This window comes from Mytilus galloprovincialis, chromosome 1 (assembly GCF_965363235.1).
Source record: "Mytilus galloprovincialis chromosome 1, xbMytGall1.hap1.1, whole genome shotgun sequence".
Taxonomy (NCBI): Eukaryota; Metazoa; Mollusca; class Bivalvia; order Mytilida; family Mytilidae; genus Mytilus; species Mytilus galloprovincialis.
The window spans coordinates 87,201,438-87,273,526 of record NC_134838.1 but is presented as its reverse complement, the minus strand read 5'-3'; the positions used below and the strand labels follow the sequence as shown (position 1 = coordinate 87,273,526).

Below are 72,089 nucleotides of genomic sequence, written 5' to 3'. Positions count from 1 at the left end.
TGTAAATCAGGTTGAATTTCAAAAAATATTTTAAGCGTACTACAAAGTCTGCTATCAGAATCATTGAAGTTTGTTGGGTTTGCAAAACTATTGATTTTTTCCTACTCTGTGCCATTCTGTTGTTAAATTGAACGATCAATAGAAAGTTAGAATACATCTTCTCATAAAACAGAGCGCTGTTGTCGCTAGCCAAAAAAATTCACTCGTGGCTGATATTTTTCATAGGTGCTTAGTGGGCTGATATGAAAAGTTTATCACATGCTTCGAATATTATCATATGCCTTTCCGTAACGTTATCGCATGCCATTCCGGTGATACTCGGCAAATTGCGGAAAATACACATCAATCAGTATGGTACTTTTCAATGAAAAACATTTGTAAAATAGGGAACCAAAACAACTAGTTGGATACGGGAAAGTATATTGAGTAAAATATAATAAAAAAAACAAACAAACGAACGAACGAACGAACGAACTAACAAATGATAAAAGAAACGCATTTTAAAATATACGTTTGTTCATCATGTTTATTGTTGAACATTTTTAAATATAGGAATATGAGAATAGATCATACTGTTGTTTTTCTTCTCTTTTGAGGCATTTAATATATTTGATTTTCGATGTACTACCTTTGGAGTACGACGTCTGTAAACTTTTCACTCTTTGACGTTATATTTGAGAATCACTTAAAAGGATTTATACATTATATCAATCCGTCATTTTTATCCATTGTTTAAGCATGTGATAAAAAGATCATAGCATGTCATTTTTCATATCGCATGTATTATCCGACCTCGGTCAATAATTGCCCTCGACCTATGCGGCTCTTGGGCTGATATTGAACCTAGGGCTGATAATACATGCGATATAAAAAATGCCATGGTATAATCTGATAATATCAATGTTAAGAAAACAAGATATTTCATACTTTTGTGCGTCTTTTGTATTAAATATATCTCAATAAATTTTACAAACGAGAAAAAACTGACAAAACAAATCAATAGACAAACAACAGTAAACAAACAATTGCATAGAAATGTAACGACAAAGAAATTTAAAACCCACCAAAAAAAGGGTTGTAATCGGAGGTGATCCGGAAGGGTTTTTGTATAATTATGTCTTTCAATCTTTGACTATGACAAGGTTTATGCTATCGCTAGTATTCGTTGGATACAATTGGTAAAAAGCTGGTTAAAAGTATCTTATTGTATGACATTTGGCTAATTTGCAAAGTTCGGCTGTTGTCCGCACTTTGGTCGAGTTGTTTTCTCTTTGGCATATTCGCCGTTTCCCTTCTCAATTTTATTCTCTATTTTAACTTTTAAATAAATACTAGTAGAGGATGATCTCAAGTGACTTAATCAACATTATTTATTGTCCCTCCCTACGTCTATACACCACTGCTCAGTCGCTGTCTAATTCACATATCTTTGAGACAATACCAACATTATCAGCGACGTCACAATCTCTGAGGAGAAGTTATCAGCAACGTCACAATGTGTCTGGAGATACAATCAAGCTTGCTTATGTCAAGCGACAAACTGTCTTAGTTGTATCATGTATTCAACGATTTATAGATAATCGATTTTTCGTCGTATAGATATCGTAAAAATACCAGTCGCTCGACACACACTGAAATTTTTAGCTCGTTTTATGCACTCACTCGCCAAAACGTTTCAAATTGTGGCTCGCGGCTAATATTTTACATCAATATGTAGAAAATCCAATAATCTATACTTCTGTGCGTCCTTTGAATTAGATATACATAAATGAACTACATATGAGGGAAAACTCTGAAAGAAGTAGATCTGTTTCTCATTTTGATATATTTCTCAATCTTGACATTGATTGGCGATTTTAAACTAAACATACGAAATAATCGTCTTTTCAGCTTTCTAATCGTCTTTTTTCTCCGCAGAAATGTATTTTCTATAAGTCGTATCTTGTTTACATATCTGAATTAATACTTGCTCTCTTGTTTACAAATCTAAATTAATACTTGCTCTCTTGTTTACGTATCTGAATTAATACTTGCTCTAGTGTCGGTTCTTCATAAACATTGACAATATCCTTGCAAAACACTGCTTCAACACAATTATCATGAAGAACGATTAAAATGAGCACTCTGTAAGTTTAAAGTCTACAATGAGAATTACGACATATTATTTCCGATCTCATATCTCTGCAAAACATGTTTGGGTCTTTAACAGCTGACTATATGGTATTGGTGATTTTATAGTTGAAGGACACTAGTTTATCATTAATCGTGGGCATCACTTTTCTTTGATTGAGCGAAACTTGCATTTTTATGGATATTTGATTTCGAGGTTTTGTTTATTCAGCATATAAAGCCTGCAGAAAAATTGTATTTCGTTGAACGTTTAAATTTGTTGATCACCTTAACCAACAAAACCCACGAAAATTGACATCCAACGAACAATAATCATTATATGCTATCATAAGTTTTATACAATTCGTATCACTTTTGAATAAATAAAGGTATATGTCAAGTCACTTTATAAACCACATTTATCAAATATTTTGTACTAATATGTACGTTTTTGCATGGTCAATACTATCCGGAAGTCAAGGTTGGTTATTTGCCACCGGGGCCAATATCAATATCAGCCCTTGAAATCCATATCCATCACCCGAATTTGACTTCCAGTAATCTGCCAATAAAAAACTATTTGTAAACAAGAAGCAGCCAGACAATCAGTAGCGGTTTCTCTAAATATCAAATGACGATCCAAGTAAATTCATACAAGAAATGCAAAATTTGCTCATTGTTTAAGGTCGACCTATAATTGTTAATTTTTGTGTAAATTGGTCTCTAGTGGAGAGTTGTCTCATTGGCAATCATACCGCATCTTCTTTTTATAATCACAAACTTTCCCGTAAAAATTTGACGTCATAATTGAAAAAATATGACGCCACAATGAAAAAGTGAATGTTTTATGATAAAACTGTGCTTGCTCAATGTCATACTGTTTTTTTTTTTCATTTTTGTTTAAAATATTCAACATAATTTGATAGATGCTTTTTTTTATCCAGCTTCAACATATGTGTCGATAGATTATTACATGTCATTTTTTTCATATTGGCCGTGGTATCCACCCACGACCAATATTAAGCCCTCGGGCTTTTATATGGGATACGTTATCAGCGACGTAACAATGTGTGCAGAGACGTTATCAATCATTGCTTTCATCAAGCGTTAAACTGTCAAAGGGATGAGGAAGAGGCCATTAATAGAACGATGAGCAAATAATCGGGTTTAAAATATCGAAATGTAGAAAATCTGAAGATCTATACTTCTGTGCGTCCTTTGCATTAAATATACCTCAATGAAATTAAGATAAGGGTAAACTCTGCAAGTACAAGATCTGATTCATATTTTGAAATGTTCTTCTGTCTTGACATAGTTTGACGACTTTAGAATAGAAATTTTGGCAAAATGGTCAATTCAACGTTTCCGTTTTCAACTTATCATTTCTCGGCAATAAAAAAAAAATTTCAAGTCGTATCTTGTTTACATGTCTGAATTGATACTTGCCCTCGTGCATGTCAATACTGTCTCTTCTTCGTAAATAATGATAATCTCCTAACAAAACCTCTGCTCCAACTCATTAATGATAAAGAACGATTAAAATCAACATAATATGTTTAAGGTTTACACTGAGAATTGGTTGAACAATATGATGTGTCTTTGTCTCAACTCATAGGCGGCATATTATTCGCGATCTGTTATATTTGAAAATGTGTCGGTGCCTTTTACAGTTCACTGTACGGTATTGGTGATTTTCATAGTTGAATGCCGCTTGTTGGTCGATTATACGTTCTTACATTCACTTCATATGAACTTTGATTGTTAGTTGTCTCATTTTTAATCAGATCACTTCTCTGTATTATTATAGTTCATTAGGTGATATCTTTTTGTATAGTTCATCTTAATTTGCTTTATCTAAAAACACAGCAAGAATATTTAAAAAGACCAACCCGTATTTATGAATATATATAACTCTGGACTGCTGAGAACGTTATAACCACTATTATGACGTTGAAGTACGATAGTTTGACGCTGGTTTAGCACAAAACACATCTTAAACACTATTGCTTTAATGTGTCTCATTTAAGAATAGGAAGACACTGCAAAACTTTGAATCTCATCTATATATTTCACATTAACGTTCTTTAAAAAAAATGAGATTTGAGAAATCACTAATCCGCCTCATCTCTCCTGCGGTAATGACAAAACACATGTTGACAAAAGTCTACCATTGTGATGAGAGACTTAAAAACTTTACACACACCTATAAAGAACGTTTAATAGCGATGCGGTATATTCAAATAGTGGTGTTAATCAAATTGAATTCTAGAAATATTTTAATCCTACTACAAAATCTGCAATCATATATATTATGTTTTGTGGCAAAACTATTTATTGTTCTATGCTTTGCATTTCTATTCTGGAATTCAAGGCTTAATCGAAAGTCTGAATGTATCACCTCATTAAACAGATCAATAACTACTAAAAGGTGAATCTTAGATACACATTTGTTATTTAAGGTTATGAAAAAAGTTTGCATTGTAAAGAACCGCATTAAATCAAGTATCAAATATATCAAAGATGATATCATCAAAATGCTTGACATTTTTCTCGATAGCATAATAATTGTGTTAGTGGAAATTTATTTCTAACGATAGGTACTGTTCCTTTAAATATTTATGGTCCATCTCTTTTGACGGACTCGTTTTTGTGATCATATGAAGCAGTTCTAGCACTACATTCCCAAATATAACGAAAAAGCATCTTTCAAAAGAAATGAAACAGGTATTAAAAGGACATTCAAACCCATATCCAGTATGCAAAGAAATGTTATAATATAATATTCATTAGTCAACTTTTACTGAAAACAAATGTCAAATGTTCCAAACCCCATTTTTATATTAGACTTCTTATATATATATATATAATTAACTGTATACACACCTATAAAGAACAAATCAGACTGAATTTCAAAAAATATTTAAAGCCTATTACAAGTTCACTAAAAAGGTGTTGTGATCGGAGGTGCTCCGGAAGGGTTATTTGTATCATTATGACTTTTAATCTTTGACAATGCCAAGATATATGCTAACCTAAGTTTCAAACAATTCGTATCAGCTGGATAAAAAAGTATCCCATAATATGAAATTTGGATAATTTGTAAAAAGAAGGCTATATTTCAACTTTTAAATATTTTAAATAAATGAAGGATGATGATTTATCACTTAATTGTCCACATTTATCGTCTTTTCCTACACATTTTTCACCCTGCTCAGTCACTCAATAATTCTTATATCACGATTTTGACTAGAGAGCAGTAACTATCAGCGACGTACCAATTTTTTCAAATGCGTTATAAGCGACGTCACAATGTTTGGAGGAACGTTATCAAGCTTGCTTTCGTCAAGCGTAAAAGATGTCTGAGTGGAGGGGGGAAGACCATAAATAGAACGATAAACAAATAATCTGGTAATGTATCGTAAAATATATCAGCTGCTCGACACAATGTAAATATTATTAGCTTGTTTGCTGCGCTCACTCGCTAACAACGTTCACAGCGTGGATCTCGGCTGATATTTTACAATAGCAATATGTCAAAAACCCGATACTCTATACGTCTGTGCGTCTTTTGCATTGAATATAACGCAATGCACTTCAGATAAGGGAAAACTCTCCACGTCAACATTTTCGGTTCGTCGTAAACAAGAATAATCTCCTTTAAAAAAACACTGATCTAACACAAAGATAGAAGACTGAACAAAGAAAACATGATGTAAATCATAGGTCTTCTCCGAGAATTGGTTAAACAGTATGATGTGTTCTTATATGGACTCGTAGGCGACATATCATTTGCGGTGTTATATATTTAAAAACCATGTCGGTGCCTATTACAACCTACCATACGGTATTGGTGATTCTTATAGTTGTAGGCCGCTCTCTGGTTGTTAATTTGTCAAATACACTTCATTTGAACTTAAGTAGTTTGTTGTATCATTTCCTTTCATACCACTTCTTTCTGTTTTTAAAAGTTATAAGTTGATACCTTGTTTTATTTTGAATCTGAATTCACTTTATCTTAAAACACATCGAGTACAATTGAAAAGACAAAACGTTATTTCTAAATATATACATATGGACCGCTATGGTCGTTCTAACCGCTATTATCACGCTGAAGGGCAATAGCTTGACGCTGATGGACTATTGGGTGACGGTTAAGTAAGTGTTTGACGGTTAAGGACGACTGTTTGAAGCTGAATTACGATTATTTGACGCTGTAATACGATTGTATGACGCCGAAAAATTATTTGTTGACAACTTGAAACTCAAGTTCGGTTGTAATGCTATCTTAACGAACAACGATGTATTATATTGTTTTCGAAATTTTCTATGTTTCTTTGTCGACCAAGAAGTACATTTCATGATTTTAAGTTAATAAATTTTCGTCAGTATGCAGAGAAATGAAATAGGAAGATTTAGCATTTATCAGTTAACTTTTACTAAGAAGATGCAAAATATCAAATGTATTCTTGTTGATCGAATGTTCTAAACACCGCTTAAAAAGGTGTGCATTATAAGATGAATAAAACTATGGTATTACCAGGATACTCACAGAAAACATCGGCATTGCCCATCAACCAAAACAAAAAGTTCAGGTAACAAATGGTTGCTGTTGAGGACTATTCAAGCAAATGAGTCAAGTGAAGACAGATGGTCGAAAAGGTTAAAAGCTGGTTGGTGATGCATTCCAAAGCACGTTCAATATCTATGATGTACAATGAGCACGCGGATTTCTTGACATTTAAAAATGCCAGAGGATGTGGATGCTTTATCTTAATCTTTACGACAAATATAATGTTGTTCAAGCATAAAACACAACTTAAACACTATTGCTTTCATATATCTCATAGTTTTGTTTGGTCACGAGTTGAATATTTGTCGATATTTGAATTCTTTGATTAGTTATTCTTTTTGTAACATTGGAAAAATGTTGGGTTTTTTTAATGAAATTTAAGTAGAAAATGTGAGGAACTATATCTTTCTCTACGCATTCACAATTTGTTTTGATCCGATTTCTTGACAACGCCTATTGTTGTTTGACGTCAGACAAGTGAAATAACCACATTTATTTCACATGTGAAATGATGGGTTTTATATAACTTGGAAATCAATGTAATTCATGGCAATTGATGTAATAATAATACATTTCATAACGTTTGATTACAGTTTGTAATGATTGCAACACTATTTAAGAGATAACTATTGTCTTTGGAGCTTTGCCAACGTCTATCGGTAGATTTACTGTCGCAAATTTAGTATACCTGGCGACGTGTAGCGGAGATAGGTAAAAGGGTATTTGTGACAGTAAAAGTACCGATAGACGTACACAAAGCTTCAAATACAGACCAGTTTTTTCTATTCTAATGCAAAACAAAATTATAATTCAATTTCTATCATTATGTCAGTATAAAATTTTCATTGAAGAAAATTCCGCGAAAAGATGTGATCTTCTTTAGCCCTTTAACTAGGTGATGTCATAGGTATGTTTCCGGTGTTAAACGTAAACATCGGGCGTTTTCTGGCTTTGCGGCCGCTTCAGAATGTAATACAATTTGATAAAAAGAAGATTTCTATGTGCAATATATGAGTTTTTGGCTTATTATTGTAGATATTACATGTCAATGCATTTTTTAATTACAAATGTCGGCAACCTTAGTTACAGACAATGACATAGAGAATATTACGCTTACTGTCATCCAATCAGAACCATTTGTACAAACTATTTGCATTATAATTATTGTTCTACGCTTTGCAATTATATTACTAAACGGAGAGAAGAGTTCTTATCAAATGGTCCAAAATATAGCCCTTCAACAAAAACAGGAAGTTCAGATATTAAATGGTGGCACTTGTATACTTAGCTGCGGAACCGTAGCTCTTTTGTCCTTATGTAATTTTTTGACTATTTGCGGACCATCTATGAAAAAAATAACATAAGGACCAAAGAGCTACGGCGCATTTTATGACTATTTGTGGACCATCTATGGTCCGCAAATAGTCAAAAAATAACATACGGACCAAAGAGCTACGGTTCTGCAGCTATTGCATACTTTGTAAGCAAAAAAGTCAAGTATAGTCAAATGGTCCCAAACTGGACACTTTATCTGAAGGGATCAAAGCTGATCGGTGATGCATTCAAAAGAACGTTCAAAATCTATGATGTACGATGAGCACGCGGTTGTCCTACCCGTTTAAAATGCCAGATAAATTTGATGCTTTAACATCATCTGAACGACACATATAATGATGTTCCAGCACAAAACACATTTTAAACAGTACTGCTTTAATATGTCTATTCAAAGAATAGGAATGGATTTCAAAACTATGAATCTGACATATATCCATCACATTAACATATTCAAAAAGGAGGGTTTTGAAAATCACAAATGCGTCTCATCTTTCCTCCAGTAATGACACAACACATGATAAAGAATAAAGGCAACAGTAGTATACCGCTGTTCAAAACTCATAAATCCATGGACAAAAAACTAAATCGGGGTAACCAACTAAAACTAAGGGAAACGCATTAAGTATAAGAGAAGAACAACGACACAACATTAAAATGTTACACACACAGAAACGGACTAAGCATTAGACAAAATCCTATGAGAAAAACAAATACAACAAATATCACATCAAAACCAAATACATGAATTTGGGATAGATAGGTACCGTGACACGTCTTATAGTAATGTGAATTCACACTAAAAAAAATAAGAGAAAACAAACGACACAACGGAAACACAACGTTAAAATGTAACTCTGCCATTTTATGACAGGCTTCTAAACTTCATACACGCACATATTAAGAACGAATAATAGCTATACGGTATATTGAAACAGCAGTGTCAATCAAATTACATTCCAAAAATATTTAAACCCTGCTACACATCTGCAATTACAATTAATACACTATGTGGTGATTAAAAAACTATTCATAGTTCTACGCTTTGCAATCTATTCTCAAATTCAAGGCTCAATCAAAAGTTCGAATACATGCTCTCATAAAACGTAAAGAACTGCATGAGACACAAGATAACACAAACTTCTGGAGATCAATGAGAGATATATTTAACAAACTAGGTATTGACAAACATGTTATAAGCCTACACTCTCTGGTAATAGGATACAAGATTCATGATGATGCTTACTTTGGACTCAATCACTTGCTGAGCTTAATGTTTTTTTCAGTCTATAAATCTCATTATAAATCCAATAATAAGGCAAAAAAATAGACATAGTGAAAATTTTTAAATATGAAATCTCCAGTACATTTGAATTATATTGTACGGCCAATCTAGAAATAAACAAAATGTTAAAAAAAGTGTTGCAGATCTTGAAATAAACAAAATTAACTTTTGGAAAAAAACAGAATATATGTTATAGAATGTTAATATTGTGTACTAGTTTTCAATATTTCAAGTGGACCAGTAAAAATATATGTTACTATAATATAAGTATATGTGTCTATGTACATGATGTACAAAAAATGTATGAAAACACATGTACAATGTATGTGAATGCATCGTTCGGTAAAGGTCCTTATTTATGTGTGAACATGTATGTAACTATAGCATATGTGTGAATGAATATATATGTAAGTGTGAGTGCATGTATGTAGGTATGTAAGTTATGTATGCATGAAAGTGAAGTGATAAAATTAATTTGGAAAGAAAAGAGGGGATAAAAGTGAAAAAAAATTAATCTAGATAATGTTTAACATGTATCCTATCATATTTGTACAACAAAGTTTTTGTACATTTTCATATGTTTAATGATGTTTTTCTTTTTTTTATGTGAAACTATAGGAATAAATTATATATAAGAATAATAAGGATACTTCTAATGTTTACAAAGGTCACAGACAGGTCACAGACTGTTCACAGGTAATAAAATTGAGGTCAAATTTGTAAAATCAAAATACATGACAAAAGATTATAAGAAACAAACAAAAATCATGTTTTACTTACCATTCTTTAGTATTAACAAACACTTCCAAAGAATTGTATAAATCCAAAGGTATGAATGAACAAAAAAAAACCAGAAACAGTAACCACGCTGTATCTCATTCATAATTTGATGTTTCAAAATTAAATTAAAAAAAACGATAACAGATTTTTCTCGACATTTTGTGTTAATGGAAATAAATGTCTACCAATAGTTACTGTTGTTTTAAATAATTATTGTGCACCCCTTTTGACTGAATCGTTATTGTGATCATATGAAACAGTTCATACAATACATTCCCAAAAAAACAAAAAAAGCATCATGCAAAAGAAATATAAGAGCTATAGATAAGACATTCATCCTCATAAGTTGATTAAAAACAACCATGACAACAAAAACGACAAAACTCAAAAGACAAACAACAGTATACAAACAACAATATACAAACCACGAACATATAAATATTTTAATTTTGGACAGTACCAAGTTTCATGTTGTCATAAGTATCTGAAGAATACAATTTTTATCAGCTGGATCAAAATATTTCTCACAATATGACATTTTTATAATTTGCGGAGTTCTCTACTTACGCTTTTAAATGAATGGAGGATGATGTCAAGTCAATTGATAAACCACACTTATCGTCCTTCCATACATGTACGCATATTTACGTATATTTTATCCTGCTAAGTCACTCTGTAATTCTCATATTACGGCTTTGAGACGAGAGCAGGCATTATCTGAGACGTAACAATTTCTGAGGAAGTGTTATTAGCGACGTCCCAATGTGTGCATAGACATAAGGAAGATTGCTTTCGTCCAGCGTTAAACTATCTAAGGGAGGGGGAAGACCAGTAGGCAGATAATCGTTTTTTCCCCGTATAGATATCGTAAAACATCAGCCGCTTGACACAATGTGAAGCTGTTTAGCTCGTTCGCTGCACTCATTGGCCAAAAAGGTTCACATTGTGTCTTGTGGCTGATATTTTATAATATCAAAATGTAGAAAATCTGATATTCTATACTTCTGTGCAACCTTTGCATTTAATATACATCAATAACAGTCAGAAAAGGGAATACTCTGCAAGTAGTTTAATGGGGTATTCTTTTTTATAGGTCATCTAAAATTTGCTTTATCTAAAATCACAGCAAGTGCATTTCAAAAGACCAACCCGTATTTATCAATATATATTTAACTCTGGACTGCTATGGTCGTTCTAAGCGGTGTTATCACACTGAAGTACGATAATTTGACACTAATGGACTATTCTATGACGCTAAAGTAAGAGTGTTTGACGATTTATGACGATTGTTTAACGCTGAAGTACGACTTTCTGGCGCTGTAATACGATTGTATGACGCTGACGTACTATTGTTTAACACTAAAATACGGTTGTTATGCTATCTTATAAAACAGAGATGTTATATATTATTTTTCAATATTTTCATGTTCCTATGTCGATGAAAAAGAAGTAAATTTGTAGCATATTTGCTGATTTTAAGTTAATTAATATTTGTGAGTATGCAGATGAATGTAATAATACGATCTAGCATTTATCAGTTAACTTTTACTGAGAACATGTATTATATCAAAGATATTCTTGTTTATCAAATGTTTCAAACACCATTTTAAAGAGGTTTACATTATGAAATGAATGAAACTATGCTATTAGCAGGATACTCACAGAAAACATCGACCGTGTTTAACGGCTAGGAGAGTTCTAATGCAATGGTCCAAAGTATAGCCCATCAACCAAAACTAGCACTTCAGGTTAAAAATGATGAAGTTGCGGACCATGCAAGCAAATGAGTAGCGTGCGGTTGGATGATCCCAACTAGGACACTTTATCTAAAAGGGTCAAAGCGGATCGGTGATACATTCAGAAGCACGTTCAATATCTATGACGTGCGATGAACACGCGGATTTCTTACCCTTTTTAATTACTAAGGGATGTGAATGTTATATCATCATCTTCACGACAAATGTTATGTTATCCCAGTAAAATAAATCTTAAACAGTATTGGTTGCATGTCTCATTAGGGAATGTGAATGCACTGCAAAACTATCAATCTCACCCACATCAATCATATAATAAACATTATCTCAAAAGATGGGATTTTTATAAATCACATATTCCTCTCATCTCTCCTCCAGTAATGATGATGAAATTGTACCATATTTATATTAGACTTCTAAACTTCATACACACCTATAAGAAACAATTAATACTGATGAGGTATATTGAAACACCGGTGTAAATCAGATTGATTTCCAAAAATATTTAAAGACTACTACAAAGTCTGCTATCAGAATTATTGAAGTTTGTTTTGATTGCAAAACTATTGATGTTTCTACTCTGTGCCATTCTATTCTTAAATTGAACGTTGAATAGAAAGATAGAATACATCCTCTTACAAAACAAATAACGGCTCTCACTGGACAAAAAGGTTCATAATGTGGCTCGCGGCTGATATTTTACAATATCAGTGTTAAGAAAACGCGATAAGTCATACTTTTGTGCTTCTTTTGCATAAAATTTATCTAAATAAAATTTACATAAGAGAAAAAAAAAACCAATACCATGACAAAACAAAATTACACGACAAAAAACAGTAAAAAAACTATGAGGTAGAAATGTTAAGAAAAAGAATTTAGAACCCACTAAAATAGGGTTGCGATCGGAGGTACTCCGGAAGGGTTATTTGTATAACTGTGTGGGGTTTTTTTTTACAATGCCAAGTTTTAAGCTATCCTAAGTCTCCGTGGGATACAATTCTTTAAAGCTGGATAAAACAAAGTATCTCATTTTATGAAATATGAATAATTTGCACGATTCGGCTGTTACCTGCTTTTTGGTCGGGTTGTTGTCTCTTTGACATATTCGCCGTTTCCATTCTCAATTTTTACCTTTAGATAAATACTTGTAGAGGATGATGTCAATTCACTATATCGACATTATTTATCGTCCACCCTACGCCTATACCATCCTTTTCAGTCGCTGCCTAATTCACAAATCTTTGAGACAATAACAAAATTAACGTCACAATTTCTGAGGAGTAGATATCAGTGATGTCACAATGTGTCAGAGTCATTATCAAGCTTGCTTTCGTCAAGCGTCAAACTGTCTTAGTAAGATAGAAAACACCTGCTATACAACGAATAATATATTTTTGGGATTTATTCGTATAGATATCGTATAAATATCAGACGCTCGACTCAAACTTAAGATTTATAGCTCGTTTGTTGCGATCACTTGCCAAAAATTTTCACGTTGTGACTTGCGGCTAATATTTAACGATATCAATATGTAGAGAACCAGACAATCTATACTTATGTTCGTCATTTGCATTAAATATCCCTAAATGAACCTCATATAATTCAAAACGCTGCAAGTAGAAGATCTGCTTCTCATTTTGATCAACTCAAAGATTTCAACTCATACGCGACATATTATTTGCGATCTTTTTTCGATAATTCCTTACATCCACTTCAAATGAACTTTGGTTGTTAGTTTTCTCATTGTCAATCATACGACTTCTCTGTACTTTTATAGTTTATAAGGTGATACCTTGTATTACATTTTATCTTAATTTGCCATATCTAAAAAACAGCAAGTTCATTCGAAAAGACCTAACAACACTGAAATTGTCTCCTGTTTCTTATATCACGACTATACTGTTGATGCATTTATTTTCTTGGGCATCAATTTTCGTAGATTGAGCGAAACTAGCATTTTCGTGGATATTTGATTTTGTGGTTTTGCTAATATCAGCATATAAAGCATATTAAATTTTGTGTTTCGTTGAACATTTAAATCTGTTGATCACCTTAACCCACGAAACCGACAAAAATTGACATCCAATGAACAATAATGAACAATAATGATTCCATAGTAATTAATTAAGAAAATACATATCTAATTTAGATTTACAAAGTCTTTTTTACCCTCATTTTTCAATCTTCAATACACAACAAAGCTTTATTTGCTAAACTGCTGTAACAATGTCTTGTTTAAAACTGTATTAATATTTTAAGGCGGTAATAGAAAGTATGTATGAGTCTGAATCGCTATGGGCGTTCTAACCGCTATTTACACGATGGTGTTCTATAGTTTGACGCTTAACTCTAATGTTTGACGCTTTAGTACGATTGTTTGACGCTTTAGTACGATTGTTTGACGCTTTAGTACGATTGTTTGACGCTGAAATACGATAGTATGACGCTGAAGTACTATTGTTTGACAATTATCCACGTTGTAATGTTATTATGTTGAAAAGCGATGAATTGTATTATTGTCCATGTCTTTACTAATCAAATGGCAAACAAAACGCTTGAACAAATCAAACGAATGGATAAATTCTTTTATATTCCTGACTTGATATAGGCATTTTTTTCATGTAGAAAATTGTGGACTAAACCTGGTTGCATAGTTAGCAAAACCCTCACTTTTATGACAGTCCTATCAAATTGCATTATACTGTCAACTATGTGTAAATAAAACAAACAGACTTAAAAGGTTAAATACTTGTATGTAAAAAATAGCAACTTCAAAAATAATAGTAAACAGGCAACTGGCTGACAAAAAAAACAAAAATAAATCGTGGCTCACGGGTGATACTTTGCGATATCATAATGTAGAAAACCCGATAAAATATACTTCGAGCGTCTTTTGAATATAACTCAATGCAGCTCAGATAAGATAACTGCGGCATGTCAACATTGTCGGTTCTTCGTAAACAAGAATAATATCCTTAAAAAACAAAACTGTTTCAACACATAGTTAGAATAACGAGTAAAATCAACATTATGTAAATTCTAAGTATTCTTCGAGAATTGGTTGAACAATATGATGTGTCTTTATCTCGTCTATATATATGAGACATATTATTTGCGGTGTTATATATTTGAAAACCATGTCGGTGCCATTTACAACTTACTATACGGTATTGGTGATTTTCATAGTTGAAGGCCGGTGTATGGTGGTTAATTGCTTATATAATTCATTTGAACCCAATTTCAATACCTTTTTTTATATTTAATCTTAATTAACTTTATTTAAAAACACAGCGAGAACATTTGAAAAGACAAGACGGTATTTAAAAATATATATATATATATATATATATATATATATATATATATATATATATATATAGGTGTGAAAGTAGTTTTCAATTTAGACTTGTATATATATATATATATCATATATATGTCTTGACCGCTTAAGGACGATAGTTTGACGCTAATGGTTAAGTAAGTGTTTGACGTTGAAGGACGATAGTTTGACTATGATGGAGTATTCGGTGACGTTTAAGTTAGTGTTTCACGCTTAAGGACGATAGTTTGACGCTGATGGACTATGGGTGACGGTTAAGTAAGTGTTTGACGTTGAGGGACGATAGTTTGACTCTGATAGACTATTGGATGACGTTTAAGTAAGTGTTTGATGCTGAAGGACAATAGTTTGACGCTAATGGACTATTTGGTGACGGTTAAGTAAGTGTTTGACACTGAAGGACGATGTTTGATGCTAATGGACTATTGGGTGACGGTTAAGTAAGTGTTTGACGCTGAAGGACGATAGTTTGACGCTGATGGACTATTGACTGACGGTTAAGTAAGTGTTTGATGCTGAAGGACGATAGTTGGACGCTGATGGACTATTGGGTGACGGTTAAGTAAGTGTTTGACGCTTAAGGACGATAGTTTGACGCTGATGGACTATTGGCTGACGGTTAAGTAAGTTTTTGACACGTAAGGACGATATTTTGACGCTGATTACAATAGTTTCAAGCTGATGGACTATTGGGTGACGATCAAGTTAGTGTTTGGCGCTTAAGGACGATAATTTGACGCTGATGGACTATTGACTGACGGTTAAGTATGTGTTTGACGCTGAATGACGCTAGTTTGACGCTAATGGACTATTGGGTGACGGATAATTAAGTGTTTGACGCTACAGGTCGATTGTCTGACGTTGAAGTATGATTATTTGACTCCGAAATACTATTGTTTGACACTCAAGTACAGTTGTAATGCTATCTTATTCAACACAGATGTATTATATTAATTTCAATATTTTCAATATTTTCTATGTTCCTTTGTTGATGGGCGAAGTAATTTTTCTTTTATTTTAAGTTTTTTAAATTTTTGTCAGTATGCAGAGGAATGAAATAGGAAGATGTAGCATTCTAATGCAATTAGTGTGTAACAATAATTTTTATTGGACATTGACAAATATGTTGAGGAGTTATATTCCACGCTCTACCAGTCCGTATATAAGAAAGCCACCATTTTGATTTCCGAAGTATGTAATTTCTCAAAAACTAAACAAGATAGAAATATTTTGAGCCTCAACATTTTTTTGTTTATATTTAACCCATTCTAAAGCGTACGAAAAGTAAAATATGTTTAGTATTCATGCATCCAGAGTATACATATGACGTCACATTATTTGGATGATAAAGGCGATGCAACAGTTTCTCGAACTATGTATGCCATTTTAAGCCAAAATATTTATTAAATGACATTTATTTTAATATGTGGCATTAGAATGGAGATAACTGTAACGTATTTTAAGTCTGGCCTTCGTAAAACTAGATTTTACAGTCGCAAATATCCGTTTACCTATTTCCGTTCCGCGTCGCTAGGTTAAGCTGATCGCTGATGCATTTAAGAAGCACGTTCAATATTTTTGATGTACGATGAGCACGCAGAAATCTTACCCTTTAGAAATGCCAGAGGATGTAATTGCTTTATCTTCATCTTCACGACAAATATAATGTTGATCTAGCAAAATAAATCTTAAACAGTATTGCTTTCGTGTCTCATTTAGGAATGGGAATACACTGCAAAACTATGAATCTCACATACATCCATCACAAAAACATTATCCTCAAAAGATTGGAATTTTAGAAATCACAAATCCGTCTCATTTCTCCTCCGGTAATGATATAACACATGTTGATGAAACTCTATCATTTTTATGACAGACTTCTTAACTTCACACACACCTATAAACAACAATTAACAGCGATGAAGTATATAGAAGCAGCTGAGTCAATCAAATTGAGTTCCAAAAAATATTGAAAGCCTACTACAAAGTCTGCTATCAGAATCATTTAAGTTTGTTGTAATTGCAAAAGTATTGATTTTTCTACACTGTGCCATTCTATTATTTAATTGAACGATGAATAGAAAGATAGAATACATTCTCTTATAAAACAGATCACTGCTCTCACTGGCCAAAAAGGTTCACAATGTGGCTCGCGGCTGATATTTTACAATATAAGTGTTAAGAAAACGCGATAATTCATACTTTTGTGCGTCTTTTGCATTAAATATATCTCAATGAATTTAACAAAAGAGAAAACAACCAACTCCATGAAAAAAAACAACAGTAAACAAATTATAACATAGAAGTGAAAGACAAACAAATTTTAAACCAATGAAAACGGCTTGTGATCGGAGGTTCTCCGGAAGATTTATTTGTTAATGTCTTTTAATTTTTTGACTATGCCAAGTTTTAGGCTATCATTTGTCTCCGTCAGATACAATTCTTAAAGGCTGGATAAAAAAAAGTATCTCATTGTTTGAAATTTGAATAATTTGCACGGTTCGGCTGTTGTCTGCTTTATGGTCGAGTTATTGTCTCTTTGACATATTCGCCGTTTCTATTCTCAATTTTACTCTATATTACTTTTAAATAAATACTAGTAGAGGATGATCTCAAGTCACTCAATCAACATTATTCATCGTCTCTCCCTACGCCTATACCAACCTTACCAGTCGCTGCCTAATTCACATATCGTTAAGACAATAAAAAACTTATCAGCGATGTCACAATCTCTAAGAAGAAGATATCAGCGACGTCACAATATGTCAGGAGGCATTATCAAGTTTGCTTTCGTCAAGCGTCAAACTGTCTTGAGAAGATAGAAAAAACCTGTTATACAACGATAAATAAAGGCAACAGTAGTATACCGCTGTTCAAAACTCATAAATCCATGGACAAAAAACAAAATCGGGGTAACAAACCAAAACCGAGCGAAACGCATTAAATATAAGAGGAGAACAACGACACAACACCGAAACGCAACACACACAGAAACAGACCAATCATCAGACAAAACACCACGAGAATAACAAATGTAACATGAAAACCAAATACATGAATTTGGGATAGACAAGTACCGTGCCACGTCTTATCTCAATATCTCAAAAATAAGAGAAAACACAAACGACTCAACGTTAAAATGCAACACAAGGAGAAACGAACAATATTATAACAATGACCATCTTCCTGACTTGGTACAGGACACTTTTAAAGGGGAATAAAAGTGGTGGGTTGAACCTGGTTTTAAGGCATGCCAAACCTCGCACTTTAATGGCAAAGTTAAATACAACACCGAAACGACAACACAACACCACAGGACCACAACACAAACAAACAGGAGAACATATTAGACACAGAAAAACATGATTAATAGATAACAAAAAGCATCAGGTCCAAAATTCAATACGCCAAAAACGCGCCTTGCCCACACAAGACTCACCAGTGACGCCCAGATATAAAAGATCGAACGTGAAAAAAGTACAAAGTTGTACAGCACTGAAGATCAAAAGTTGAAAAGGTTTCGCAAAATACGGCATTGTTTTTATGCCCGGGATAAGAACATTCTTATTATATAGAACAATTCATGCTATTGCAAACAGTAAATTTTATCAAATGAATATGAAAGAGATATACACAAAGAAACTAAAGTGTCTAAAAATATAACTGGGTTTTCGTCGTATAGATATCGTAAAAATATCAGCCGCTCGACTTAAACTGAAGTTTTATAGCTCGTTTTCGGCGATCACTCGCCAAAATGTTTCACGTTGTGACTTGCGGCTAATATTTAACAATATCAATTAATATGTAGAGAACCCGATAATCTGTACTATATATATAATATGTTTGACCTTTGTATTAAATTTACCTCAATGAACCTTAGATAAGTGAAAACGCTGCAAGTAGAAGATCTGCTTCTCATTTTGATATATTTCTCAATCTTGACATAGATGGGCGACTTCAAACTAAAACATATGACATAATGGTCTTTTCAACTTTCCAATTGTCAACTTACCATTTCTCCGTAGTAATATATTTTTCCAGTGGTATCTTGTTTGCATATTTGGATTTATACTTGCTCTTGGCATTTTGACAATGTCGGTTCTTCGTAAACAAGGATAATCTCCTTACAAAAAACACTGCTCAAACGCATTAATGATAAAAGCGATTAAAAAAAATACAATTGAAGTTTAAAGCCTTCAATGTGTATTTTATCAACTCACAAGCGACATATTATTTGCGATCTCATATCCATGCAAACCATGTTTGGGTCGTTTACAGGTGACTATACGGTATTGGTGTTTTCATAGTTGAAGGTCGCTAGTTTGTCTATAATTACTTACATCCACTTCAATTGAACTTTGGTTGTTAGTTGTCTCATTTTTAAATCATACCACTTCTGTATTTTTATAGTTTATAAGGTGATACCTTGTATTACATTTCATCCTCAATTGGTCATATCTAAAAAAAAAAAAAAAAAAAAAAAACAGCAAGTACATTCCGAAATGACCAAAGTACACTAAAGTTGTCTCATGTTTCTAATTTCACGACTATATTGTTAATTAATTTATTTTTGTGGGCATCAACTTTCGCAGATTGAGCGAAACTAACATTTTCGTTGATATTTAATTTCGTGATTTTACTTTTATCAGCATATAAAGTCTGTAGAAAATTTATATTTCGTTGAACATACTCACGAAAATTGGCATCCAACGAACAAAAATAATTCGACAATTAATGAATGGCTATTATATATTTGAATTTATTAAACCATAAAACTAATTTTTGACTCATCATATTGAATAATCCGCGAAGCGGATTATGTAAAATGTGAAGAGTCAAAAATTAGTTTTAAGGTTCAATAAATTTAAAATAAATTATTGCCATTCATTATAAATAAATTTCTATCGAAAATAAGGCTCAAAGAACTTTTTATATTATCTATATTAACAATAACAACGTACACACATGTTGGCGTTTGAATACACAACGTCAGAGTGGGCGTGTCGCCATCAAAATTGACAACATTGAAAATAAAACTAATAATTTTAACCAATCAGAAGACAGTAAAAACACCAAATTTATTTATTAACTGATAAAGAAAAAAAGATATCTTACATAAATTTACAAAGTCTTTTTTTACCCCCATCTTTTCATTGAGATACATGTGTATTTTCCGAATATTAAATACACAATATAGCTTTATTTGCTAAACTGCTGTAACAATGTGTTAGTTTAAAACTGCCTTAATGTTTTTAATGTCTTTATTAATAAAATATTAAAATAAAAAGCTTAAACAAAAAAACGAATGAATAATTTCTTCATTATTCCTGATTTGATACAGGCATTTTCTTATGTAGAAAATAGTGGATTAAACCTGGTTTCATAGCTAGCAAAACCCTCACTTCTATAACAGTCGCATCAAATTTCATTATATTAACAGCGATGTGTAAACAAAACAAACAGATTTGAGACAATATCAGGCATTATCAGCTACGTAACGAGTATTGAGGAAAAGTTATTAGTGACGTCACAATGTGTGCAGAGACGTTATCAAGACTGTTTTTGTCAAGCGTTAAACTATTTAAGGGAGGGAGGAAAAAACGCCAGTAGGCAGATAATTGTGTTTTCCTCGTGTAGATATCGTAAAATATTAGCCGCTCGACACAATGTGAAACTTTTCATTTCGTTCGCTGCACTCACTTGCCAAAAAGGTTCACATTGTGGCCCGCGACTGATATTTTACAATATCAAAATGCAGAAAATCATGTTATCTATACTTCTGTGCGTCTTTTGAATTCAATATATCTCAATGGAACTCAGATAAGGAAAAAATCTGCAAGTAGAAGATTTGCCTCACATTTTGAAATGGTGTCTTAACATAGATGGTCGACTTCGTAATAGATACTATGTCGCAATGGTCATTTCATCTTTCAAATTGTCAACTTACCATTTCTCGGCAGAAAATATCTTCTTTCAAGTCGTATCTTGTTTACATGTCTGAATTGATACATGTCCTCGTGCACTGTCGCTTCTACATAATCAAGGATAATATCCTCACAAAACACTGCTCCAACTCAGTAATGACAAAGAAACGATTAAAATCAACACAATGTACCTTTAGGTTTACACTGAGAATTGGTTGAAAAACCTGATGTGTCTTTGTCTCAACTCAATGGCGTCATATTATTCGCGCTCTTTTATATTTGAAAACCGTGTCGCTGCCTTTAATAGCTGACCATAAGGTATTGGTGACTTTTATAGTTGAATGCCGCTCGTTGGTCGACAAGTGCTTACATTCACTTGATATGAACTTTAATTGTTAGTTGTCTCATTTTCAATCATACCACTTCCCTATATTATTATAGTTTATTGGGTGATATGATTTTAAATAGTTCACCTTAATTTGCTTTATCTAAAATCACAGCAAGTACATTTGAAAAAGACCATAGATATAGGAAGATGTGGTGTGAGTGCCAATGAGACAACTCTCCATCCAAATAACAATTTTAAAAAAGTAAACCATTATAGGTCAATGTACGGCCTTCAACACGGAGCTTTTGCTCACACCGAACAACAAGCTATAAAGGGCCCCAAAATTACTAGTGTAAAACCATTTAATTGGGAAAACCAACGGTCTAATCTATATAAAAAAAAACTAGAAATGAGAAACACGTATAAATTTCATAAACAAACGACAACTACTGTACATCAGATTCCTGACTTAGGACAGGTGAAAACCGTATTTATAAATATATGTATATTACATCTTTTGACATAGACTCGGACTTCTCTTGAACTGAATTTTTATGTGCTTATTGTTATGCGTTTACTTTTCTACATTGGTATAGGGGGAGGGTTGAGATCTCATAAAAATGTTTAACCCCGCCGCAATTTTGCGCCCGTCCCAAGTCAGGAGCCTCTGGCCTTTGTTAGTCTTGTATGATTTTTAATTTTAGTTTATTGTGTATAATTCGGAGTTTAGTATGACGTCCATTTTCACTGTATTTGTATACATATTTTTAAGGGGCCAGCTGAAGGACACCTACGGGTGTGGGAACTTTCGCTACATTCAAGACCCATTGGTGGCCTTCGGCTACTGTCTGCTCTATGGTCGGGTTGTTGTCGCTTTGACACATTATAACTCTGGACTGCTATGTTCAATCTAACTGCTGTTATCAAGCTGAAGTAAGATAATTTGACGCTGATGGACTATTGTATGACGCTGAGATAATAGTGTTTGACGCTTTAGGACAATTGCTTGACGTTGAAGTATACTTTTGATGCTGAAATACGATTGTACGACGTTGAAATAGTATTGTTTGACACTAAAGTACGGTTGTAACGCTATATTATAAAATAGAGAAGTATTATATTTTTTTTTCAATATTTTTCATGTTCCGTTATCGATAAAAAAAATACATTTGTAGCAGATCTTATGATTTTAAGTTAAATAATCTTCCTGACTGAGTATGCAGAGGAATGAAATAAAACTATCTCGCATTTATCAGTAAATTTTTACCGAGATCATTCATCGTATCAAAAGTATTCTTGTTTATCAAATGTTCCAAACACCGTTTAAAGAGGTGTACATTATAAGATTAATCAGATTATGGTATTAGCAGTATACTTACAGAAGACATCAGCATTACTAAACAGTTTGCAGAGTTCTAATCTAATGGTCCAAAATGTAGCCCATCAACAAAAACAAGAAGTTCAGGTTTCCAATTTTGGTAGTTGTGGAGAATGCAAGCAAATGAGTCAAGTGTAGTTAGATAGTCACAAACTGGACACTTTATCTAAAGGGATCAAAGCAGGTCGGTGATGCATTCAGAAGCACGTTCAAAATCTGTGATATACGATGAGCACCCGGATTTCTAACCTTTTCAAAATGCCAGAGGATGTGGATGCTTTATCTTCATCTTCACGACAAATATAATGTTGTTCCAGTAAATCTAAAACACTATTGCTTCCATATGTCTCTTTGAAGAATAGGAATGCACTGCAAAATTTTATATCTCACATATATCCATCTCATTAACGTCATTCAAAACAAGATGAGATTTTAAAAATCACAAATCTGTCACATCTCACCTCCGGTAATGACATAAACATGTTGATGAAACTCTACCATTGTTATGATAGACTTCTTAACTTTTCAAACATAGCTGTTAATGACGATTCATAACGATAAGGTATATTTAAACAACAGTGTCAATCAAATTAAATTCCAAAAATATTTCATGCAATGCAATTCTATCATTAAATTTAAGGCTCAATCGAAAGTTCGAATACATTCTCTCATTAAATAAAACATTAACAACAAAAAGAGGAATCGTAGATACACTTTTGTTATTTAAGGTCAAGAAAAACAATTACATTGTAAAGAACTGAATCAAATCAAGTATCAATTATATCAAAGATGAAATCATCATTATGCTGGACATTTTGATCGACAACATAATAATGGTGTTAGAGGAATTTTCACCGAAAGTTACTGTCCCTATTAATATTTATTATGCATAACTTTTGACGGACTCATTTTTATGATCATATTGAGCAGTGCAAACAAAACATTCACAAAGACTAAAAGAAACATCCTGCAAAAAAGATACAAAAGTATGTAAACGACATTCAAAAACAAAATTACTGAACTCCGTGAAAAATTAATACCGAAAAGTCCCTTATCAAAAGGCAAAATCCAAAGCTTAAACAAATCAAACGAATAGATAACAACTTTCATATTCCTTACTTGAAACAGGCATTTTCTTGTGTAGAAAATGGTGGATGAAACCTGGTTTCATAGCTAGCTAAATCCTCACTTGTATGACAGGCGCATCAAATTTCATTATATTGACAACGATGTGTAAACAAAACAAACAGACATAATAGGTAAAAATATCAAAATATCAACAAAAAGAAAAAATCAAACAAGCAACTCAATGACCGAAAAACGAAATCAAATCAACAGACATACAACAGTTTAAACAGCAATATATAATTCTAAAGACTGAGAAAAATTCATTTTCTCTGAAAAGGGTTGTGATCTGAGTTGCTCGGAGGGTTATTTGTATAATAATATCTGTCAATCTTTGACAATGCTGAGTTATATGCTATCATAAGTTTCATACAATTCGTATCAGATGGATAAACAAAAGTATGGATTGCAAAACTATTCATTGTTCTAGGCTCTGCAAATCTATTCTGAAATGTAATCTTTTCATTATCAGCCATGGCGTTGTCAGTTTATTTTCTATCTATGAGTTTGACTGTCCCTCTGGTATCTTTCGTCCCTCTTTTTAGGCTCAAACTACAAAAAGGAGAATCGTAGATACACATTTGTTGTTTAAGGTCATAAAAAAGTTAACTATGTAAAGAACTGCATTAAATCGAGTATCAAATATATAAAAGATGATATAATCAAACTGCTGTACATTTTTTTTTTTAAACATAATTATTGTGTTATTGATTACTTGTATCTGGTTTTCTAAACATTGAAATCGTAAAATATCAGCCGTGATTCACAGTGTAAATCGTTTTGGCGAGTGAGCGCAGAGAACGAGCTAAACAGTTTCACATTGTGTCGAACAATATCTATACGAAGAAAACACGATTATCTGTTTATCGTTCTAATACAGGTTGAATTGAATTTCAAAAATATGAAAAGCCTGATACAAAATCTGCAATCATAATTATTGCATTTTCTGGCGATTGCAAAACTATTCATTGTTCTAGGCTTTGCAATTCTATTCTGTGAGTTTGACTATTCCTCTGGTATCTTTCGTCCCTCTTTATAGGCTCAATCGAACGTTGGGAGACATTTTCTCATTAATTAGATCATTAACTACAAAAAGGAGAATCGCAGATACACATTTGTTATTTAAGGTCATTAACAAAGTTTACATTTTAAAGAACTGCATTAAATCGAGTATCAAATATATCAAAGATGATATAATCAAAATGCTGTACATTTTGATTGGAAATGCTGTACATTTTGATTGGAAACATAATTAGTGTGTTAGTGGAAATACACCTGTGTACAATTTAACATTGTTTTTAAATTAGAAATCTAGCGAATGTAAATGCATGTTAAGGGAGCTCGCTTCTCAGTTCCAAAGTAATTAACTTTTCAAAACACTAGTTTATATTGATAGGGGATTAATAAAGGAATCCAAAGAGCAAAACAAATATATAGGTCACCATCCTTGTTTTCGAGATATTGAAATTTTGGCGGGAAAATATTCTCTCTTGACTTTTCATAGTTGTATCATTGACAAGTTTAAGTTCTCAAAAACTATTAAAAAATAATTAAAATTTTATAAGACTTTTACAGATGGCTTATACATGTTAAAGATTTACAAAAAGAAAAATGGAGGTCAGCGGGCAAATTTTTGCAAGGCATTCAAATGGATAAAACCAGAGGATTCCGAAAATCTGACAAAAAATCCAAAACATGACAAGCCAGCTTCCTTTACTGCCAAAGAAACGGGGCTTTGGTGGTCAAGTGGTATTAGTAGTGTAACTACTGTGCCACTAGACTTTCAAGACTGAGGTTGTGAGACCCGGCAGGGCACATGATAGATGCGTTCAATTCCTTTCTGAAATATCTAGGGTTTCTAGTTTAAATGAATGGACGATGATTTCAAATCACTTAATAAGTATAGATTATCGGATTTTCTAGACATTGATATCGTAAAATATCAGCCGTTAGCCACAGTGTGTCACATTGTGTCGAGCGGCTGATATTATAACAATATCTATACGAAGAAAAACCCGATTATCTGTTTATCGTTCTTTCACAGGTCATATTCGATATATATTGTACGCGATCTTATATATTTGGAAACCATGTTGGTGTATTGTACAACCTACTATACGGTATTGGTGATTTTCATATTTCAAAGTCGCTGGATGGTTAATAATCGCTAACATCCACTTCATATTAATTTTTAGAAAATCACTTATCTGTATGATCTCTCCTCTGGTAATGACATAACACATGTTGATGAAACTCTGCCATTTGTATGATAGACTTCAAAACTTAACACACACCTATCAAGACAGATTATTAGCGATGAAGTACATTGAAACAGCTCTGTCAATCAAATTGAATTCCAAAAATATCAAAAGCCTGCTACAAAATCTGCAATCATAATTATTACATTTTGTGGCGATTGCCAAACTATTCATTGTTCTAGGCTTTGCAATTCTATGCTGAAATGTAATCTTTTCATTTTTAGGCATGGCGTTGTCAGTTTATTTTCTATATATGAGTTTGACTGCCCCTCTTGTATCTTTCGTTCCTCTTTTGAGGCTCAATCAAATGTTCGGAGACATTTTATCATTAAATAGATCATTAACTACAAAAAGGAGAATCGTCTTTTTGGCGAGTAAGCGCAGCGAACGAGCTAAACAGTTTCACATTGTGTCGAGCGGTTGATAGTTTACAATATTGATACGAAGAAAACCCGATTATTTGTTTATCGTTCTAATACAGTTTTTTTCCCTCTCCTAATGACTGTTTTACGCTTGAAGAAAGCAAGCTTGACAACGTCTCCTCTCACATTGTGACGTCGCTGATAACTTATCCTCTCACATTGTGACGTCGCTGGTAATGCCTGGTCTCGTTCTTAACCCATGTACGAGAATTACAGATCGACAGAGCAGTGACATAGGCGTAGGGAAGGACGATTAACAAAATTTATCGTCCTTCTATACTGATCTCTCAACTGAGAGAGTGGAAGAGATTTTATTGTTAGTAAAGACTTGGTTAAATTTACTTGTTGCTATAGTTTAACAGTTATAGTCATTTTTAGGTAAATTACATTTTGTATCTAACTGTGTAAGACCAGGAAGGCCTTTTGTTTCTAGGTTGCTTACTTGGCGTCGTAGTTTACCAGATGTGACCATATTATTCCTTTGTATATAAGGAAAGATTTATTATGGTGGTATCATTTTTTAAAGTCTTACAATGGTGTTTCTATGATGGCTTAAGATGATTGGTCTCAGCCAGATGAAATATTGGAGACAGATGCTACTGTAAATAGAAAGATTTTAGTGAGATATGATAATCAATCTACAGGGATGGTTTTGAATTCTGGTTTTACCAGAGAAGCATACATGCAATGTTGTTTAAGAGAAAATATTTTATGCTGCAAAGTATAATTTTGAAATTAAGGCTGTTCATTTTCCTGGAGTTGAAAACAGAAAAGTAGATATTTTGTCAAGATGGCATACTGATTCAAGATTTGAAGACTTATTTTATGAATTGCCTGTTGTAAGAATTGGTAAATGTGTTGAGAAATTTGTCTATTCATGTCTTTTTCAGTTTACTCATGATTGGTAATTTATTGTAGATTTACAGCTGAATTTGTTGAAAGTGGATCAACAGACATCGTGCAAGTCAGCCTTTGCTCGTGGCACTTTTGAAAACTTTAAAGTTCAGTGGAGGACTTTTTTAACATTTTGTATTTATTTCGGTTTTAAATTTTTACCAGCATCTTTGAATACTGTGTGTTTGTATGCTCAATTTTTGAGCAGGTCTTTTAAATCGATGTATTATATTACAAATTATATAAATGGAGTAAGATTATTGCATTTGTACAATGATTTGGAGTTTCCTTATCTACAAAGTTTTTCGTTAAAACTTACATTGAAAGGTTTACAGAGATTAAATCCTTATTTACCAAGGAAAGCGCATCCTATAACTCCTTTGATTTTAAAACAAATTTATGAGTTTATGGATTTGAATGACAACCAGGATAAAACTTTCTGGAGTTTGTTTTTGTTAGCCTTTTTTATGATGAGTAGAAAATCTAATCTTGTTCCAAATTTAGAAAAAGAATTTGATGAAAAAAAAGCAATTATGTAGAGGGGATATTATTATGGAAAATGATGTTTTATTATTATTATTTTGAAATGGTCTAAAACTATTCAGTTTGGACAAAGAAAGTTGAGAATTCCCATTTCTAGTATTCAGGGGAGTATTTTATGTCCGGTTAATGCATACAAGAATATGATCGAAGCTATTCCTGCTGTTAAAAAGAATCCTGCATTTTTTTTAAAGTTAAAAAGGGACGCATCCTACCCATTACTTATAAAGAGTATGAAAGTAAGCTTAGATATTTAATACAAAAAACAGGTCGTAACTCTTTATCTTTCTCTACTCATACTTTTAGAAGATGGGGAGCATCATTAGCTTTTGATGCTGAGGTTTCTACGGAATTAATTCAACTTCATGGAGATTGGCATAGTGGTGCATATAAAAAGTATTTAGAATTTACTTTGGAACAGAAACTGCAAGTTTCGCAAATGATGTCGAAGAGTGTTTCCTTGTTAGGTTACTAATTTAAATTGTTTCTTTGCAGAACCAGGAACTTTTCTGATAGTGTCAGACTCAATCGCAAAATATGTGAAGCTTGAGAATGTAAATGTGTTTGCTTTATGGGGGGCTTCCATAGGGGAAGTAACCTATCAGCTTAACATCAACAAGGGGAGTATTTATGAAGGTTATAAATGTTTAATTATTCATAAATAAACAAAATTAACTTTCGGAAAAAAACAGAATGTATGTTCTAGAATGTTAATATTGTGTACTAGTTTTCAATATTTCAAGTGGACCAGTAAAAATATATGTTACTATAATATAAGTATATGTGTCTATGTACATGATGTACAAAAAAATGTATGAAAACACATGTACATTGTATGTGAATGCATCGTTCGGTAAAGGTCCTTATATATGTGTGAACATGTATGTAACTATAGCATATGTGTGAATGAATATATATGTAAGTGTGAGTGCATGTATGTAGGTATGTAAGTTATGTATGCATGAAAGTGAAGTGATAAAATTAATTTGGAAAGAAAAGGGGGATAAAAGTGAAAAAAAAATTAATCTAGATAATGTTTAACATGTATCCTATCATATTTGTACAACAAAGATTCTATACATTTTCATATGGTTAATGATGTTTTTCTTTTTTTTATGTCAAACTATAGGAATATATTATATATAAGAATAATAAGGATACTTCTAATGTTTACAATATAAAGGTCACAGACAGGTCACAGACTGTTCACAGGTAATAAAATTGAGGTCAAATTTGTAAAATCAAAATACATGACAAAAGATTATAAAAAACAAACAAAAATCATGTTTTACTTACCATTCTTTAGTATTAACAAACACTTCCAAAGAATTGTATAAATCCAAAGGTATGAATGAACAAAAATTAACAGAAACAGTAACCACGCTGTATCTCATTCATAATTTGATGTTTCAAAATTAAATTAAAAAAAACGATAACGGATTTTTCTCGACTTTTTGTGTTAATGGAAATAAATGTCTACCAATAGTTACTGTTGTTTTAAATAATTATTGTGCACCCCTTTTGACTGAATCGTTATTGTGATCATATGAAGCAGTTCATACAATACATTCCCAAAAAAACAAAAAAAGCATCATGCAAAAGAAATATAAGAGCTATAGATAAGACATTCATCCTCATAAGTTGATTAAAAACAACCATGACAACAAAAACGACAAAACTCAAAAGATAAACAACAGTATACAAACAACAATATACAAACCACGAACATATAAATATTTTAATTTTGGACAGTACCAAGTTTCATGTTGTCATAAGTATCTGAAGAATACAATTTTTATCAGCTGGATCAAAATATTTCTCACAATATGACATTTTTATAATTTGCGGAGTTCTCTACTTACGCTTTTAAATGAATGGAGGATGATGTAAAGTCAATTGATAAACCACACTTATCGTCCTTCCATACATGTACGCATATTTACGTATATTTTATCCTGCTAAGTCACTCTGTAATTCTCATATTACGGCTTTGAGACGAGAGCAGGCATTATCTGAGACGTAACAATTTCTGAGGAAGTGTTATTAGCGACACCCAATGTGTGCATAGACATAAGGAAGATTGCTTTCGTCCAGCGTTAAACTATCTAAGGGAGGGGAAGACCAGTAGGCAGATAATCGTTTTTTCCCCGTATAGATATCGTAAAAAATCAGCCGCTTGACACAATGTGAAGCTGTTTAGCTCGTTCGCTGCACTCATTGGCCAAAAAGGTTCACATTGTGTCTTGTGGCTGATATTTTATAATATCAAAATGTAGAAAATCTGATATTCTATACTTCTGTGCAACCTTTGCATTTAATATACCTCAATAACAGTCAGAAAAGGGAATACTCTGCAAGTAGTTTAATGGGGTATTCTTTTTTATAGGTCATCTAAAATTTGCTTTATCTAAAATCACAGCAAGTGCATTTCAAAAGACCAACCCGTATTTATAAATATATATTTAACTCTGGACTGCTATGGTCGTTCTAAGCGGTGTTATCACACTATAGTACAATAATTTGACACTAATGGACTATTCTATGACGCTAAAGTAAGAGTGTTTGACGATTTATGAAGATTGTTTAACGCTGAAGTACGACTTTCTGGCGCTGTGATACGATTGTATGACGCTGACGTACTATTGTTTGACACTAAAATACGGTTGTTATGCTATCTTATAAAACAGAGATGTTATATATTATTTTTCAATATTTTCATGTTCCTATGTCGATGAAAAAGAAGTAAATTTGTAGCATATTTGCTGATTTTAAGTTAATTAATATTTGTGAGTATGCAGATGAATGTAATAATACGATCTAGCATTTATCAGTTAACTTTTACTGAGAACATGTATTATATCAAAGATATTCTTGTAAATCAGATGGAGTTCCAAAAATATTTAAAGACTACTACAAAGTCTGCTATCAGAATTATTGAAGTTTGTTTTGATTGCAAAACTATTGATGTTTCTACTCTGTGCCATTCTATTCTTATATTGAACGTTGAATGGAAAGATAGAATACATCCTCTTATAAAACAAATAACGGCTCTCACTGGACAAAAAGGTTCATAATGTGGCTCGCGGCTGATATTTTACAATATCAGTGTTAAGAGAACGCGATAAGTCATACTTTTGTGCTTCTTTTGCATAAAATTTATCTCAATAAAATTTACATAAGAGAAAAAAAACCAATACCATGACAAAACAAAATTACACGACAAAAAACAGTAAACATTTTATGAGGTAGAAATGTTAAGACAAAGAATTTAGAACCCACTAAAATAGGGTTGCGATCGGAGCTGTTCCGGAAGGGTTATTTGTATAACTGTGTGGGTTTTTTTTTTACAATGCCAAGTTTTATGCTATCCTAAGTCTCCGTGGGATACAATTCTTTAAAGCTGGATAAAACAAAGTAATTTAACGCTGAAGTACGACTTTTTGGCGCTGTAATACGATTGTATGACGCTGACGTACTATTGTTTGACACTAAAATACGGTTGTTATGCTATCTTATAAAACAGAGATGTTATATATTATTTTTCAATATTTTCATGTTCCTATGTCGATGAAAAAGAAGTAAATTTGTAGCATATTTGCTGATTTTAAGTTAATTAATATTTGTGAGTATGCAGATGAATGTAATAATACGATCTAGCATTTATCAGTTAACTTTTACTGAGAACATGTATTATATCAAAGATATTCTTGTTTATCAAATGTTCCAAACACCATTTTAAAGAGGTTTACATTATGAAATGAATGAAATTATGCTATTAGCAGGATACTCACAGAAAACATCGACCGTGCTTAACGGCTAGGAGAGTTCTAATGCAATGGTCTAAGGTATAGCCCATCAACCAAAACTAGCACTTCAGGTTAAAAATGATGAAGTTGCGGACCATGCAAGCAAATGAGTAGCGTGCGGTTGGATGATCCCAACTAGGACACTTTATCTAAAAGGGTCAAAGCTGATCGGTGATACATTCAGAAGCACGTTCAATATCTATGACGTGCGATGAACACGCGGATTTCTTACCCTTTTTAATTACTAAGGGATGTGAATGTTATATCATCATCTTCACGACAAATGTTATGTTTTCCCAGTAAAATAAATCTTAGACAGTATTGGTTGCATGTCTCATTAGGGAATGTGAATGCACTGCAAAACTATCAATCTCACCCACATCAATCACATAATAAACATTATCTCAAAAGATGGGATTTTTATAAATCACATATTCCTCTCATCTCTCCTCCAGTAATGGTGATGAAATTGTACCATATTTATATTAGACTTCTAAACTTCATACACACCTATAAGAAACAATTAATACTGATGAGGTATATTGAAAAACCGGTGTAAATCAGATTGATTTCCAAAAATATTTAAAGACTACTACAAAGTCTGCTATCAGAATTATTGAAGTTTGTTTTGATTGCAAAACTATTGATGTTTCTACTCTGTGCCATTCTATTCTTAAATTGAACGTTGAATGGAAAGATAGAATACATCCTCTTATAAAACAAATAACGGCTCTCACTGGACAAAAAGGTTCACAATGTGGCTCGCGGCTAATATTTTACAATATCAGTGTTAAGAAAACGCGATAAGTCATACTTTTGTGCTTCTTTTGCATAAAATTTATCTAAATAAAATTTACATAAGAGAAAAAAAAAACAATACCATGACAAAACAAAATTACACGACAAAAAACAGTAAACAAACTATGAGGTAGAAATGTTAAGACAAAGAATTTAGAACCCACTAAAATAGGGTTGCGATCGGAGGTGCTCCGGAAGGGTTATTTGTATAACTGTGTGGGTTTTTTTTTACAATGCCAAGTTTTATGCTTTCCTAAGTCTCCGTGGGATACAATTCTTTAAAGCTGGATAAAACAAAGTATCTCATTTTATGAAATTTGAATAATTTGCACGATTCGGCTGTTACCTGCTTTTTGGTCGGGTTGTTGTCTCTTTGACATATTCGCCGTTTCCATTCTCAATTTTTACTTTTAGATAAATACTTGTAGAGGATGATGTCAATTCACTATATCGACATTATTTATCGTCCACCCTACGCCTATACCATCCTTTTCAGTCGCTGCCTAATTCACAAATCTTTGAGACAATAACAAAATTAACGTCACAATTTCTGAGGAGTAGATATCAGGGATGTCACAATGTGTCAGGAGTCATTATCAAGCTTGCTTTCGTCAAGCGTCAAACTGTCTTAGTAAGATAGAAAACACCTGCTATACAACGATTAATATATTTTTGGGATTTATTCGTATAGATATCGTATAAATATCAGACGCTCGACTCAAACTTAAGATTTATAGCTCGTTTGTTGCGATCACTTGCCAAAAATTTTCACGTTGTGACTTGCGGCTAATATTTACCGATATCAATATGTAGAGAACCAGACAATCTATACTTATGTTCGTCATTTGCATTAAATATCCCTAAATGAACCTCATATAATTCAAAACGCTGCAAGTAGAAGATCTGCTTCTCATTTTGATCAACTCAAAGATTTCAACTCATACGCGACATATTATTTGCGATCTCATATCTCTGCAAACCATGTTGGGGTCTTTTACAGGTGACTATACGGTATTTGTGTTTTCATAGTTGAAGGTCGCTATTTTTTCGATAATTCCTTACATCCACTTCAAATGAACTTTGGTTGTTAGTTTTCTCATTGTCAATCATACCACTTCTCTGTACTTTTATAGTTTATAAGGTGATACCTTGTATTACATTTTATCTTAATTTGCCATATCTAAAAAACAGCAAGTTCATTCGAAAAGACCTAACAACACTGAAATTGTCTCCTGTTTCTTATATCACGACTATACTGTTGATGCATTTATTTTCTTGGGCATCAATTTTCGTAGATTGAGCGAAACTAGCATATTCGTGGATATTTGATTTTGTGGTTTTGCTAATATCAGCATATAAAGCATATTAAATTTTGTGTTTCGTTGAACATTTAAATCTGTTGATCACCTTAACCCACGAAACCGTAAAAATTGACATCCAATGAACAATAATGATTCCATAGTAATTAATTAAGAAAATACATATCTAATTAAGATTTACAAAGTCTTTTTTACCCTCATTTTTCATCGAGATATTTTCCGAATCTTCAATACACAACAAAGCTTTATTTGCTAAACTGCTGTAACAATGTCTTGTTTAAAACTGTATTAATATTTTAAGGCGGTAATAGAAAGTATGTATGAGTCTGAATCGCTATGGGCGTTCTAACCGCTATTTACACGATGGTGTTCTATAGTTTGACGCTTAACTCTAATGTTTGACGCTTTAGTACGATTGTTTGACGCTTTAGTACGATTGTTTGACGCTGAAATACGATCGTATGACGCTGAAGTACTATTGTTTGACAATTATCAACGTTGTAATGTTATCATATTGAAAAGCGATGAATTGTATTATTGTCCATGTCTTTACTAATCAAATGGCAAACAAAACGCTTGAACAAATCAAACGAATGGATAAATTCTTTTATATTCCTGACTTGATATAGGCATTTTTTTCATGTAGAAAATTGTGGACTAAACCTGGTTGCATAGTTAGCAAAACCCTCACTTTTATGACAGTCCTATCAAATTGCATTATACTGTCAACTATGTGTAAATAAAACAAACAGACTTAAAAGGTTAAATACTTGTATGTAAAAAATAGCAACTTCAAAAATAATAGTAAACAGGCAACTGGCTGACAAAAAAAACAAAAATAAATCGTGGCTCACGGGTGATACTTTGCGATATCATAATGTAGAAAACCCGATAAAATATACTTCGAGCGTCTTTTGAATATAACTCAATGCAGCTCAGATAAGATAACTGCGGCATGTCAACATTGTCGGTTCTTCGTAAACAAGAATAATATCCTTAAAAAACAAAACTGTTCCAACACATAGTTAGAATAACGAGTAAAATCAACATTATGTAAATTCTAAGTATTCTTCGAGAATTGGTTGAACAATATGATGTGTCTTTATCTCGTCTATATATATGAGACATATTATTTGCGGTGTTATATATTTGAAAACCATGTCGGTGCCATTTACAACTTACTATACGGTATTGGTGATTTTCATAGTTGAAGGCCGGTGTATGGTGGTTAATTGCTTATATAATTCATTTGAACCCAATTTCAATACCTTTTTTTATATTTAATCTTAATTAACTTTATTTAAAAACACAGCGAGAACATTTGAAAAGACAAGACGGTATTTAAAAATATATATATATATATATATATATGTGTGTGTGAACGTAGTTTTCAATTTAGACTTGTATATATATATATATATCATATATATGTTTTGACCGCTATGGTCGTTCTAACTGCTATAATCACGCTTAAGGACGATAGTTTGACGCTAATGGACTATTGGGTGACGTTTAAGTCAATATTTGACGCTGAAGGACGATAGTTTGACGCTAATGAACTATTGGGTGACGATTAAGTAAGTGTTTGACACTGAAGGACGATGTTTGATGCTGATGGACTATTGGGTGACGGTTAAGTAAGTGTCTGACGCTAAAGGACGATAGTTTGACGCTGATGGACTATTTAGTGATAGTTAAAGTAAGTGTTTGACGCTGAATGACGATAGTTTGACGTTGATGGACTATTGGGTGACAGTTAAGTAAGTGTTTGACGCTGAAGGACGATAGTTTGACTATGATGGAGTATTCGGTGACGTTTAAGTTAGTGTTTGACGCTTAAGGACGATAGTTTGACGCTGATGGACTATGGGTGACGGTTAAGTAAGTGTTTGAAGTTGAAGGACGATAGTTTGACTCTGATAGACTATTGGATGACGTTTAAGTAAGTGTTTGATGCTGAAGGACGATAGTTTGACGCTAATGGACTAATGGGTTACGGTTAAGTAAGTGTTTGACGCTTAAGGACGATAGTTTGACGCTGATGGACTATTGGGTGACGGTTAAGTAAGTGTTTGACGTTGAAGGACGATAGTTTGACTATGATGGAGTATTCGGTGACGTTTAAGTTAGTGTTTGACGCTTAAGGAGGATAGTTTGACGCTGATGGACTATGGGTGACGGTTAAGTAAGTGTTTCAAGTTGAAGGACGATAGTTTGACTCTGATAGACTATTGGATGACGTTTAAGTAAGTGTTTGATGCTGAAGGACGATAGTTTGACGCTAATGGACTATTTGGTGACGGTTAAGTTAGTGTTTGACACTGAAGGACGATGTTTGATGCTAATGGACTATTAGGTGACGGTTAAGTAAGTGTTTGACGCTGAAGGACGATAGTTTGACGCTGATGGACTATTTGCTGACGGTTAAGTAAGTGTTTGATGCTGAAGGACGATAGTTGGACGCTGATGGACTATTGGGTGACGGTTAAGTAAGTGTTTGACGCTTAAGGACGATAGTTTGACGCTGATGGACTATTGACTGACGGTTAAGTAAGTTTTTGACACGTAAGGACGATATTTTGACGCTGATTACAATAGTTTCAAGCTGATGGACTATTGGATGACGATCAAGTTAGTGTTTGGCGCTTAAGGACGATAATTTGACGCTGATGGACTATTGACGGACGGTTAAGTATGTGTTTGACGCTGAATGACGCTAGTTTGACGCTAATGGACTATTGGGTGACGGATAATTAAGTGTTTGACGCTACAGGTCGATTGTCTGACGTTGAAGTATGATTATTTGACTCCGAAATACTATTGTTTGACACTCAAGTACAGTTGTAATGCTATCTTATTCAACACAGATGTACTATATTAATTTCAATATTTTCAATATTTTCTATGTTCCTTTGTTGATGGGCGAAGTAATTTTTCTTTTATTTTAAGTTTTTTAAATTTTTGTCAGTATGCAGAGGAATGAAATAGGAAGATGTAGCATTCTAATGCAATTAGTGTGTAACAATAATTTTTATTGGACATTGACAAATATGTTGAGGAGTTATATTCCACGCTCTACCAGTCCGTATATAAGAAAGCCACCATTTTGATTTCCGAAGTATGTAATTTCTCAAAAACTAAACAAGATAGAAATATTTTGAGCCTCAACATTTTTTTGTTTATATTTAACCCATTCTAAAGCGTACGAAAAGTAAAATATGTTTAGTATTCATGCATCCAGAGTATACATATGACGTCACATTATTTGGATGATAAAGGCGATGCAACAGTTTCTCGAACTATTTATGCCATTTTAAGCCAAAATATTTATTAAATGACATTTATTTTAATATGTGGCATTAGAATGGAGATAACTGTAACGTATTTTAAGTCTGGCCTTCGTAAAACTAGATTTTACAGTCGCAAATATCCGTTTACCTATTTCCGTTCCGCGTCGCTAGGTTAAGCTGATCGCTGATGCATTTAAGAAGCACGTTCAATATTTTTGATGTACGATGAGCACGCGGAAATCTTACCCTTTAGAAATGCTAGAGGATGTAATTGCTTTATCTTCATCTTCACGACAAATATAATGTTGATCTAGCAAAATAAATCTTAAACAGTATTGCTTTCGTGTCTCATTTAGGAATGGGAATACACTGCAAAACTAGGAATCTCACATACATCCATCACAAAAACATTATCCTCAAAAGATTGGAATTTTAGAAATCACAAATCCGTCTCATTTCTCCTCCGGTAATGATATAACACATGTTGATGAAACTCTGTCATTTTTATGACAGACTTCTTAACTTCACACACACCTATAAACAACAATTAACAGCGATGAGGTATATAGAAGCAGCTGAGTCAATCAAATTGAGTTCCAAAAAATATTGAAAGCCTACTACAAAGTCTGCTATCAGAATCATTTAAGTTTGTTGTAATTGCAAAAGTATTGATTTTTCTACACTGTGCCATTCTATTATTTAATTGAACGATGAATAGAAAGATAGAATACATTCTCTTATAAAACAGATCACTGCTCTCACTGGCCAAAAAGGTTCACAATGTGGCTCGCGGCTGATATTTTACAATATAAAAATTTAACAAAAGAGAAAACAACCAACTCCATGAAAAAAAAACAACAGTAAACAAATTATAACATAGAAGTGAAAGACAAACAAATTTTAAACCAATGAAAACGGCTTGTGATCGGAGGTTCTCCGAAATATTTATTTGTTAATGTCTTTTAATTTTTTGACTATGCCAAGTTTTAGGCTATCATTTGTCTCCGTAAGATACAATTCTTAAAAGCTGGATAAAAAAAAGTATCTCATTGTTTGAAATTTGAATAATTTGCACGGTTCGGCTGTTGTCTGCTTTATGGTCGGGTTATTGTCTCTTTGACATATTCGCCGTTTCTATTCTCAATTTTACTCTATATTACTTTTAAATAAATTCTAGTAGAGGATGATCTCAAGTCACTCAATCAACATTATTCATCGTCTCTCCCTACGCATATACCAACCTTACCAGTCGCTGCCTAATTCACATATCGTTAAGACAATAAAAAAACTTATCAGCGATGTCACAATCTCTGAGAAGAAGATATCAGCGACGTCACAATATGTCAGGAGGCATTTTCAAGTTTGCTTTCGTCAAGCGTCAAACTGTCTTGAGAAGATAGAAAAAACCTGTTATACAACGATAAAAATATAACTGGGTTTTCGTCGTATAGAGATCGTAAAAATATCAGCCGCTCGACTTAAACTGAAGTTTTATAGCTCGTTTTCGGCGATCACTCGCCAAAATGTTTCACGTTGTGACTTGCGGTTAATATTTAACAATATCAATTAATATGTAGAGAACCCGATAATCTGTACTATATATATAATATGTTTGACCTTTGCATTAAATTTACCTCAATGAACCTTAGATAAGTGAAAACGCTGCAAGTAGAAGATCTGCTTCTCATTTTGATATATTTCTCAATCTTGACATAGATGGGCGACTTCAAACTAAAACATATGACATAATGGTCTTTTCAACTTTCCAATTGTCAACTTACCATTTCTCCGTAGTAATATATTTTTCCAGTGGTATCTTGTTTGCATAATTGGATTTATACTTGCTCTTGGCATTTTGACAATGTCGGTTCTTCGTAAACAAGGATAATCTCCTTACAAAAAACACTGCTCAAACGCATTAATGATAAAAGCGATTAAAAAAATACAATTGAAGTTTAAAGCCTTCAATGTGTATTTTATCAACTCATAAGCGACATATTATTTGCGATCTCATACCCATGCAAACCATGTTTGGGTCGTTTACAGGTGACTATACGGTATTGGTGTTTTCATAGTTGAAGGTCGCTAGTTTGTCTATAATTACTTACATCCACTTCAAGTACAGCAAGTACATTCCGAAATGACCAAAGTACATTAAAGTTGTCTCATGTTTCTAATTTCACGACTATATTGTTAATTAATTTATTTTTGTGGGCATCAACTTTCGCAGATTGAGCGAAACTAGCATTTTCGTTGATATTTAATTTCGTGATTTTACTTTTATCATCTTATAAAGTCTGTAGAAAATTTATATTTCGTTGAACATACTCACGAAAATTGGCATCCAACGAACAAAAATAATTCGACAATTAATGAATGGCTATTATATATTTGAATTTATTAAACCATAAAACTAATTTTTGACTCATCATATTGAATAATCTGCGAAGCGGATTATGTAAAATGTGAAGAGTCAAAAATTAGTTTTAAGGTTCAATAAATTTAAAATAAATTATTGCCATTCATTATAAATAAATTTCTATCGAAAATAAGGCTCAAAGAACTTTTTATATTATCTATATTAACAATAACAACGTACACACATGTTGGCGTTTGAATACACAACGTCAGAGTGGGCGTGTCGCCATCAAAATTGACAACATTGAAAATAAAACTAATAATTTTAACCAATCAGAAGACAGTAAAAACACCAAATTTATTTATTAACTAATAAAGAAAAAAAGATATCTTACATAAATTTACAAAGTCTTTTTTTACCCCCATTTTTTCATTGAGATACATGTGTATTTTCCGAATATTAAATACACAATATAGCTTTATTTGCTAAACTGCTGTATCAATGTGTTAGTTTAAAGCTGCCTTAATGTTTTTAATGTCTTTATTAATCAAATATTAAAATAAAAAGCTTAAACAAAAAAACGAATGAATAATTTCTTCATTATTCCTGATTTGATACAGGCATTTTCTTATGTAGAAAATAGTGGATTAAACCTGGTTTCATAGCTAGCAAAACCCTCACTTCTATGACAGTCGCATCAAATTTCATTATATTGACAGCGATGTGTAAACAAAACAAACAGATTTGAGACAATATCAGGCATTATCAGCTACGTAACGAGTATAGAGGAAAAGTTATTAGTGACGTCACAATGTGTGCAGAGACGTTATCAAGACTGTTTTTGTCAAGCGTTAAACTATTTAAGGGAGGGAGGAAAAAACACCAGTAGGCAGATAATTGTGTTTTCCTCGTGTAGATATCGTAAAATATTAGCCGCTCGACACAATGTGAAACTTTTCATTTCGTTCGCTGCACTCACTTGCCAAAAAGGTTCACATTGTGGCCCGCGACTGATATTTTACAATATCAAAATGCAGAAAATCATGTTATCTATACTTCTGTGCGTCTTTTGAATTCAATATATTTCAATGGAACTCAGATAAGGAAAAAATCTGCAAGTAGAAGATTTGCCTCACATTTTGAAATGGTGTCTTAACATAGATGGTCGACTTCGTAATAGATACTATGTCGCAATGGTCATGTCAACTTTCAAATTGTCAACTTACCATTTCTCGACAGAAAATATCTTCTTTCAAGTCGTATCTTGTTTACATGTCTGAATTGATACATGTCCTCGTGCACTGTCGCTTCTTCATAATTAAGGATAATATCCTCACAAAACACTGCTCCAACTCAGTAATGACAAAGAAACGATTAAAATCAACACAATGTACCCTTAGGTTTACACTGAGAATTGGTTGAAAAACCTGATGTGTCTTTGTCTCAACTCAATGGCGTCATATTATTCGCGCTCTTTTATATTTGAAAAACGTGTCGCTGCCTTTAATAGCTGACCATAAGGTATTGGTGACTTTTATAATCCTGGTACTTTTGATAACTATTTTATAGTTGAATGCCGCTCGTTGGTCGACAAGTGCTTACATTCACTTGATATGAACTTTAATTGTTAGTTGTCTCATTTTCAATCATACCACTTCCCTATATTATTATAGTTCATTGGGTGATATGTTTTTAAATAGTTCACCTTAATTTGCTTTATCTAAAATCACAGCAAGTACATTTGAAAAAGACCATAGATATAGGAAGATGTGGTGTGAGTGCCAATGAGACAACTCTCCATCAAAATAACAATTTTAAAAAAGTAAACCATTATAGGTCAATGTACGGCCTTCAACACGGAGCCTTTGCTCACACCGAACAACAAGCTATAAAGGGCCCCAAAATTACCAGTGTAAAACCATTTAATTGGGAAAACCAACGGTCTAATCTATATAAAAAAAAACTAGAAATGAGAAACACGTATAAAATTCATAAACAAACGACAACTACTGTACATCAGATTCCTGACTTAGGACAGGTGAAAACCGTATTTATAAATATATGTATATTACATCTTTTGACATAGGACTCGGACTTCTCTTGAACTGAATTTTTATGTGCTTATTGTTATGCGTTTACTTTTCTACATTGGTATAGGGGGAGGGTTGAGATCTCATAAAAATGTTTAACCCCGCCGCAATTTTGCGCCCGTCCCAAGTCAGAAGCCTCTGGCCTTTGTTAGTCTTGTATGATTTTTAATTTTAGTTTCTTGTGTATAATTCGGAGTTTAGTATGACGTCCATTTTCACTGTACTTGTATACATATTTTTAAGGGGCCAGCTGAAGGACACCTACGGGTGCGGGAACTTTCGCTACATTCAAGACCCATTGGTGGCCTTCGGCTACTGTCTGCTCTATGGTCGGGTTGTTGTCGCTTTGACACATTCCCCATTTCCTTTCTCAATTTTATTTTTTTTATAACTCTGGACTGCTATGCTCAATCTAACTGCTGTTATCAAGCTGAAGTAAGATAATTTGACGCTGATGGACTATTGTATGACGCTGAGATAATAGTGTTTGACGCTTTAGGACAATTGCTTGTATACTTTTGATGCTGAAATACGATTGTACGACGTTGAAATAGTATTGTTTGACACTAAAGTACGGTTGTAACGCTATATTATTAAATAGAGATGTATTATATTTTTTTTTTCAATATTTGTCATGTTCCTTTATCGATAAAAAAATACATTTGTAGCAGATCTTATGATTTTAAGTTAAATAATCTTCCTGACTGAGTATGCAGAGGAATGAAATAAAACTATCTCGCATTTATCAGTAAATTTTTACCGAGATCATTCATCGTATCAAAAGTATTCTTGTTTATCAAATGTTCCAAACACCGTTTAAAGAGGTGTACATTATAAGATTAATCAGATTATGGTATTAGCAGTATACTTACAGAAGACATCAGCATTACTAAACAGTTTGCAGAGTTCTAATCTAATGGTCCAAAATGTAGCCCATCAACAAAAACAAGAAGTTCAGGTTTCCAATTTTGGTAGTTGTGGAGAATGCAAGCAAATGAGTCAAGTGTAGTTAGATAGTCACAAACTGGACACTTTATCTAAAGGGATCAAAGCAGGTCGGTGATGCATTCAGAAGCACGTTCAAAATCTGTGATATACGATGAGCACCCGGATTTCTAACCTTTTTAAAATGCCAGAGGATGTGGATGCTTTATCTTCATCTTCACGACAAATATAATGTTGTTCCAGTAAATCTAAAACACTATTGCTTCCATATTTCTCTTTGAAGAATAGGAATGCACTGTAAAATTTTATATCTCACATATATCCATCTCATTAACGTCATTCAAAACAAGATGAGATTTTAAAAATCACAAATCTGTCACATCTCACCTCCTGTAATGACATAAACATGTTGATGAAACTCTACCATTGTTATGATAGACTTCTTAACTTTTCAAACATAGCTGTTAATGACGATTAATAACGATAAGGTATATTTAAACAGCAGTGTCAATCCAATTGAATTCCAAAAATATTTCATGCAATGCAATTCTATTATTAAATTTAAGGCTCAATCGAAAGTTCGAATACATTCTCTCATTAAATAAAACATTAACAACAAAAAGAGGAATCGTAGATATACTTTTGTTATTTAAGGTCAAGAAAAACAATTACATTGTAAAGAACTGAATCAAATCAAGTATCAATTATATCAAAGAAGACATCATCATTATGCTGGACATTTTGATCGACAACATAATAATGGTGTTAGAGGAATTTCACCGAAAGTTACTGTCCCTATTAATATATTTATTATGCATAACTTTTGACGGACTCGTTTTTATGATCATATTGAGCAGTGCAAACAAAACATTCACAAAGACAAAAAGAAACATCCTGCAAAAAAGATACAAAAGTATGTAAACGACATTCAAAAACAAAATTACTGAACTCCGTGAAAAATTAATACCGAAAAGTCCCTTATCAAAAGGCAAAATCCAAAGCTTAAACAAATCAAACGAATAGATAACAACTTTCATATTCCTTACTTGAAACAGGCATTTTCTTGTGTAGAAAATGGTGGATGAAACCTGGTTTCATAGCTAGCTAAATCATCACTTGTATGACAGGCGCATCAAATTTCATTATATTGACAACGATGTGTAAACAAAACAAACAGACATAATAGGTAAAAATATCAAAATATCAACAAAAAGAAAAAATCAAACAAGCAACTCAATGACCGAAAAACGAAATCAAATCAACAGACATACAACAGTTTAAACAGCAATATATAATTCTAAAGACTGAGAAAAATTCATTTTCTCTGAAAAGGGTTGTGATCTGAGATGCTCGGAGGGTTATTTGTATAATAATATCTGTCAATCTTTGACAATGCTGAGTTATATGCTATCATAAGTTTCATACAATTCGTATCAGATGGATAAACAAAAGTATGGATTGCAAAACTATTCATTGTTCTAGGCTCTGCAAATCTATTATGAAATGTAATCTTTTCATTTTTAGCCATGGCGTTGTCAGTTTATTTTCTATCTATGAGTTTGACTGTCCCTCTGGTATCTTTCGTCCCTCTTTTTAGGCTCAAACTACAAAAAGGAGAATCGTTGATACACATTTGTTGTTTAAGGTCATAAAAAAGTTAACTATGTAAAGAACTGCATTAAATCGAGTATCAAATATATAAAAGAAGATATAATCAAACTGCTGTACATTTTTTGTTTAAACATAATGATTGTGTTATTGATTACTTGTATCTGGTTTTCTAGACATTGAAATCGTAAAATATCAGCCGTGATTCACAGTGTAAATCGTTTTGGCGAGTGAGCGCAGAGAACGAGCTAAACAGTTTCACATTGTGTCGAACGGCTAATATTTTACAATATCTATACGAAGAAAACACGATTATCTGTTTATCGTTCTAATACAGGTTGAATTGAATTTCAAAAATATTAAAAGCCTGATACAAAATCTGCAATCATAATTATTACATTTTCTAGCGATTGCAAAACTATTCATTGTTCTAGGCTTTGCAATTCTATTCTGTGAGTTTGACTATTTCTCTGGTATCTTTCGTCCCTCTTTATAGGCTCAATCGAACGTTGGGAGACATTTTCTCATTAAATAGATCATTAACTACAAAAAGGAGAATCGCAGATACACATTTGTTCTTTAAGGTCATTAACAAAGTTTACATTTTAAAGAACTGCATTAAATCGAGTATCAAATATATCAAAGATGATATAATTAAAATGCTGTACATTTTGATTGGAAACATAATTAGTGTGTTAGTGGAAATACACCTGTGTACAATTTAACATTGTTTTTAAATTAGAAATCTAGCGAATGTAAATGCATGTTAAGGGAGCTCGCTTCTCAGTTTCAAAGTAATTAACTTTTCGAAACACTAGTTTATATTGATAGGGGATTAATAAAGGAATCCAAAGAGCAAAACAAATATATAGGTCACCATCCTTTTTTTCGAGATATTGAAATTTTGGCGGGAAAATATTCTCTCTTGACTTTTCATAGCTTTATCATTGACAAGTTTAAGTTCTCAAAAAACTATTAAAAAATAATTAAAATTTTATAAGACTTTTACAGATGGCTTATACATGTTAAAGATTTACAAAAAAAAAATTGGAGGTCAGCGGGCAAATTTTTGCAAGGCATTCAAATGGATAAAACCAGAGGATTCCGAAAATCTGACAAAAAAATCCAAAACATGACAAGCCAGCTTCCTTTACTGCCAAAGAAACGGGGCTTTGGTGGTCAAGTGGTATTAGTAGTGTAACTACTGTGCCACTAGACTTTTAACACTGAGGTTGTGAGACCCGGCAGGGCACATGATAGATGCGTTCAATTCCTTTCTGAAATATCTAGGGTTTCTAGTTTAAATGAATGGACGATGATTTCAAATCACTTAATAAGTCTAGATTATCGAATTTTTTACACATTGATATCGTAAAATATCAGCCGTTAGCCACAGTGTGAATCTTTTTGGCCAGTAAGCGCAGCGAACGAGCTAAACAGTCTCACATTGTGTCGAGCGGCTGATATTATAACAATATCTATATGAAGAAAAACCCGATTATCTGTTTATCGTTCTTTCACAGGTCATATTCGATATATATTGTACGCGATCTTATATATTTGGAAACCATGTTGGTGTATTGTACAACCTATTATACGGTATTGGTGATTTTCATAGTTCAAAGTCGCTGGATGGTTAATAATCGCTAACATCCACTTCATATTAATTTTTAGAAATCACTTATCTGTATGATCTCTCCTCTGGTAATGACATAACACATGTTGATGAAACTCTGCCATTTGTATGATAGACTTCAAAACTTAACACACACCTATCAAGACAGATTATTAGCGATGAAGTACATTGAAACAGCTCTGTCAATCAAATTGAATTCCAAAAATATCAAAAGCCTGTTACAAAATCTGCAATCATAATTATTACATTTTGTGGCGATTGCCAAACTATTCATTGTTCTAGGCTTTGTAATTCTATGCTGAAATGTAATCTTTTCATTTTTAGGCATGGCGTTGTCAGTTTATTTTCTATATATGAGTTTGACTGCCCCTCTTGTATCTTTCGTCCCTCTTTTGAGGCTCAATCGAATGTTCGGAGACATTTTATCATTAAATAGATCATTAACTACAAAAAGGAGAATCGTCTTTTTGGCGAGTAAGCGCAGCGAACGAGCTAAACAGTTTCACATTGTGTCGAGCGGCTGATAGTTTACAATATTGTTACGTAGAAAACCCGATTATTTGTTTATCGTTCTAATACAGTTTTTTTCCCTCTCCTAATGACAGTTTTACGCTTGAAGAAAGCAAGCTTGACAACGTCTCCTCTCACATTGTGACGTCGCTGATAACTTAGCCTCTCACATTGTGACGTCGCTGGTAATGCCTGGTCTCGTTCTTAACCCATGTACGAGATTTACAGATCGACAGAGCAGTGACATAGGCGTAGGGAAGGACGATTAACAAAATTTATCGTCCTTCCATACTCATCTCTCAACTGAGAGAGTTGAAGAGATTTTATTGTTAGTAAAGACTTGGTTAAATTTACTTGTTGCTACAGTTTAACAGTTATATTCATTCTTAGGTATATTACATTTTGTATCTAACTGTGTAAGACCAGGACGGCCTTTTGTTTCTAGGTTGCTTACTTGGCGTCGTAGTTTACCAGATGTGACCATATTATTCCTTTGTATATAAGGAAAGATTTATTATGGTGGTATCATTTTTTAAAGTCTTACAATGGTGTTTCTATGATGGCTTAAGATGATTGGTCTCAGCCAGATGAAATATTGGAGACAGATGCTACTGTAAATAGAAAGATTTTAGTGAGATATGATAATCAATCTACAGGGATGGTTTTGAATTCTGGTTTTACCAGAGAAGCATACATGCAATGTTGTTTAAGAGAAAATGTTTTATGCTGCAAAGTATAATTTTGAAATTAAGGCTGTTCATTTTCCTGGAGTTGAAAACAGAAAAGTAGATATTTTGTCAAGATGGCATACTGATTCAAGATTTGAAGACTTATTTTATGAATTGCCTGTTGTAAGAATTGGTAAATGTGTTGAGAAATTTGTCTATTCATGTCTTTTTCAGTTTACTCATGATTGGTAATTTATTGTAGATTTACAGCTGAATTTGTTGAAAGTGGATCAACAGACATCGTGCAAGTCAGCCTTTGCTCGTGGCACTTTTGAAAACTTTAAAGTTCAGTGGAGGACTTTTTTAACATTTTGTATTTATTTCGGTTTTAAATTTTTACCAGCATCTTTGAATACTGTGTGTTTGTATGCTCAATTTTTGAGCAGGTCTTTTAAATCGGTGTATTATATTACAAATTATATAAATGGAGTAAGATTATTGCATTTGTACAATGATTTGGAGTTTCCTTATCTACAAAGTTTTTCGTTAAAACTTACATTGAAAGGTTTACAGAGATTAAATCCTTATTTACCAAGGAAAGCGCATCCAGTAATGAAAACCTTCTTTCATTTATGGGTAAACTTTACATAGATAAATTCAGCCGTATAAGAAAAGCAAAATGAGAATGTTAAATTTGATGTATGCCTTTTTGTGCTACTTTGTTACATTTCTTGTTTATATAGTGATATTAAGATGATAACACAATATTGACTGTTGTACCCCTATTTTTGACATTTTTACTCTTTGAGTATGTTTGTTTTGTTCATGCATCGTTGACAATGTAATGGAATTTGATGCGACTGTCATACAAGTGAGAGGTTTAGCTAGCTATAAAACCAGGTTCAATCCACCATTTTCTACATTAGAAAATGCCTGTACCAAGTCAGGAATATGACAGTTGTTATCCATTCGTTTGATGTGTTTGGACTTTTGATTTTGCCTTTTGATTTTTGATTTTCCTTTTTGAATTTTCCTCGGAGTTCAGTATTTTTGTGTTTTTACTTTTTATCCTATAACTCCTTTGATTTTAAAACAAATTTATGAGTTTATGGATTTGAATGACAACCAGGATAAAACTTTCTGGAGTTTGTTTTTGTTAGCCTTTTTTATGATGAGTAGAAAATCTAATCTAGTTCCAAATTTAGAAAAAGAATTTGATGAAAAAAAGCAATTATGTAGAGGGGATATTATTATGGAAAATGATGTTTTATTATTATTATTTTGAAATGGTCTAAAACTATTCAGTTTGGACAAAGAAAGTTGAGAATTCCCATTTCTAGTATTCAGGGGAGTATTTTATGTCCGGTTAATGCATACAAGAATATGATCGAAGCTATTCCTGCTGTTAAAAAGAATCCTGCAATTTTTGTAAAGTTAAAAAGGGACGCATCCTACCCATTACTTATAAAGAGTATGAAAGTAAGCTTAGATATTTAATACAAAAAACAAGTCGTAACTCTTTATCTTTCTCTACTCATACTTTTAGAAGATGGGGAGCATCATTAGCTTTTGATGCTGAGGTTTCTACGGAATTAATTCAACTTCATGGAGATTGGCATAGTGGTGCATATAAAAAGTATTTAGAATTTACTTTGGAACAGAAACTGCAAGTTTCGCAAATGATGTCGAAGAGTGTTTCCTTGTTAGGTTACTAATTTAAATTGTTTCTTTGCAGAACCAGGAACTTTTCTGATAGTGTCAGACTCAATCGCAAAATATGTGAAGCTTGAGAATGTAAATGTGTTTGCTTTATGGGGGGCTTACATAAGGGAAATAACCTATCAGCTTAACATCAACAAGGGGAGTATTTATGAAGGTTATAAATGTTTAATTATTCATTGTGGTACCAATGAAATTCATATTTTATCTATTGATCAATTTAAGTCTGCCTATTGTAATTTGATTTCTACTGCTAAGTTGTTGTTTCCTTCTATGGTTATTGCTTTGTCTGGTATTCTTCCTCGTCCTATAGATTGTGAGGAAACGGTCAGATGATTATGGTAGTTAATATGGCTTTGTTGAATTTATGTTTGAGTTATAAAGTAGAATTCAATCATTCGTAAAGATATTTATTGAAATGTGGAAAACCAAAGGTGGAGTTATTTGCTTATAAAGATGGTTGTTTACATCTTAATTGTGAAGGTGCAAGGCAGTTAGGTTTATATTTTAAAAGAAGGGTTGCTCATTTAATTTAGATATGTTAACTTGTCATTTGTGATGATTTTCTCAAGTGGAGTTAAAGGATGAGAAATGGTTGAATTTCATGTTTCTGCCATACTTCCTTTAATTTTTTAGTCTATGGTTGATATTATTTCTTCCATACTAAAATTGGTATAATTTGTATTTTTTTTTCCTTTATATGTAGTGGTATTATTTATTTTGTTTGGTTATGATGTTGTAATGTTTATTTATATTAATATGTACTAATATTTTTAATTTTATATTGCAGGTAAGGTAAGGTAAGGTTTCAGTGAGTATTGTTCACACTGTTGGGTGCTGTTTCTTTTCATATGAGATATGTTTTCTTGTATGGAGAAAAGTTTATGTTCAGGGTTGATATTGTTTCTTCCTTGCTTCCTTTAATTATTTAGTTTTTGCTTGATATTATTTCTTGCATGATAGATTAACAAGCTTAAATTGTGTATTGTTTAGATGTTATTTTAAATTAATTTGCTTAATTCTTTGTTCAACACAGTTGTTTGTTTTAATTTTTGGCGGCCGTTGGCTTGGCGGCTAGCTCATGTGTTTATTCGATCTGTTTGGATGAATATATTTATCATTTCTAATGGTTAGACGCTATATTTGCTCATTAACGTTATTTTTACATGTTTATGTAACTGTCAGTGGTATAGTCGAGTGTTTATCCTGTGCGGTGAAATATATTTGTTTGTCTTGTGTATATATTGTGCCGTAATAAAATTGAGTAACTTTGATTTCGTTTGTGAGAAGCCTGGTAATTGTGTAATTTTTGATTTTATAAAAATGAATAATTACCACGTGAATCACTGTTTACATTTACTCGGAAGAAATTGTTCCGAGTATTCCTTATTTTGATTGGTTAATTTGTTACCTGGATACAGGACGCTCTTATATATTTCTTTGTTTCGGGATTCGCGGTACATTTGAAATTTTTCGTTGAAATTATTTACACTCCCACCCGCCGCATACAACTGTGTTAGTTATGAATTTTATTGTATTTTATGTACTTATTTATAAGATGTGTTTGTATGTACTGTGGTTATCTCATGTGTTTATTCGATCTGTTTGGATGAATATATTTATCATTTCTAATGGCTAGAAGCTATATTTGCCCATTAACGTTAACTTTACATGTTTATGTGACTGTCAGTGGTAAAGTCGAGTGTTTATCCTGTGCTGTGAAATATATGAGAAGCCTGACGTTGAAGTATGATTATTTGACTCCGAAATACTATTGTTTGACACTAAAGTACGGTTGTAATGCTATCTTATCAAACAGCAATGTATTATATCATTTTCAATATTTTTCATGTTCCTGTGTCGCTGAAGACAAATTAAATTTGAAGCAGAATTTATAATTTTAAGTTGATTAATCTTCGTGACTGAGATGGCACATGATGCATAGGAATGAAATTGGAAGGTATAGTATTTATCAGTAAACTTTTACTGAGAACATGCATAATATCAAATGTAGTCTTGTTTATCGAATGCACCAAACACCGTTTACAGAGAAGAATATATAAGATGAATTTAAATATGGTGTTTGCAGGATACTTACAAAAGACATCGGCATTGCTTAACGGCTAGAATAGTTCTAATACATTGGTCCCAAATAAGGTCCATCAATCAAACTTCAAGTTACGAAAGGATGCATCTCACATACATTAATCACATAAACATCATTCACAAAAGATGTTATTTTTAGAAATCACATAGCTGTCCGATCTCTCCTCCGGTAATGACATAACACATATTGATGAAACTCTACCATTTGTATGATAGACTTCAAAACTTTACACACACCTATAAAGAAAAATTAATAGCGATTTGGGTATATTGAAACAGCTGTGTCAATTAAATTGAATTCCAAAAATATTAAAAGCCTGCTACAAAATCTGCAATCAAAATTATTAAATTTTGTGGCGATTGCAAAACAATTCATTGTTCTAGGCTTTGAAATTCTATTCTGAAATGTAATCTTTTCATTTTCAGCCATGACGTTGTCAGTTCATTTTCTATCTATGAGTTTGACTGTCCCTCTGGTATCTTTCGTTCTTCTTTTGAGGGTCAATCGAACGTTCGGAGACACTTTCTCATTAAATAGATCATTCACTACAAAAAGGAGAATCGTAGATACTCATTTGTTATTTAAGGTCATTAAAAAAGTTTACACTGTAAAGAACTGCATCTATTCGAGTATCAAATATATCAAAGATGATATAATCAAAATGCTGTATATTTTCATTGAAAACATAATTATTGTGTTAGTGGAAATGCACCTGTGTCCAATTTAACATTGTTTTTAAATTAGAAATCTAGCGAATGTAAATGCATGTAAACTGCCAAAGAAACGGAGCTTTCGTGGCCGAGTGGTATTAGTAGTAATACTACTGTACCACTAGACTTTCAAGACTGAGGTTGTGAGACCCGGCAGTGCACATGATAGATGCGTTCAATTCCTTTCTGAAATATAAAGGGGTTGCTAGTTTCATTCTGACACAAAAAAAAACCCAAAAAATGCATTAATGTTAACCATGTTAACTAACTTTCAATATAAAGTCTGAAAATTCAAGTTTTCAAACCGTCAATTGAAAAAATCGCTGAAATATTATCATCAATAGTTTTGACAAACCAAACCGTAAAACAGTTTTTTAAAAGGGCACTAGCCATCAAATTGATTTGACTCGAATTCTCATATTCGATTAATAATATACTAAAACGTATATCCAAATTACGTTAAGTCTGAAATAAACAGTTAACAATGCATGTACACGATTATATATATATCAGAATTTCGTGTGTATTTTAGTCTAGACGCCATCTGATTAACTATCGATATGACCTCCGAATATTGCCCATGGTCACATAACCCAATATAAACATAAATATCAATATAAATAACATTGCAACCTCGTTCAATTTGATTTTATAGGTTTGTTTGATTTCATATTATAGGTTGAAAATTAAGTTAGTTAACGTATTCACCTGAATAATAATTTTAATGGATCAAATCAGTCAACGAAAGGGTTCAGCTTTTGACTGTCATATATCCATTAATGCACAAATCAGGATAAACAAATGAAGTAATCTCGTGAACTCTAAAGGGAGCAATGTTGGTTGCATGTTCGGTAGTACATCCTACTATGCATTTAGTAGCTGCGACGGAGTAAGCTACTCCCGCTTTGAATAAATCTGTCAATACAAATTGCATGTTGGTACAGTGCTGATATTTATCAAAGGTACCAGAATTCTAATTTAGTACGCTAGACGCGCGTTTCGTCTACACAAGGCTCATCAGTGACGTTTAGATCAAAAAAGTTATAAAGCCAAACAAGTTCAAAGTTGAAGAGCAATGGGGAACCGAAATTCCAAAAAGTTGTGCCAAATACGGCTGAGGTAATCTATTCCTGGCCTGGGATACGAATATCCTAAGTTTTTAACAAACTCATTGTAACGAATAAACTAATTCTTTATATTGACTTAGCATATTCTTAAAAACAACCTAATTAACTCGTTTTAACAACTTATCTCACTCGTTACAACGACTTAGCTTACTCGTTAAAACGGCTGTACTTCTAAAAGTAAATTAGTCTGCCTGGTAGGTATTGAAGCGATCAAAAATCTAGTCTTAGATGCTTAACAATATTAAAAGCAACTAAAACAAACCTCTGAAAATACGTTGTAAGAAGCTAACGAACAATAAGTTGCATTATGCAAGTGAACAATAAACCAGAAAAATTAGAAAAATGCACCAAACTGATGTTGTACAGCCCTTGGATGGTAGAAACTTCCCAAAAAACGTATGTGGTGTACATTTTTGGTGTTTGACATATGGTGCAATGGTAGAAGGTGTGTGGTTTAATGGGAATGGTGTTCTGATGTAATGTGCGATCGGGAATGGTGTTAAATAATGGTGTACGACATTTAAAACTCTAATATATATCTTATATATATCTTAAATTGTTATCTATTAGTGGCATGCTGTAATCGACTTATTAAACTAGAATGTCCACTGTCTTTTTCTTGTCTTTCTCTATTTAATGTAAACTTAAGAAAAATGGTCAGTGAAAATATCAAATACAGTCAAATATCTCAAAATGTATGACGTTTATTTTGATCTGTCAAACATTTAAACCAAACATACAGCGCAGTTATATTGGCATCAATGATATAACATTAACTGAATCTTCGAATTTATATGTTTTCCTGCTGTCCAAAAAAAATATTGTTGGCAAATTATATAGGATAACACGAAAAGAGACAAAATACAAATCTAAATCGTATAAAGGGGACTACATGAAAGAATATAATATTCTAGTTTCGTATTAATTCATAAATTTATCAACAATACTACCTAACAAATCAAGGCAGTAACAAAGGAGAGACAACTACGCAAAATATGAAATGTAATTATATTAAATCGTATTTCATTTAAGCTAAAATTGCATCATGACTAAGATTTTTTTTTATTTTTGATGTTTTAACGCCATTAGGCCACCGCATTTAGGCTACTTCGTGGCAGCCAGTTTTTATTGGTGGAGGAAGCCGGAGTGCCCGGAGAAAACCACCGACTTTCGATAGGAAAACTGACAATCCTAGTCAATTAGATTGGAATCGAGTGTACCCGCATTAGCGTGGTTCGAACTCACAACCTCAGTGTTGACTGGCTAGTGATTACAGTAGTAACTACTTAGACCACGCGGCCACCGAGGCCCCATCATGACTTAGAGAGGACACACTACGGTAAACAAAACATTTCACAAAACAATTATTCCCTTTTATAAACCGCACCAAAATAACATGGCTTATAGTTGTGTACACAAGACGTTTGTTTAGTCTACAAAAGACTCATCTGTGACGCTCGATTAAAAAAAATGCAAACCTGTGCGATATATAGCAATCTTTTGCGCTACAACGCAAAATCTTTTTATTTCAATTCATCATTAAGTTTTGTATAGATATGGCAATATGTAATTAAAATGCGGTTGTGATTTAGTTAAGAGAAGAACCATAAATGCAAGGCCAAATCATTACTAAATTATAAATATGTTTTTACCTATAGTGGTTTACTTTTATAAATTATTACTCGCATGAAGAGTTGTCTCATTGGCACTCATACCACATCTTCCTATATCTATATAGGAACATGAGGATAAGGGGAAAATTGAAGTGCACTTATACACAAATTAAGAATGATTTTTGCAGCAGAAAATTATTTGAATTTAACAAGAAAATAGATATGGCAATGTCATATTTTCTTTGAAAGGCCAAAATCTTACAATTACGATTAAGAAGATAAGAGCAAAAATAACGTCATACAAAAGAGGGACGAAAGATACCAAAGGGACAGTCAAACTCATAAATCACACATGACACAACATAAAAAACTAAAGAAAAAACAACACGAACCCCACCAAAAACTAGGGGTGATCTCAGGTGCTCCGGAAGAGTAAGCATGCGCAGATCCTGCTCTTTGAAAAGACGGCCTAGACAAATAAAATCCCGTTTGTTGTTAGCTTTCATCCTCACCTGACAAATCTTTCATCAATTGTCCACAAACACTGGCGTCTTATTGAAAATGATCCTTCCTTAAAAGAGATTTTTCCATCACCTCCCGTTATGCCTTACCGCAGACCCAAAAACCTCAAAGATATTCTAGTAACATCCAAAGTATCTAAACAGGAGATATCAACAATCGGAGGTTATAAACCATGCGGAAGGGGAAATTGTAAGTGCTGCAAAGTCGCCAACATCAAAACCCAGTTCGTCAGCACAGTCACAAAGAAAATATACAACATATTTATAACATCAAATTGCAAAACGCAAAATTGCATTTATGTTCTAACGTGTTGAACTTGCAAATTACAATATGTTGGTGAAACAGAAACACCATTTAACATCCGACTAAATAACCATCGGTCATTTTATACAAAAGAAAGGAACTGCCCAATTACAAGACACCTTTTAAAAGCAGGACATGATTTTGAAAACGTCACATTTCAAATCATTGAGAAAAATCAAAATTGGGATACACAAGGAAGACAAAAAAGAGAGAGATTTTGGATGCACCAGTTACGAACTCTTAAACCTGATGGACTCAATGAGATAGACGAAAAAGATTTAAGAGCAAATCAAAACCATAATTATCTTGAAATCATACAAATTGATTTATAGAAATTCATACAATTAATCGAACATCTATGAATGTGTTAAACTTTTATTCCAACTTCATGTAGTCATGCATCCGATTTCACCTTGATAGATGCACACGTATGATGAAGCTAATTTGTTTAGCGAAATATTGCGTATTTCTATTTAAAATCTAATAGAACTTTTAATGTATTTATTAGCGTGTTTAAGTTATATTCTTAGACATTTATATATATATATATATAATTTAAAAGTAAAAAACACAAAAAATCACATCATAAATCGAACATTGTTTCTGTTAGCGCTTTCACCGCATCTCCAGCGGTTCATCAGACAGAATTGTTATCGTTAATAGTAACGACTTGTGACGTTACGTTATAGTAACGACTTGTGACGTTACGTTATAGTAACGTCATGCGGTAGTTGTATATATCTTACGGAATTTTATTAACGGACCGAATTTCACTTCCTATTTAGTGTGGGCTTATAAAGTTCAATAAAATATTGTTCCTTGGCTTCACGCGGAATTTTATCTTCGGTCCACATCTTAAAAAAGGGATATATTTTAAATTTTCCCTTTCCACATCGGTCAAAGTGTTCAGAACAGGGAGAATTTCGAATTGACGGGTCTTTTATCTGCTGTTTATGAACTCTCACTCTATCAATTAGTCTATTTGTTTGACCTATGTAGTTTTTATTACAAGTGGGACAGGTTGCACAATAAATGACATTTTCCGATTTGCAGTTCATGCTTTTATTCGGTTTGATTACTGTGCCGGATTTCAGAGTTTTACTTTGTCCCACTTCTAGCATTTCGCACGTTCCACATCTGGGATCCCCGCATTTTTGTATTTCTGCTACCTTCTGTGTACTGAATTGTGCTCGTGTGAGAAGTTTCTTCAGATTTGGTGCTTGTCGACGGCTCCCAATAAGCTGTGATTTGTCGACAAGATCTTTCATTTTCTCTGATTTGTGAAGAATAGGTAAAAACCCTTTAGCAGAATTTAAGATCTGGTGATTACGTGGATTATGAGTTATAACAAAAGGAATTGATTGTTGTTTATCTTTTTTGTCTTCCCTTGATACTGTTTTTCTTAGTTCAGCGATTGGAATTTTCAATGCATTTTTAATTCCATTTTCAATTAATCTGACTGGGTAGTTTTGTCTTTTTAGATAATTTTTCAATTCCTGTAGTCTCTTATCACGTAACTCCAAATTTATTACTATTGTGCATATACGTCGGGCTAAATTAAAAGGAATATTTCGTTTGGTATGTGACGGGTGACATGACCTAAAATCCTTCGTGAATTCTTTGGAAACACTAATTATGAAGATGGATCCCTGGTACGGAACAAAAAGGGTACTAATCCTCAACCGAATAGGGACAAACATTTAGAAGAATATATTAATTGTTTAAAACAAACCGCCAACACAAATATTGTCGATTCACACGTAAAATCAAATCTGCCGAAGTCTCAACAAAAGACTATAAAGAAACTTCAAAATGATGAATCAATTATAATAAAAGAGGCGGATAAAGGCGGGGGTATAGTGATTATGGACAAAGATCACTACAAAGACATGGTTCTTAATCAACTTGAAGACGGGGTATTCTACCAAAAACTAAATGGAAATAGAGACAAAAGCACAATGTCGAAAATAAGAAAACTAATAAAGGAATATTCTGACAACCTTACCGATAAGGAAAAAGATTATCTTAAAAATTTTGAGGTTAAAACTAGCAATTTTTACGGCCTTCCGAAAATCCACAAATCCAAGGAAATTCAAGACCATGTAGAAAACTGTGATTCTATGTATATCAAAATCAACAGGCCTACTGATCTTAAAATAAGACCGATTATTGCAGGACCTTCATGTAGTACCCAAAGGCTAAGCAACCTCCTTGATATCCTACTTAAACCACTTTGTATAAAAGTGCCAAGTTTTGTCAGAGATGACATGGATTTTCTAAACTATATTCCAGACCGGGTACCTCTTGATACAATACTAGTGAGTTTTGACGTAATAAGCCTTTACACGAACATCCCGCACGAATTAGGATTAAAAGCTGTACAATACTGGTTGGAAAAGTATCTAGATGAAATTCCGGAACGTTTTTCTAAGGACTTCATCATCAAAGGATTAAAACTTATCCTTGAGAACAACTATTTCCAGTTTAACGACACTTATTTCCTTCAAATCAAGGGAACCGCGATGGGTACAAAGGTGGCACCAACATATGCCACTCTGGTTATGGGTTACATAGAAAAACAACTATACGAAAAGATACCTTCCGAATTCGATGAAAACTTCAGACTTTACATTGAAGAAAATTGGAAGCGATATCTTGATGATTGTTTTATTTTCTGGACAAAAAGTGAAGTTGAACTAGATAAATTTCATTCAATGCTGAATGCCTTAAATGAATCAATACAATTCACTTACGATTCCAGCTCTTCAAAACTCCCATTCCTAGACATCAATATTATCAAGGAAGAAGAAGAAATAATAACGGACTTATACTGTAAACCCACTGATACCCATCAGTATTTGGATTTTAGGTCATGTCACCCGTCACATACCAAACGAAATATTCCTTTTAATTTAGCCCGACGTATATGCACAATAGTAATAAATTTGGAGTTACGTGATAAGAGACTACAGGAATTGAAAAATTATCTAAAAAGACAAAACTACCCAGTCAGATTAATTGAAAATGGAATTAAAAATGCATTGAAAATTCCAATCGCTGAACTAAGAAAAACAGTATCAAGGGAAGACAAAAAAGATAAACAACAATCAATTCCTTTTGTTATAACTCATAATCCACGTAATCACCAGATCTTAAATTCTGCTAAAGGGTTTTTACCTATTCTTCACAAATCAGAGAAAATGAAAGATCTTGTCGACAAATCACAGCTTATTGGGAGCCGTCGACAAGCACCAAATCTGAAGAAACTTCTCACACGAGCACAATTCAGTACACAGAAGGTAGCAGAAATACAAAAATGCGGGGATCCCAGATGTGGAACGTGCGAAATGCTAGAAGTGGGACAAAGTAAAACTCTGAAATCCGGCACAGTAATCAAACCGAATAAAAGCATGAACTGCAAATCGGAAAATGTCATTTATTGTGCAACCTGTCCCACTTGTAATAAAAACTACATAGGTCAAACAAATAGACTAATTGATAGAGTGAGAGTTCATAAACAGCAGATAAAAGACCCGTCAATTCGAAATTCTCCCTGTTCTGAACACTTTGACCGATGTGGAAAGGGAAAATTTAAAATATATCCCTTTTTTAAGATGTGGACCGAAGATAAAATTCCGCGTGAAGCCAAGGAACAATATTTTATTGAACTTTATAAGCCCACACTAAATAGGAAGTGAAATTCGGTCCGTTAATAAAATTCCGTAAGATATATACAACTACCGCATGACGTTACTATAACGTAACGTCACAAGTCGTTACTATAACGTAACGTCACAAGTCGTTACTATTAACGATAACAATTCTGTCTGATGAACCGCTGGAGATGCGGTGAAAGCGCTAACAGAAACAATGTTCGATTTATGATGTGATTTTTTGTGTTTTTTACTTTTAAATTATATTTTCTGTACCAAGGACTTTTTATTTATCAAAATATATATATATATATATATATATATATGTCTTAGACATTAGACACTCTTAGACATTTATATAATTTTAATTCAGTAACTGTATCAGTTTATTTTCACAAACTGATCCACGCTTAAATAGATTGAATGTTGATTGTTGCTATTTTTAGACATTATATATATATATATATATATTTTATACTGCAACTAGATGTGTTTATTTCCTAAATATAGTATATTTGATCATGGATCACTTTTTTAGCAATTAGAGGTTCATTAAGGGATGACAAAAATTAGTTTTACAATTTTGATAGCTACCAATGTTTTAGTTTAAATTGCAGTCTAAAAACGAAATCAGGTCTATGTCAGGAAAATATAAAGTTTTGTTGTATTCGGCACAAAACTGTTGAAGGGCTCCTATGCAAGTTAATACTCCAAAAAATACTGAGTTCAACTATCTCCAAAAAGAACAAATAGTGATAAAAATCCTGACCACATGCACACTTTCAATATATGTTCAAACAGACATCAACATGAAACTTTCTAGTATTTAAACTGTATGAGTAGTTAAACTGAATAACTATACATCCATAATTAAACAGAAGGACAGACGAACGGACACTGATAAATAAAAGCCAACGAACTTTTAGTTGCGGGGGCATACAAATGTGGTGTATGTTTATATTCGGAGACAAATAGAATTTACGATAACATTCAAGGATTACCGAATGATTTTCTACATGTCTTTTTACAAGTTTTGCTCCTTTCAACTTTGACTATAATTATTTATATGTTATCGATTTATCATTTAAATAGGATTCATGTGTATATTGAATTGACTGCAACCAGTCGGGTTGATATTGATTATCAAATAACGAATAACAAACGTGCAGCTGACTTCATATACATGACAATATATCTGTTTTACATAACTTCTAATTGTTTCGGGATGTGCAACTTTTTTTTCGAGGTGGCATGTTATCAGTTTCAATGTTCTCAATTCAAAAACTTATTATTGTATCCACAACAGGAAAATTCGTTTATTTATTCTGTGTAGAAATCTGTTTTTGTTGGTATAAATATTCTCTTTTCCTTCGTTTTTTATTTATAAAAAAAAACTATATTTTAAGTTGCCGATGAGTCTTTGCATTTTAAAACCAAAGTTTTTGTTTTATTGTCTTGATAACGAAGTGTGGGCATTTTCACAAAAAGGAATATGTAGATAGATATAAAATATGAGTCTTCTTTTTATTTCTTTAAATTATAGCATGTATCGGGTTTTTTTCAAAGCTCAATGAAAAAGCATACATGCGGCTTGACGTATAAATTATGTTTACGTACATTGTACCATAAGTATCACATGTGATGGGCTGTGATCGAACATGATTAACATTTTATTAACTCCCGTTTGACAGGTGAAAATTTCAATTAAACGTGATATGCATTCGAAATATGAATATATAACTTGTGTAACACTTGTCGAGTTTCTCATACATTTATTAATTATTGATATCTGACGTAAATAAAGTATATATGTTGAATATTATTTTGAAGTATGGTTCATGACTGTTGTATAATGGTATAATAACAAAAATACTGAACTTTGAGTAAAATTTAAAATGTATTCTCTGATCAAATGGCAAAATCAAAAGCTCTAACACATGAAAAGAATAGATAACAACTTATGTTAAGCCGTTGTGGAATTTATTCCCTATGCATTAATACTGATAAATCATTTATTAATATTAAATTTAATTTTCTTTAATATGAATCAGTCGAATTTTTAATATTAACCCTTTCCCTTTAACACCGGTACAACTTGCTGGTGAAGCCAATTTTAAGATATTTTTGGGGCATTTAGCTTGTTCCATCGCCATTTGCTGACGTATAGATGTAGTTTATGGTTAATGTGCAATAAACGTTTATTATTATCAGTTTATAGTCAAGTCGCCTCTTACTGATGGGTAATTTTTCGAATTTTGTAGAATATTTTCAAAAAAGTGCAAAGAAAACTGCTCCTTTTTAGCTGATTTATGACTTTTTCAATAACTATGTAGTGACTTTTTAAGGAATAGTATTAACATAATAGATCTGACTTGTACACTAGTTGAAAGTGTAATTTTTAGTGTACCAAAGCAGTCACAAACTTGAAATGCGCTTAAAATCCGAAGTCATTTCTTAAAGATTTTATGGGAAATAGATGTAACAAAACATGGATTCGTAAATTTTGGGGTATGATAAAGTTGAAAACGCTTTTGTTTAAATAGAGGAACATGTATATTCCAATGAAAAAATGACATTCTAAAGAGTGGATTCCTCCTATATTTGCCTACAAATCATGCTTTTGACAACACAAATGTATCATGTGAACACATAATTTCTAAAAGAAAACAAACTGGGTGAGTATTTTTTATATTTTTATTTTTTTTTCATTTCTTGTAAGGTAGACTTAAATTTCAATATATTCTTGACGATGCCGGTGGCGCAGGTGTATGCTGACCTATCCGAAAGCGGAAAGATTGCGTGTTCGAATTTCACTGTCGGAGTTGGAAAAATCATTTCCTATATTAAATGTAACTTAACTTAACTTTACTTTCAATTTCAAAATGAAAACCTAAGTAATGGTTATTAAAGAGAGTGTGTGCCAAATTTCCCCCCCCCCCTCCTTTTTTACCCCATTTGCTCAATCAGGCTCGGTCCAGGGTGTGTCTGATCAAGTTAGCATTGGTTTAATGAATTTTCCCTTGTAAAAACAAAATTTAAGGGATCTTCCTGCCATATTATGTGACCATACATCAAAGTAAGGTTGAAATCATACAAAAAGTATTTGAGTTAGCATCAGAAAACCACTTTCCATCAAAACCTTACACTATAAGCGCAACAATATGTCTCTGCACGACTTTTTGACCAAGGAATTCGTATTGTTTCACTTTTTCTCCAACAGTAACGTGACTTTTGGAAATATACCACGTGAGCAAAAACGGACAAATTATCTTCAAACTTTATTTTCTCAAATATTCAACCAAGTATCTTTCAGTTGAGCCCAACATGGCATGTGCATGACCATTGATTCAAATGCAGTATTCATTTGAACTTTGATAGTGTCTTTTCGATGAATAAAGGTCTAAAATGCCTGAAAGGGAAAGGGTTAAGCCAATTGATAAATATGTTTTAATATTAAAAAAATTGCCATTTTTGATATTAATAATAGGTTTTATTTTCTAATATTAAAAATCATCTTTTAATATTAACAACTCGATTTATTGATATTAAAAAATAATATTTAGTATAAAAAATAGATCCTAATTAATATATTTTTTAGTCAAATACCATTGTTATTCTCTATAATTTTCGAGACCTTCCTTCAACTGCGGACCAACTACTGGTATGCATTCATTTTGCTGAAATTTCAAAACATGATAAACAATGCAGTTATGCTTTATTTTGGTGTTTTCATAATGTAGTATCTGAAATATAAAGCTTAAATATTTTTGACGATCAATTGTACACACTCATTAGGACCAGTTCTGCCCAAACTTCCGTTCATGTTTCGTCACTATTTTTCGAAGATTTAAGACACTTTAATATGTTTAGGATAAAAAGAAACATTTATTACTTTTATCATTGTTTTTGCGTTTCTTTTGGGTTGTTTTTACGTGAAATTAGAACACAATAAACACGAAATTGTCGTTTTCAATTGTATTTTAACGGCGATTTTATGTGTAGGCTAGTTTGAGTGATACCTACTTACGTCTTTTCTTAAAACCCTTTGTTTAAATCTGATAGACTATAAACTAGGTGAGATCGCCATTATTCTCAATTGTCGCTTTTTTTCTCTGTAAAATATAAACGAAATCAAATTATCAAGGAATATACCATTCATCAAACAAATGATCAACGTGTTTTTGTTTTGTTTTGATATCTCTTTTTTTAAATTGCAATAAACACTCATCAATGAACTAGTATATGCACGATTGATTTTGTAGAGTAGTGTCTGAAACTTTAAACATCCATATCCTTCTAAATGTTAATTTGTAAAATCGTTGAACCATTTTACGTTAAGATCTCGTTAATATGTTTAACACTATTATAAGGTTATATGTTTAAATTTTAGATATATTAATGTGCGTACATTACAACATTGCTTTTTAACTATTTGGGGGGGGGGGGGTTGGCGTAGAGATCTGTATTTTAAATAATACATCTTAATTTTTAACTATTTTTATTTTAGTTCACAAAAATTCACTCCATAATACAAAAATCAGTTATATGCGCTTTATTAGAGAGAACAGTATTTTTTTAATTATCAAATGTTCTTAATATCTTAAAGAGGTATAATTCAGAGGGGGGAAATCACAAACACGAAAAAAGCGAAACTTGCACCAGCTGCAATTCATGTATTTCCAGCCATGACAGTATTTGTCAAAATGATGCAATCTGAAAAAAACACATGTTCGGTAAATATACAAAAGACAACTATTCTGATATTTAAATATCTAAGATCGTGGACAATTGTCGCTCAAATCTGTTAACAACTTTTTGTTAGAAACTTGATATTAACATTTTCCTGACGTAAACACGAATTTAGACAACAGCTGTTTATTCATATTTAAATACTCGGCAATCTATATGATGAAAATGCCGGCAACTTATTTTTCTTTAAGAGTTGATCAATGATTTGGATTTTTTTTACAGTTCTTGAAACATCCTTAATTCCTGATGAACAACTTATTATGAATGCTTTGGTGTAATTTGTGCGACTGATTATATTAGCCCCTTAAGAGTTTCAAATGTCAAATTCATTACTTATAATGCAGATATATGCACTAGTGGTAATAATTCGTTTTCAGAAACTTCATTCTTTTATAATTTCTGACGTTCAATTTGAATTACATGTTGGTGAACACGCTTTCAAAAATATCTAGCTGTTAATTAAGTTAAAGAAAACGTAACACGTCTCAAGCTTAACGTTGCTTTTACGTTTGATTTGATAGTTTGGCTGAAAACTCCTAACGAAGCTTTAAGAAAATTGATGTCAAAACACAATCCATCATAACTGATTCATCCTAAAATCAAGCATCGCTGAAATTTAGTAAATAATTTCGACAAATTAAGCGACTTTCATTCCATATCAGAAAATATCACTCAAAAGTAAGTTCAAATCAATCGAATAAAAACTCACTCACATTGCAAGAAACTAAAAACCAACAACATTCAAATGACACACAGCATTAAGCAATTCTCAACACAAAAAAAAAATATACTGTTATAAAAGATTGGTTTAGAGTTGGATGTTTTCCATGTAGACATAACCATTTCTTCATTTTGCATTTAGAACAGTTTCCTTTTTATCATTATAACGATACAAAGACTGAGGAAATCACATGAACTCTGAATGGAGCAATACTAATAGCTGGGACGTATGGAACGCCGGAACTGTCTTATAGTGTAAATATTTAATGTGTTCTGTCACTTTGTCTTTACGTCCTGTCGTTTCTTCTTTATATTATGTGCAAATGTCTATAGTTCTTGACACGGCATCTCTGTGTTATGTCAAATTAGTTATTTGTTTGTTCAAACAGTAGTATTATATGTCATTACTAAACTTTGTTGTGTACCATAGGCATTACATCATGCTTTTACTACTATATATTCTGTGAATACTTCGAAACTTTATGATCAACCACCTTTACATTCTCTCATATTTTACCTATGTTCTGTCTATTCTTCTTTTACGTAAGTCAGTTAAAAATTGCGTCCTGCCTCAAGTGTTATTGTTATGCCGAATGTTCTAAAGGTTTTGTTTTGATACACCTTTGTTCTATGTAAACCTCATGATATTATAGTCTTTTGGCGTTATGTTGTGTTAATACATATGTATCTCCAGTGAAAAACACAACACATCATGGTATAGTTCCTATGCGTTTTGCCGAACAATTGATACTCTCTGTGAGCATTCATTACGTCATGTGCAAATGCCATTTACATTATGTGCAAACAACTTATACGTTTTGTGCAATTCTCGTTTATCTTATGTGCAAACATCGTTTACCCTATGTGCAAACATAGTTTACCTTATGTGCAAAGACCTATTGCGTTATGTGCAAATACCTATTAAGTTATGTATAACAACTACATCATTATGTGCAAACACTATTACGTTATGTGCAAATACCGCTTACATTATGTGCAAACACCATGTAAGTTATGTGCAAATGCCTATTACATTATGTCCAAACATCTATTACGTTATGTGCAAACACCTATTACGTTATGTCCAAACACCAATTACGTTATGTGCAAACACCTATTACATTCTGGTAAACGCTTTTTTGACATAGATTTATAAAAACAAAACGCATCAGTGATATACACTTTGAAAATTAAGAAAATTATAAGTTTTAGCTTTCTAAAAAGCTCTGAATTACTTCGTTGTATTCTTTTTCAAGGTAATATCCATTGGATGCTGAATGTGAACTGAAGGTTATATATGTGCATCGGGATGTTGATTTAGTATTGGAAATGTAGTATTTTTATATATTGATTGATATAAAAATGTTATATAAATATTTAGTTTTTTGTTCTATTTAAAGAGTGTGCGTTATACATCCATTCTTTTTATATTTTGTTCACTTTACTTGTTGAAAATTAAAATATTTACAAATATATAGACACGATTCTCGAGGTGTGTCTCTCTGGATGTATGCCTAGATTGACAAAAGTCATAAAATACATTTAATGCATTTTTGAAAACATTGTACAGGAACATTTTTAGCAAACAAATCGTGCATATTGCAGATTAGCAATGCATATAAACACTTATTAATGATTGATATTTCAATTTTCAATTTCAGAGTGTAATATATATGCATAATAAAACGACCATGAATTAATAACATTTGATCTGAAATATAATACACATAGTTAAATTTCCGGCATTTGATGGCTTAATATCCTCGGAAGAGAACAGTTTGTAATTATTTATCGCATTTAAGCCACTAGTTGTTGCTAAATATCAGCCACATCATAAAGCAAACAAACAGAAATTATATGTGACAATTTATTATTTCAAGATGGCGTGTATATAGACTGAAACTAAAACTGTGTCCTGTTCTTCGAAGCAAGAAAAGCTACATGTAAAAAACAAAATGCAACCTCATTTCTTTACGGAAAATGTGAACGGAAAATAAGTTGATTTAAAAAAGAAGACGTGGTATTATTGCCAATAAGACAATTCTCCACAAGAGACCAAAATGACACAGAAATTAACAACTTTAGATCACCGTACGGCCTTCAACAATGAGCAAAGCCCATACCGCATAGTCAACAATAAAAGGCCCCGAAAAGATTATGTAAAACAATTCAAACGAGAGCACTAACGGCCTTATTTATGTAATGTTCTCTTTCATCTGCACCAAGCGGGTCATTTCATAGGTCGCCATATCTTGCATACATATTCATAACATATGGTTTTAGAAGGCGGCGAATTACACTTATGAATTATAGACTTTTGACAAGGTCAACACATTATATATGTGTCTATTCAGATGTTATTGACCGAGGACGAAGATATTTTCCCGCCACCTCTTATCTTGTATTTGTTTTTTTGAAGCAGCAGGGAGTTGTGGAAAAACTGAGCCCAGAGCCCCCTCTTAATCAAACTGCTTATAGAACCAACAAACGCAGATCCATTCTTTTCAAAATTCTGGTTCCGCCACTGGTCATGGAATAGGAAATCAAAAAGAGAAAAACAAATAGGTCCGTTTGTTTGTTTATCTAATGATATTTTAATAAACAACTTCTCTATTCATTTTACATCGGATGACCGTGAGGGCATTAATGTGTATTGCTGTCGCCTAAAATTACCATTAGTAACCTTCGTTTTGAGATTGTAACCGATCTATAAACATGATAATAATAAATACGCGGACGTTATCTAGTGCAAAATTACATTCCTTATCACTTGTTCTTAATTCATTTCAAATGGATACTCCTAAAAATATATTTTTTTGAACATAAATTAATGATATGAAAATGTCGTTAAACTCGTTAGAAACATAAATAAAGTAAAAAATCTTTAATATTTATAAGAACGTTTGCAATCTCCCATGCAGAGTTATCTGTCTTTGTTCCTTCTTTCTGCGTGCTGGAAAAAATGAATGCCCACTCAAATTCAATCTATCAGAAATCTATGCAATATAATGATATACAAATGGATAAAAATTATATATACCTATAACTGTAATTTACAAATATTAAAATAATGTATAACAAAAAAAAACACCAGAGTTTACTGATTTGTATCACTTCTACGATGAGGTTGAATTTATCCTCCACGCACAGAAAAAATATATATCTGTACTTTAACGTCACTTTCAGGTAAAGAGATGTGATTTGGTTTTCTTAGACAAGTGCTTGTGACCGTCCACTAGAACTTGCGGTTCAGTACTTCAGTACTTTGATTAATATCTTCAACCTAAAGATGTTCTCAAAAATTGATAAAACATAACAAGGGTTTTATATTTTTTATAAATGTCTTGTTATTTTTATTTTATCTTGATTCATTTTGAGAACTCAAACCGTATCAATAACATACTGCACATTTAAAGATTTTTGAAAACTGGGAGTTAGCTGGCAATTGTTTCATGGTGCTTTAAACGGATGAATAAGAGGGTTCCGAAATTCCAACAATACAAAACATGACTTTCTTAATTTATAATTGGTAGCAGGAAAATTAAAAAAGAATTTAAGCCTTCCCTTTCGTGTTAAAGTCTTCACAGTTTTCTTTTCGTTATATAGGTGATTTTATTTTAAGAATTTTGACTAAATATGTTACGTCGATTTCAAGGCGAACAAGATTGCATCAATTCAAGATTGTTACCGCACTTTGAGGATAATTTGGATTGAATCATATGAACTTCATGCCTCGCAACCTATTAATAAAAAAACCGTTTCGCTTTAACAGTAGCCGAGAAAAGGGGGACCGATATATCTAAAAATGGCAATATTTAACGGAAACTGTCAAAACATATTTTAGAATGATAACATTTAGATCCAAAAGAATATATTTGTATGAAATTTTATATTTTTTAACAGAAAATTTCTTAAATAATGATGTACAGTAAATCCCTTTTATGAACATTTGGCTTAATTGTGTATTTAGCTATATTTATCGAACCATTCGCGTTCATAACTAAACGCATCGAAGCTTACCGTTTATACCGTATATCCCGCAATAATATTCATTGAATTTATGACTCTCCGTTCGGAAAATAGGTTGATGTTTCTAGTTTATACGACGATATTCGTTGAAATATTGAACAAAAAGATGAATTTATATCAACAGGCCGTACGGTGACCTATAGTTGTTTTAATGTCTGTGTCATTTTGGTCTTTTGTGGATAGTTGTCTCATTGGCAATCATGCCACATCTTCTTTTATATATATCAACAATTGTGGAATAATGTATTGATTATAAATGTACTTTGTCGGTAAACGTGAAATTTATTTGTACGAGCTTTAGAAACAGGACGAAAAGCGAGGCTTACCGAATTTTCTCCTGTTTTGCAGCGAGAACTAATACATTTTATATTTCTGACAATGTACATATATTGTTTACAATTTACACCTAATATTTGAGCATAAGTTATTTAAATCTTAACCATTGTCTTTGATTTTTACAATTATTGAAACGCGGACTCGAAGAAAACCCCGAAATGAAGATTACCCAGAGAAAAATATATTACCGATTGATCAACATGGTATCGGGTAGCTGGAAAATTTATTTGTACATGTACAAACAAAGCAAACAAAAATTTTGTTTATCTGTTATTTGTATACAATTATAACTAGCTAATTGCAGGATAAAAGCGAATTACTTAACTGTAACCATTTTTTTTTAAACTGGTGAAAAATTAAATGGGGTAGAAAAATAAATAGATTAGATGACTATGCGGTATGGGTGTTTTGTTAAAGGCCATACGAAGATCTATATATTGTTATTTATTTCTTTGTCATTAGGTCTCTCGTGGAGAATTGTCTCATTGGCATTCATACCACATCTTTTTTTTATAGATAGTCAGGTTTTTTCTGAAATTCAAAAGAAAAATTATGTTAAGATGACCATTTTAGCAACGAAATTATTTATTTATTCTTATAGACAACAAAATAAACGATATGCATATCACTTATAAAAAAATAATAGAAGAAAACATTTCAATTTACTATAATATTTATTTTTTTGTATCGTTCTTGATGACACGGTTCGAAAAGTTACCGGACCAAATACGGATAAATGAAAGTCATTATCTGGAGTTTCAAGTTGCGGGATTTAATTTCGAGTATGGCCAGTGAAGGTGAAACAAGGCTGATAACCCTTTCATTCATAAAAAAAATATGTGTATGCGTCATTTTTGTAGATTACAGGATAATGCAGTTTTTAATATGAAAAAAAAATCTTAAACATTTGTAGGATTCCTTAGCTGCTACATGAATCGTGGGAGACGTCATTACATTTGTAGCATTAATCTAGTACACGTTTCTCGCTAGATGAAAACCCTACTTGAAGGGTAATAACAAATCATCCTGGTCTCTTATGAAGAGTTGTCACACTAGCATTCGTACCACATCTTCCTTTTTATATCGTATTGTTCCTTTCGGTTGCACCTCTTTAAAACTAAAGTCGTGTCTGTATATTTGTTATAATTTTCAACAAGTAAAGTAAACAAATTTTCAAAGCATGGATGCATAACGCAAACTCTTGCGTAGAGCAAAATAATTTCCCATAAAACTAGATACATTGTATGTATATAGCATTTTTACACCAATCAATATAATTAATATAAAAATCCACAGTTTGTTAGAAAGGTCAAACTTTTAATTTTCTTCATTTTCAAAATGCATATCATTGATGCGTTTTGTTTTAATCTGTGTCAAAAAAGCGTTTACCAGAACGTAATAGGTGTTTGCACATAACGTAATAGGTGTTTGTACATAACGTAATAGGTGTTTGCACATAATGTAATAGATGTTTGGACAAAATGTAATAGGCATTTGCACATAACTTACATGGTGTTTGCACATAATGTAAGCGGTATTTGCACATAACGTAATAGTGTTTGCACATAATGATGTAGTTTTTATACATAACTTAATAGGTATTTGCACATAACGTAAAAGGTGTTTGCACATAAGGTAAACGATGTTTTCACACAGGGTAAACGATGTTTGCACACAGGGTAAACGATGTTTGCACACAGGGTGAACGATGTTTGCACATAAGGTAAACGAGGTTTGCACAAAACGTATTAGTTGTTTGCACATAATGTAAAAGGCATTTGCACATGACGTAATGAATGATCACAGAGAGTATCAATTGTTCGGCAAAACGCATATGAATTATACCATGATGTATTGGGTTTTTCACTGGAGATACATATGTATAAACAAAACATAATGCCAAAATACTATAATATCATGAGATTTACATAGAACAAAGGTGTATCAAAAAAAAAGCTTTAGAACATTTGACATAACAATAACACTTGAGACAGGACGCAATTATTAACTGACTTACGTAAAAGCAGAATAGACACAGCATAGATAAAATATAAGAGAATGAAAAGGTGGTTGATCATAAAGTTTCGAATTATTCACAGAATATAAAGTAGTTACAGCATAATGTAATGCATATTTTACACAACAAAGTTTAGCAATGACATATCATACAGTTGTTTGACCAAACAAATTACTAATTTTACATAACAAAGAGATGCCGTGTCAGGAAATAAAGGCATCTGCACATAACATAAAGAAGAAATGACAGGACGTAAAGGCAAATCGACAAAACACATTAAATATTTACACTATAAGAAATTGTGCGTCGTTCCATAGGGACGGGATAAGCCAATCCTGCTTTGCATCAATCTGTCAATTGTAAATGTACGTTGGTAAAAATGCTGTCCACCTTTTTTCTCCTATTTTGTCGACATTTCTGATTTTTCTAATACAGATATAAAATAAGGCCATTGAAATGATCGTTGTCTTGCATTAAATTAGTTTTTACTTTTTTCCATATATGTTTGATCCTTCCAGATATCTGATCTAACATAACACACACCTGCTATAAACTTATCCATGCATTTTTCCTGCTTCATTTGAAGAAACGTCATTTACCATAGAAAATACCTTATCTCAAATTAATTTTCAACATGGTCATTTTTTTTATTTGCTGTAATTAAGCTTTAGGGAATATATAGTAGCCCACACCAAAAATGCAGTTTTGTTTCCTCTCTTGATTTTATAATGAATTGTCTGTAACTTGAAGTTTACACATTTTCGGGTGTTAAAATAAAGGACCATTTTGACAAACCATGAACGGTAAAATTTACCATTTTTTAAAACCATGGTGTGTGTTACGTAGACATCTTCTTTCATTTTTATGTTTTAAAATTTGATAATTTTTCCTAAATCATTTTACACATGTTTGAAAGTTTTAACAATTATAAGACGAGTACAAAATGAGGTTTTAATTTTAAGAAATGCTTTTTCAAGAAGGATGTCCATGCCGTTGACTATTATTATATGATAATTTTTAACAACTCTAATAATTGGTGGCCTTTTCATCGGCAATAAAGTAGTACATATTTATTTTTTCAGATAGTTAAGTTTATTTTTAGGTTGCATTTCTAGAAGAAAAAAAATGTCGTAAGTTGTTCTCACTCAATATGAATATAATTATTGAAATCATGAATACTACTTTCATAATCATACAACAGCTAAATTGAGAAATCAATACAGTTTTGACACGTTAACGTATATAGGTAAAACGTGAGTAAGGCTCTTGCAAACCCTATGGCTAACATGACTGCATTTTCACCTCAAATTTTTTCCCTAGTACAGATAAACCTTTCTATCTGAAAAAGATTGAATGCAAATCATGCTGTAGATAAATAAAATTCAAATTTATTTAATATTTTAGACCAATTAAAAC

At 32.4% G+C, this 72,089-nt stretch overlaps 3 long non-coding RNA genes across 3 annotated transcripts; all 3 read right to left on the bottom strand.

Moving 5' to 3' along the window:
• Positions 1–19,443: 19,443 nt before the first annotated feature.
• LOC143048364 (uncharacterized) lies at positions 19,444–24,322 on the bottom strand. Its single transcript, XR_012969809.1, has 3 exons — positions 22,802–24,322; positions 21,118–21,243; positions 19,444–19,628 (listed from the first exon to the last, which is right to left on the bottom strand). It is a non-coding gene; the product is annotated as an uncharacterized LOC143048364 (long non-coding RNA).
• A 7,516-nt stretch (positions 24,323–31,838) lies between these two features.
• LOC143048315 (uncharacterized) lies at positions 31,839–38,984 on the bottom strand. Its single transcript, XR_012969795.1, has 3 exons — positions 38,887–38,984; positions 37,499–37,786; positions 31,839–32,355 (listed from the first exon to the last, which is right to left on the bottom strand). It is a non-coding gene; the product is annotated as an uncharacterized LOC143048315 (long non-coding RNA).
• Positions 38,985–45,333: 6,349 nt separating this feature from the next.
• On the bottom strand, positions 45,334–62,957 carry LOC143048272 (uncharacterized). The gene is made up of 3 exons (XR_012969786.1): positions 62,850–62,957; positions 50,886–51,130; positions 45,334–46,026 (listed from the first exon to the last, which is right to left on the bottom strand). It is a non-coding gene; the product is annotated as an uncharacterized LOC143048272 (long non-coding RNA).
• Between the last annotated feature and the right edge of the window lie 9,132 nt (positions 62,958–72,089).